General features: G+C 40.2%; 2 protein-coding genes and 6 long non-coding RNA genes across 9 annotated transcripts in view; 5 read left to right on the top strand and 3 right to left on the bottom strand.

Annotated features, from left to right (window-relative positions):
• LOC113018116 (myelin-oligodendrocyte glycoprotein-like) overlaps window positions 1–3,143 on the top strand; it is a 6,991-nt gene extending 3,848 nt beyond the window's left edge. The window contains exon 3 of the mRNA XM_026161176.1: window positions 1,211–3,143. Coding sequence (XP_026016961.1) covers window positions 1,211–1,380 — 170 coding nt within the window. The 3' untranslated portion in view covers window positions 1,381–3,143. The remainder of the gene's footprint in view (window positions 1–1,210) is intronic.
• Window positions 3,144–18,350: 15,207 nt separating this feature from the next.
• LOC113018121 (uncharacterized) lies at window positions 18,351–21,410 on the bottom strand. The gene is made up of 3 exons (XR_003271712.1): window positions 21,347–21,410; window positions 20,072–20,244; window positions 18,351–18,749 (listed from the first exon to the last, which is right to left on the bottom strand). It is a non-coding gene; the product is annotated as an uncharacterized LOC113018121 (long non-coding RNA).
• On the top strand, window positions 20,762–22,985 carry LOC113018120 (uncharacterized). The gene is made up of 3 exons (XR_003271711.1): window positions 20,762–21,278; window positions 21,353–22,309; window positions 22,479–22,985. It is a non-coding gene; the product is annotated as an uncharacterized LOC113018120 (long non-coding RNA).
• Window positions 22,986–26,411: 3,426 nt separating this feature from the next.
• LOC113018112 (uncharacterized) lies at window positions 26,412–30,200 on the top strand. Its single transcript, XR_003271705.1, has 2 exons — window positions 26,412–26,522; window positions 30,145–30,200. It is a non-coding gene; the product is annotated as an uncharacterized LOC113018112 (long non-coding RNA).
• A 30-nt stretch (window positions 30,201–30,230) lies between these two features.
• On the top strand, window positions 30,231–35,870 carry LOC113018111 (uncharacterized). Its single transcript, XR_003271704.1, has 3 exons — window positions 30,231–30,260; window positions 32,168–32,256; window positions 35,792–35,870. It is a non-coding gene; the product is annotated as an uncharacterized LOC113018111 (long non-coding RNA).
• A 4-nt stretch (window positions 35,871–35,874) lies between these two features.
• On the top strand, window positions 35,875–37,630 carry LOC113018110 (uncharacterized). 2 transcript variants are annotated; one of them, XR_003271703.1, is made up of 4 exons: window positions 35,875–35,904; window positions 36,872–36,997; window positions 37,106–37,340; window positions 37,440–37,630. It is a non-coding gene; the product is annotated as an uncharacterized LOC113018110 (long non-coding RNA). The 2 variants fall into 2 exon arrangements; XR_003271702.1 differs by having other exon boundaries at window positions 37,106–37,630.
• A 5,135-nt stretch (window positions 37,631–42,765) lies between these two features.
• LOC113018115 (uncharacterized) lies at window positions 42,766–45,920 on the bottom strand. Its single transcript, XR_003271709.1, has 3 exons — window positions 45,892–45,920; window positions 43,569–43,653; window positions 42,766–42,915 (listed from the first exon to the last, which is right to left on the bottom strand). It is a non-coding gene; the product is annotated as an uncharacterized LOC113018115 (long non-coding RNA).
• A 10,804-nt stretch (window positions 45,921–56,724) lies between these two features.
• On the bottom strand, window positions 56,725–58,298 carry LOC113018085 (selection and upkeep of intraepithelial T-cells protein 1-like). The gene is made up of 3 exons (XM_026161154.1): window positions 58,103–58,298; window positions 57,172–57,510; window positions 56,725–57,092 (listed from the first exon to the last, which is right to left on the bottom strand). Exons 1-3 carry the CDS (start codon window positions 58,164–58,166, stop codon window positions 56,857–56,859), a joined length of 639 nt encoding a protein of 212 aa, XP_026016939.1. The 5' UTR covers window positions 58,167–58,298; the 3' UTR covers window positions 56,725–56,856.
• Between the last annotated feature and the right edge of the window lie 13,791 nt (window positions 58,299–72,089).

Genomic DNA, 72,089 nt, shown 5'->3' with positions numbered 1-72,089 from the left:
TGGACATGAGAACTGTTTAAACTGAGTTTTATGTTGTAGAGTGCCTATGGCAGAGTAAATTATAATGCAGAAAAACATGCATGATATGACTGGATCATAGTTGTTGTAGCATTAATATGTGCATCCTTTTAATGTATAAAATGGAAATTTTATTCAGTTATGCTGCTCGGTGGTTTTATCTATATTAATCCAGCAATATATATCAGTAGACTTACAACTAAAAGTGTAAAATAATGAACTAAAGTTTCAGATTTCATGTGGTGCAGTGTCACCCTGCACTCTGCTCTTTGGGTGCGCCCCTGCTTTTTTTCTTTCTGTGAGGAAAATGTATTTCAATTCAATTCAATTTTATTTATATAGCGCCAAATCACAACAAAAGTCGCCTCAAGGCGCTTCATAGATACAGAGAAAAACCCAACAATCATATGACCCCCTATGAGCAAGCACTTTGGCGACAGTGGGAAGGAAAAACTCCCTTTTAACAGGAAGAAACCTCCGGCAGAACCAGGCTCAGGGAGGGGCGGGGCCATCTGCTGCGACCGGTTGGGGTGAGAGAAGAAAGACAGGATAAAAGACATGCTGTGGAAGAGAGACAGAGGTTAATAACAGATATGATTCAATGCAGAGAGGTCTATTAACACATAGTGAGTGAGAAAGGTGACTGGAAAGGAAAAACTCAATGCATCATGGGAATCCCCGGCAGCCTACATCTATTGCAGCATAACTAAGGGAGGATTCAGGGTCACCTGGTCCAGCCCTAACTATATGCTTTAGCAAAAAGGAAAGTTTTAAGTCTAATCTTAAAAGTAGAGATAGTGTCTGTCTCCCGAATCCAAACTGGAAGCTGGTTCCACAGAAGAGGGGCCTGAAAACTGAAGTATTTAGAAGTATATATTTATATTTAAGTTTATATTTCGTTCTGTTGCTTGCTGTTGAGGGTTTTTCTTTTAAAGGTACCTTTAAGGTACTTTACCTAATACACATGCAAGTGTTTGAGAGAAAAAATAAAAGCGTTGGTTTCTGAAACATGAGCACAGTGGTGTGCTCAGTGTTTATGATCCAAGCGCCTGCCGATACTTTTATTACTTTTCTGACAGTTACGTCACTGTTGGACGTTATGACCTCTGCTAACTGCGTATTTCAGTGTAAAAGAAATGCTGTCAGCATATCTCAGGCCTCTCACCTGTTTTGTTTTTGTTTTTCTCTTCAGGAGATCCGACTGTAGAACACAAGGACAAGCATGATTTAATTATCATTATTGTTGCAGTTGTAAGTTGTCTTATTGTTGGCGTTTGTGTTGCAGTATTTTTCATCCGAAAATGGAAATCATCAACACGCGGCAACTCTTATGAACATCCACCTGAAATGTTAAACAGTTGATCTGAAATGTTTGAGAAGATGTGTGAAGCATTGTTATTTAGCGAGCAGACAGCATAAACAGAGCGTCTGTTGACAGCACTCAACTCACAGCAACAAGGGTTCGATGCACCGCTCCTCTGATCTCGAGTCACATTCGGGAGTCATTTTCTCCCAACAACCATTAAAAGTAACATTACATCAATACTGTGGCTGCAACAAGCTTTTTATAGACTTTAAATCTGTTTATTTTTCTTCTCCTTTTTTCTTTTAAGTTTAACTTTATTCTGTGCATTTTTCTGCAGAGCTTGATTTTACCGTGAGAACAGCAGGTGAGCGTGGTGGAGCTTTTAGCAGGTAGAGAGGTGGAGGAGACAGACGTAGAGTAGATCAGTTTATGTAAGCTCTGATTAGACGGGGCATTAAAATGGGGCCACAGTAGCACGGTTAGCAAGTTCTCTCAGTGAGTTAAGCACTTTATTAACTTTAAGTTTTTATTTTGCACTTTTAAACACTTGATTTATTTCTGTTTGTGGCAACTGCAGCCAATCAGCCACCTTCCTGCTTTCTGTCCATCGCCCCCATTAGAAATAATGACTCAATGTAATCTAATATGTGATTATAGTATACCCATGATATTTATTTAAAAAACATACAAACCATTATCATAATGGTTTTATTGTGTTATTATGTGAGTTGTGGAAAGTTCTGAGTTGGATCTGTAAATATCAGAAACCTTATCAGTGATTTAAACTGAGCTGATCTCACATTCAGATCTCCACCTCGGGCGTGGCTGTTTTTAGACTTCTGTCATGACGTCTTCTTCTTGTTCCTCTGTGCAAAATACACAGTTGATCTTTCAGCGTTTTTCATTTTCAGGACTTCACATGAGCATTAATCTGGTGAATAGAGAGGATTTTCAATCTGAAGACGTTTTAACACAATCTGTTTCCTGTTCTGATGCCTCAGGATCTCGTCCTTTCTCCTGATCTGCATCCTCGCCTATTGTGCTGCCTTAAGGCGTTGAAACTCATCAGAAAACTGCTCAGTCGTGAAGTTCAGGTTGGTTTAAAATCTAATTTGTTTGTCGTTTGTACGTTTGAGGTCTGTGGTGAGGCTGCAGAGCGCTCTGTGGCAGAGGTCAGAGAGGGACTTCCTCTGAGATCTAAAAGCAGCAGCTGCTCTGAAAACACTCCAGAGGTTTCTGATTTTTATCGATCCGTTCTCAGGCCTTTTCAGAATTTATGTCTTTGACTAGTGTACTCAATGTTAATGTTTCACTTGTTGTTTTTTGTTTTGTTACCCACCACATTTGTACTCCACCACATTTGTACTCCACCGTCAGTACAAATGTTGTGGATCCAATCTGACTCTGAGTGATGAGCCGAGTCCATTGTAAATATCCACTGTCATACAAAGGATATTTGAAGATCAAAAGGGGACAGTGCAATGAGCAAAATCAAAGTGGAAGAAGATGGACGGATGTTCAAAACTAAAACCTGAATAAATGAAAGTGAGCAGGACACGAGGTCGTATCAGGAATTTGAAGGAAGATCGAGGTATGAAAGCCTGTGGAGGGAAATGGAGCCTCACTCTGTTTTTTGTTATGTTTTCTTATGTTATGTGGCTCAAATTAGGAGATGATACATATTTTCTGTGTATTCGTATGTATGCATTTGAACATGTTCATTTCTCTGTACCATGTTTTTATATTTCTCCTTTGTTTGTTGTGACATAATTTTATGATATTTATTGTTGTTGATCTGATCACAGAAATAAAATGAGAGCCTCACAAGTAACAGAGTGAAGGGTTTGTTTGTTTGGTCTTATTTCCTCTGGGGCCTTTTTTCTCTGTTTAAAGTAAAAATGGGGAAATTATGTCATTAACTTGAGCCTGTTTACATCTGTGTATTTCCTCTTCCTTCATTTAAGTCTGAATAACTCTGTAATTCTCTGTGTTTTGTCCTAAATACTTTCCTGTAAACATCACTTTCTTAGTTAATGTAGAAGTCCAGCATTCAAATATGTTTAGATTTCTATTTGACAAACTAAAAAACGAGTTCAATCAGCAAAGTCAAGAAGAAAAGTATTTCCTCTAACAGTGACTGGTACTGTTTTTGGGCTGTCGCAGGGATGGCTGCAGCTCATTTCAGATCCTCTTGGGTTATTTCCTCTCATGATTAAAACTCTGTTTTCAGAAACACAACACAGTGTAAATATTAACCCTCCAGACTTAAACTGTCACTCAGTAACTCTTGTTTTTTTTATTTCCAGAGCTAGCAAAGCTTTTTAAAACCTTATTTTGGGCAAAGTCAGCAATTTTTTTTGAAAACACTTGATGTCAGGTTTGTACATGTGGTTTTTATGTCTTGGGGATAATGTCCTGTATATAATAACTACCAAAACAGCTTTTCATGAAAGCTGCAGACGTGGTGCCACAGATGAGTCCGTCCTCTGGAGATGACGGCTTAGTTGTCCCGTTCAAAAGATCGTGACTTCCAGCACCTTCAACACTCCCTCACATCCAGACTTTAAAGGATCCATTAAGGTCTGTTTTTCTCTTTCTTTTTCCAACAGGAACTGGTTTCATGTATTTATTTATTTTCTCTGTCATCATAAAGTCATGCTGGTAGTGGTGAATCTTCAGCTTCTGCTATTCGCGCGGTGCCCTTTGCTTCCATAATAATAAAAAAAAAGCAGCTGACTGTCAGTCACCTTTTTTTGAACAGTCAGAAGCCACGAGTGCAGCTCGTGAACTCGGTCATAACCACAGGCAGAGCTCAGGGGACGTGTATTGCAGTGACTTGTAGATAAACATTTATGATAAGGTGGGGACTGGTGGAGTGTGACTTTTCACTTCAGGAAACTGAAATGAGGCAGAAGGAGACTCCTCTGTAGACAGCCTGTAAATAATCGACTCAGCCCCTGAACATGAACATCTGTTTCTTCCCCCTGAGTTTTAAAATTGGAGCAAAACAGAAACAGGCCTTGTAGTGAGCAGTGATGGTGGTAAAGTGGCTGTGCTCATGAGGGGAAGAGAGATGTGCTGCCACCTGTTGGCTGTAGTTTGTCACTGAAGCTTTAATTAAACATTAGATTGTATTCTCATGAATTAATTAACTTTGAAACATATTCTTTAAAAAATGTTTTTCACATGTCAGAAATAAATGTCAAAAACACTCTTGGGGCTTTATTATGTACACTGTTACACCTGTCCGATTACTTTTTTCAAGTAACGAGTAAAGTCAGGGATTACTATTGCAAAAACGGTAATTAGATTACCGTTATTTTCCTGTAAGCACGCTGCGTTACTGCGTTACTAAAACTGTGATTTTTTTTTTGAGAGAATGTCTCATGACAGTGACGTAAGCGAGTGCGACGTTCGTGGCAACAGCTGTGTGCAGATCAACAGTGGATCATATATCGAGTGTGGGAGAGAGTATGAGCGTGCAGCGTTTAAAGCGTGGAAGTACCGACCTTACTTTGAGTTTGATTCCATAAAAAGTGACAAAAACATTATCGTCCGTTGTGCGTGGGAAGAAAACTTCTTTTTACAGTGAAAAAAACCCCTAAACTTCCAAGCAAGCACCGAGTGCGCAAAGACCTAAATTCACAGAGAAACTCGCAGATTCTTCAACTGACCGTAAACCTCCGCCTACCTTGCTCCTGCTTTACAGGTGAAAATAGAGCAAAAGGACCGCTAGTCTTTGACTTTATTGATTTTCTGCTGTGTTTCACTTGCATCTATTTGAAAGAGTGAGTGTAAACAAAAAAAATGTATTTTATGTGCTGGAATGTGCAGAAAATAGGTTTAAATGTTAAACTAATTTCTTCCAGTCAGTGAATGTTGCATATAATTAAATTTTTGCTTGATGCATAAAGTTAAAAGATTAAAACTGATGAAACAAGTTTTAAAAAGAGACTTTTCCATTTGATTACATTTTATATGATGGATTATGCAGAAAAAGTCGAATTGGGCTGAAAGATCTATCGCTTTATCACCTCTTCAGGTTGTAAATCGTGTTTTAAAAAGTAACTAAGTAATTAATTACTTTTGAAAATAAGAAATCAGTAAAGTAACGGGATTACTTTTTGGGGGAAGTAATCAGTAATTAGTTACTGATTACTTTTTTCAAGTAACTTGACCAACACTGCACATCAATAGCGCCAACACATAATTTTAATTTTAAGCTGCACACGTGAGTCTTAGTTCCTGTGCAGTGTGTGCTGAGGTCGTAAACATCTGTGACGTCATTCAGTGTTAGAGAGTCTGGAGACGTCGCTGGTTCAATAAGTTCAGACCAGCAGAGGTGAGAGTCACGACTGAAGTGCTCAGGAGCAAGTTTCTATAAAGATGGACCAGCAGCTCAGTGCTGTGATCAAACCGAGCTCTGATGCTGCCCTCTACTGGCAATGAGGTGAACTCCGCCTGTCAGCAAAAACACACTTTTCCTGATGGGAACGCAGAACCAGTTCTAGATTAGTCACCAGCACTGGATCCATGGAGAAAGAGGATTAGTCCCAAATCTACAGGATGTTAACTCAGAAGAATTTCGCTTTAAATTATAACTGGATATGAAGTGTATATAAAGGCCTTTGTAGAGCCACGTGAACCATTTGTCCCTTTATATTCTCCTCCTAGTGTCAAAGATCTGTCACTTCAAACACCAAAGTGTTTCTCGCCATGTTGTTGACCTCATACTGATTTACTTTGACTGTAATCCTCTGAATACTCCACCTTTCACCACATCCAGTGGCAGGAGGTGGAGGTCATTTAGAGATGGTGTAACAGCTGACCTGAGAGCCAATTAGAGCACAACATGAACATGATGTGAATATCTCGTTCCAACACATTTGTTTGAGATGTGGAGACTGTGGAGGCGACCTGAGTACAGTGAACTCATCGTCATGGTCAAGAAACCAGCTGGAGATGCATGAAGGACGTTTTTGTCACATTAGTGGAAAGAAAACATCAAAATCAGAGTGATGTGTGAAACATGTGAATGAGGTTTTCTGTTTCCATGTCTGCACATCAGAGCATGATTTATATCACATCAGTTAAATCCTTTGTTCTTTCTCTCTGTGGTCATAAACGACCAGCTTAACAAATTAAAACATAAATGTGTTTTACAACATTTATAACAGCTGTTGTGTTTATAAACTTTGACAGTTTATGGGATTTATTCTTAATATTTATATTTATTGGTAAAATAATATTTTTTGTAAAATTGTCTGAAATCTGCAAGAAAAAAAAAACATGGATTACTTTGATTCCAGCTTCAGATTTATTTACAACAACAATCATATCAACAGGAAGTTTATTTACAGTAGAAACATTTGAAGCACAAACTCTTTGTTTGGGAAAAGTTCCGTTACAGATAAATACAAAGCTCAGCATGATTGTTGGTCAGACGTTGAGGAGTTAAAGACCAAACTTCTAATTTGGATCATTTTTATACAACTTTAAAAAAAAAATCATTAATTATTGGAAATGTAAAAATAAAATGTGAAAATGTTTGCTGGACTGTTTGTCTGCTTTTTGCACCAAAGAAAACAATTTGAAGAAATCTGTGAAAATTGTCTTTTGGCACTTGCTGGTGTTACATTTCAGCTCGTTTGTCTTACATGATTGAAAAAAATAACACAAGAACACTCTCTCAAAAACCGAGGCCAGAGGCAGGAGGGACAGCCTACACAGTCTGCTCAAATCAAAGAGTCCCCCACGAGCGACGACTCCTCAGCCTTTTGTATTCCCAGGTAAACACAGGCAGCCATGTCATTGGTCCGCTGCATTCGAGGATCCCACAGCAGTCAATGGTGTGTGTGGACTGGCACACTCCGATCTGCATGCAGTTGGGCGGGCATAGGTCCCTGGCCAGCCAATCACCTGTGAGTCCTGGCACACTTGAATTTCCATACAGGAAGGCGGGCTGTAGATCAGGTGGCCGCTAACCAGAAGGTCGGTGGTTCGATCCCAGGCTGCTCCAGTCTGCATGCCAAATATCCTTGGGCAAGATACTAACCCCATGTTGCTCTCCGATGCATCCATTGGAGTGTGAATGTGTATGAATGTTAGATTGAGCACTTAAGAGACTGGAAGAAGTGCTCGTGTGGATGAATTTGTTGTATAAAGCGCTTTGAGTGCTCAGAGTAGAAAAGCGAGGACATGAAAATTAATTTCAGGATATCCTCAACTGTTCTCTGGGAGACTCAGATCAGCTGGAAAAACTGAAACATTTCAAACATGCTGAATTTTAACTGGAGGCTGGTATGAACCCTGTTTGTTTGGTTTAACTTTTCTGTAAATCAGAAAACCACCACCAACAACAACAACAGCAGCAACAATAGCCCCAACAGGAAGACCAACTTTCATTCCAGCAGATCCATCCTCCTTCCCTCCATCCTCCTTCCCTCCATCCTCTGTGTCTCCTCCTGTGTGACCTGCAGGTGAGAAACAGGTGTGAGGTGTCAGCTGTCAGGTAGGTGATGAGTGAAGAACAGAACAGAATCCATTTGCTCTTCAAACTGCTGTCAGACATTATCTACTGCACTCTGATCACATCACTCAGACCAGCTGCTTTCTACAAAGTCTCATCAACAACATCTTTAGAAACAAACATCAACAACCAGGAAGCAGCTTCACCTCTGATCACACACACACTCAACTCTACTCACTCACCTGGAGGATCAACAACTCTCAGGGTGATGATGCTGATGATGTTCAAACCATCTCTTGCTTTCTGGATGACACCACACTCGTATGTTCCAGTGTCATCAATCGTCACATTCTTCAGAATCAAAGACACGTCTCCATCCTTCATCTTTCTGTCCTGCAGATCCACCCGGTTCTTAAAAGACTGATGCTGGTTGGTGGTATTAAATTTGACCCCTTTGTCATAAAAAAGGACAGAGCTATCTTTCAAGTCTGGTCTGCTCCAGTCTAAAACTGTGATGTTGTTGTTTGGAGCTCGACATGTCAGAATGACGTTCTCTCCAGACACAGCTATGATGTTTATCTGGACTGAAAGAGGAAACAGCACAGATCAGAGAGGTTAAAGGTTAAAATGCAACTAGTCTCTTGTACAGCAACCAAGCAGAGTGAAGATCAGTGACTCTCTGTCACTCCTGTCAAAGAGTCTCAGGGCAACATTAATACAAGAAAGATTTTTTTGAGAACAACATCGAAATTTCCACATTAAAGTCCAAATTATATTTCAAGGTCCAAGGCTATCCATGACTCCACGCTGATGTTTTTTCCTCAAACTTGTTAATGGATAATAGCAGCACGTTCGGTACATGTTAGAGTCTCTGCGTGTTGTGGTAAACACGGACACACAGCGTGGGGAGGTCGTGTTTCAGCCCTGGCTGGTGAAGAGAGTAAAGACGGCGGGGCCACAGCCTGGTTTGTGTGCTGTGGAGTCGGCCCTGTAGGGCGGACTGTACACAGTGCTGCACGTTTGTGTAACGCTGGATTGTGCTGCAGAAGAGGCTGCAAGAGGTTAACTTTACTTTATGTTCAACGTGATAGTACGTGTTTAAAAAAAACTAATAACAAACATCGACAGGAAAAACATACTAAGAAGCTGCGACACCTCAATGTACAAAAATAGGAAAATACTTCCTAAACAATTCCCAAATCTGCCACAAGATGGCGATCCAGGACAAGGAATAAAAGCATTGCTGCTCAGCCATGCCTCCACCGTGACTATGGTTCATTAACCACATCACACAGTAATGTTCAAAGTACTAATCAAATTTTATCCCTGCCCTTGGCTGTAATCCAGGGTTTCTGGATGGGGACGACTCAGATAAACTTCACTACAGTGATGTTCTCAGCAGGTACTTGACGCCGTTAACGAGGTTCTGATTCTGAGTCTGATCAGTGTTCCAGTTGTTAGGTTTGTTTTAGTACAAGTTTTAGTACTTCTTTAGTGGCTTGGTTGTTCTCCTGAGTGATTTGTGCGCCGCGGTGAAGCCAGCCGACCTTTTATCCGCCGCGAACATTAAGACTCGCGGTAGCGCTTCTCCTCCTTCGCTGATCGCTACGGGAGCACGACATCGTGTCGAAAAGTCAGTTTCGAGCTTTTTATTCTTAATTTTCTCCCGTACCAGAGCACTGCACATGTTAATAGCATTATATTGATTCCAACTTCAGGTTTGCCTGATTAAAATCCCCTGTCATGTGAAAGTAATCTGGGACAGTCCGCTTTTTCTCCGCCACTCTTGTTTGCACCGACATGCTAACGTTAGCGTGACGTGTCGCTTTGCCGTCGTTAGCGCGGCGGGTAGCCGTGTTTTGAGCGAAGCGAATGTCTTCCGTTTTCTGAAGTTTCAGTCGAAAAACGATGTCCAGTAAGTCACGGTGACTCTAACAGTAATTACTTCAACTACACACAAATACTAAGACTAAGCAAAACACACAGAAAACTCACACCACATATAGACGCTTCTACTTCGCAACTGGCGAGCTAACTTGTGCTCGAAGCCCGGTAACCGGCGAGCTTCGCTAATCACGTTTACATCCCGGTTGCGTGTGTTTAATATGCCAATAACGGCAAATCAATTCATCAGCAATCTAAGAGTTACATACTCACCTGTTGATGCAAACGCGAAATAACGGAGGAAAAGAATCCCGAAGAGCGACGTACGAACTCCGGTACCCATCTTGTCGCCGTGAAGACGTTCGCTCGGGACGGTAACGGCGCCAAATACGGTTGTGCCCCGAACTGGTTTCCTGGTTTCCGCATTAAAATGATTGGCCGTATTTACATTGTTGTAAATGACTTGTTGGTGTATATGTGAAACGTGTCAAATAACGCAGGATTTAAGATACTTTGCAAAACAGCTAATTTCTAAATTTTATGTAGCCTGGCTAAATTAACCAGCCCAGAACACAGATTATCTTTGGGGTTCTTTTAATCTGAATGATAAAGTAAGTGCTCAGAAGAAAATAACAAGGTTGTAAAAATAAAGAAATAAAATTGTTACAGACAGCTCCTATCCAGTAACAGCTTTGTGCTCTGGTAACCCACTGCTACTGCAGGTTATTTCCCCAACTTTATCAGCATCTGGAACTCAAGGACATCTAGCGTCATTTCGTGTCTGATATAAACCCAAACATAAATAAAACAAAACTTAGCAGTGCAAAAATAACTGTAGTGGCTTCTCCTGCATAGATACAGAGCCAAGATTAAACAGTTAACACGGTACATTTCCCTCTTACCCACAGAGATAGTATAATACAAGTGTGAACTCAAATACATACAGTGCATTAATCCAGCAGAAAACGGAATATGGATCCCTCTGAGACGAACGGCGAAGTTGGTGGCAGCTACTCCTGGTGCCTTAACTGTTGCACACTTTGCGTTCAAAACAGATCACGCAGCGAAAAAAGGCATTGCACACCCACATAACACCAATGCAAGCTAGCACTCGTGCATGTCTCCGTAGATCCCCATGATCCCTTCCGCTCTCAGAGGTACCCCAAAAGAAAAACAGTGCCATCCAGTGGCATGTCCCATAATATCGAACTTCCACCCGGCTACATACTCCCCTGCTTAAGAGTCAACGTCCCCGGTGACTCAATTGGTATATCTCAACTCATGCACTGCTTCCTTAAAGAGAGCAGTACCCAAATTAGTCAACAACTGAGACAGTACCTCAGGGCTCAAGGTGATGGCATGACATGCTGATACAGGGACATGGTAAGGGTTTGAATGCACTCCAGCATTAGCTCTTTTACTCCGACGGGGCACTGGTGTTGGTGGAATGACACCAATATCCCTGTTAGTTTCAGTAGCAACTGTCTCTGGTGTGGACACCTGCTCAGAGTCAGATGGTACAGTAACACGAGCATCATCAGTGTTTACAGACTCAGAAATGTCGCTGCTTTGAACTGCTTCATCAGACCCCTGCTCTGCACTTGGGTATGAGGTTTCTCCGAACAACACATACTCAGGATCTGGATCTGAACAGCCTGTTTTCTCTTCTGTCCTAGGACTCACTACCACAGGGGATTCATTATTTTTCTTTTTCCTGGGTGCAGGAATTGGGCCAATACAAGGTCTAAGGTTAGCTCTGTGAACCCGTTTTACTGGCCCACCCTCCACCGGCTCCACTGCATGTGTGCTGCCCTGGACTTCGACAACCCTATAAACCACAGGGCTCCAGGCGTCCTGAATTTTGTTCCTGCCTTGGGGCCAGTGTCGCAGATAAACTAACTGACCTACTTCAACAGGGGGGCAATAGACTCGGGTTTTGTCCAGCTCAAGCCTTTCCGCTGCTTTCTGCTCCGTGTACTGCCTTGCTCTGTTATGTGCTTCATTTAAGCGCTGCTGATGCACAACCAGCCAGTCATGTCTCTTATCAAGCACCTGCTCCTGCCCCAGTAAAGCATCTACAGGAAGGTGGGGGTGCACTCCAAACATGAGGTAATACGGCGAGTGCCCTGTGGTGGCATGGGGAGTCACATTGTACGCATAGACCAATTCTGGCAAATACTCAGGCCAACGGCGTTTCTTGTCAGGTGGGAGGGTACGCAATAGGTCATGAAGTGTCCTATTGAAACGTTCACATTGTGCATTACCTTGGGGATGATGTGGTGTAGTACGGCTTTTTTTAACCCCATATAACTTGCACAGTTCCTGAATCACATCACTTTCAAAATTTCTGCCCTGATCAGAATGTAACCTCTCTGGTACGCCATACCTCATGAACCACTCTCTAAGCAAAATCTTAGCAGTTGTATCAGCTTTCTGGTCGCGTGTGGGGAAAGCTTGTGTGAACTTGGTGAAAACATCTGTAACCACCAACACATTTTCCCGTCCATCTGAGGCTGGCTCCAACATGCTAAAATCTACTGCAACCACTTCAAGAGGTCTAGTGGCCAAAAAAGGCTTGACAGGGGCATGAATCTTGGGCTGTGGCAACTTAGTAAGCACACATCTGTAGCATTTCTTAATCCACTGGTCCACTTCTTCATACATACCAACCCAAAAACATCTCTGTCTTAACAGATTCTGGGTCCGCTCCACCCCCTGATGCCCCATCTGATCATGCACACTCCCCAGTACAGCTTCCTTTAAACAAGCTGGCAAAAGGAGCTGCTGACACCTCCCCAAATGTCCATCCTCAATGACCCGATACAACAATCCCTCCAACTCCATGATACGTGACCACTGCCGGAGCAGAGAAATCACAGACTTAGCCAAACCTCTCCTCTGCTGGTGTGTGGGTTTCTTCTTTTTGTCCCAAAACTGCCTAAAGGACTTGATAGTAGGGTCAGAGCACTGAAACTGTCGCAACTCTTCCTTAGAATACCCTGGCAGAGTGGGTGTATTCCCTTGGGAATCAGTAAAATGGGTGTCTTGCTCAACTGCTGTGACCCGGGCCTGCCTCACCTGACAACATTTTACACCTGCACTTACTAAGTCCAGGCCTAGCGTTGTCCCTCTGCTGACAAGGTTACAGATGGATATGCATCCATCAAACTCCTCCTCATCTCCTGCAGGCTGGGGCTCCCCTGCTAATGGCTGTCTAGAGAGGGTATCGGCTGCTGTGTTACACCGACCAGGACGATACTGCACCTCAAAGTCAAATGGCGCTAACTGGGCAACCCAGCGCTGTTCAATGGCTCCCAGCTTTGCTGAGTTCAGGTGGCAGAGGGGGTTGTTATCTGTCACAACTGTGAATTTGGAGCCTAAGAGATACCCCCTAAACTTCTCAGACACAGCCCATTTAAGGGCGAGGAGCTCTAATTTCATGCTGCTATAGTTTCTGTCATTTCTCTCTGCATTTCTCAACCTTCGGCTGGCGTATGCTATAACACGTTTCCTGCCACCCTGCACCTGATAAAGAACTGCTCCCAGTCCTAAACTGCTGGCATCCGTCTCAACAACAAATGGCAGTGAGAAATCAGCATAAGCAAGTAGGGGGGCACTCGTGAGCTTCTCTTTCAGCTGTTCAAATGACTCTTGACAAGATGGCGTCCACACACTTTCCAGCAAGTTTTTATATTTAGCTGGACTGTCCTCCTTGCCCCATGCATTAATCAGATCATGCAAAGGACCTGCCAGCTGCGAAAATCCATGGAGAAATCTCCTGTAATAACTGCAAAAACCCAGGAAGGATCTCAGCTCTTTAACTGTGGTGGGTACTGGCCACTGTCTCACTGCAGCTATCTTGTCTGGGTCCGTACCTATCCCTTCAGCTGAGATCTGGTGACCCAAAAAGCGTACACTAGATTGGAGAAAATGACATTTCTCCACCTTAACCTTCAGCCCAGTTTCCCTGAGTCTCTGCAACACTGTCTGAAGACGTGTCAAATGGTCTTCAAAAGTTGATGAGTAGACTAATATGTCATCTAGGTACACGAGCATGATCTGAAGGATTAAGTCACTCATAGTGGCCTGCATGAGTCTTTGGAAAGTGGCTGGACCGTTACACACACCAAAGGGCAATCTGGTATATTCAAACAACCCAAATGGGGTTGTAAAAGCAGTCTTGTGCCTGTCTCTTTCGTGAACTGCCACTTGATGATAGCCACTTGCCAGGTCGATAGTCGAGAAAAACCTTGCACCATGTAATGCATCAAAGGATTCATCTATACGGGGCAAAGGAAAGGCATCACGTCTGGTCTTGGCATTTAGCCGCCTGTAATCGACACATAACCTCAAGCTGTTGTCTGTCTTCCTCACCAGCACAATGGGCGATGCATAGGCACTAGTGCTTTCTTTGATCACACCCTTTTTCAGAAGCTGGGTTATGTGTTCTCGCACCTCTTTGTACTGTGTTGGAGGTATCCGTCGGTAGGCCTGAGTGACCGGGACATCATCGACTAGGTGTATCTCATGACTGATCTTCTCTGTATAACCTAGATCTTCATCCTTGAAAGCAAAAACATCTGCATACTGAGCCAAAAGTGCAGCTAATTTGGTCTGTTCCTCTTGGGAGCCACTAATGCTCAGCTGCTCTATCAGCAATTCCAGTTCACCATCAGATTCTTTAGCCCCTTCCTTATTCAGTGACACTTCCTCGTGGTCAGCAGAGATACGATTAAACTGCACCTCAGCTGCATTTTCAACACACTCCACTACAGTAAGCATACCAAGTCTGGTCCGGGGAGCCAACCACACATCTTCCTGAGAGAAGTTCACAACTTGAACTGGAAACACGTGCCTGTCAGTTTCAACAAGAGTAGGAACAACAACCAAACCACTGGGAACGAGCGTGTTGGTTGGCTCAAGTAACATTAAGGTCTGGTCATCTGAAACTTTCCCAAGCCCTCTAGCAAATACTGTGGCCACGGATGATGCTGGCACGTGTACAGTATTTTTACCAGCTAACCGGGCGATGGATGACCTCTCTAATACTTCGCAGGCTTGCACCCTCTGAAAAGCTTCTCCCCAAGCAGCATTTAACTCTCCTCCGAGAGTTGAATCAAAACTAGCAATGGCTAGCTCCTTACATCTCTTTATTATGTTCATTCCAACAAGAACAGGGGGGGATCCCTCTAGTCTGCTGGCACCTTTTCCCACCTGCTGTTCCACATCATTTTCCTGCACCTTAACTTTAGCTGACATTAGCTCTTGGTCCTGTGGCCCTCCTGGTTCTGGGGCGGGGTCCCTGACTACCAAAAACCCACACTCCTGCGCTGTTAACCCCATGACCTGCACATCCAGCTCAATGTAACCTATATAAGGAATTGGCAATGAGTTAGCTGCAGTCAATTTAAGCCATTTAGCTGTAGGGGTTACATCATCATCTTCACCCATTAGGTGTTGTCGGAAAAATGCCTCTGAGATGGTGCTAACCTGGCTCCCTGTATCCAAAAGGGTTCTAGCCTTAATCCCTCCCACCTCAATTTCAACTTCAGGACATTTACCAACTGCTCTGTCAAAAAATCTCTCACGAGTTAGGGTCTTTGAGCCAGTAGTCTCCCCTCGAATTGCCCGGCTCTTGGCAACCGAGGTGGCTAGTTTCCCTGACCAGGTGCAGGAACAGAAACTGGAGAGGCTCCTTGCTTAAGGGTTTTGCACTCCCTAGCAATGTGTCCAACTCCCTTACACTTGAAACAGATGGGCTTCCCATCATCAGTGAACTGGAACTTTGATCTGGGAATCCCACGTTTAGGGGCCCTTTCTCCGGATGTAACACTCTCCCTAACCACACTGAGTAACTCCCCAATAGCCTTGCCCTGCTCAGAAACCACCTTAAGGATTTCATCTAGAGTTGCAGATGACCTATCTGGAGCTTCACGGGTACTCTGATCCCTTGCAACCGCACTGTCACTTAATATGGGCCTGCTCTTGGCAACTCTGGTGCCACTAGGTTTTTCTTCCATCGACCAAGCAATTGCTTCCTGACGTACATCAAAAAGCGTAGACTCTGGCTTTTCCCTCACCATCTTGCGAAGCTCCCTTCGCAGAGTGGAGTCTCTTACTCCCTCCACAAACTGGTCTCTAACTGCCATCTTTGTGTCTCGTACTGCATCAGGCCTTTGTTTAAGGGCTAAGCGGAGGATCTGGGACAGAGCGTGTGAGTACTCAAAGAAATCTTCACCTTCTAGCTGGAAACGGCTAAAAAAGGTTTGCAGTAACTGTGCTACACTGCGCCTCTCACCATAAGCTTCTCTGAGAAAACAAAATATTTCTTCGGGTTCAATTTGCTCTCCCCCAGTACATAACTTGATCTCTTCAAGTGCAGAACCCCTGAGGAGGGAAAAAATGAAGTCAACCTGATCATCATTACCCAAGCCTCTAGTTCTGATACCCCTCTGTACTTCATCAATAAACTCCTCTACAGAACGTCCATCTACGGTTGCATCCCCACTAAAGGGTTGAATAGGTCGCTCTCGCGGCAGATATACATATGACCTACTTGCCCCATCACTCAAAGCAGTTATCCTGGCCATAGCCTGGTCATGTTTGTTACTCAGTTCTGACAATTTTGCCTGAAGCTCAGTGACAGGGTCCCTTGCGGTGGCCCCCGCCAAACCCTGGTCATCGTCACTGTTTGTGTCTGACATAATGAAATGTCTGTGTCCAGATTAGTCTTTGGTCAGGATGCAGAAATTGCCTTAGCAGTCTATTCAGCTAGGTGCCACTGACGTCCTCTTCTCCTCTGGAAAGAATCCTTCCCTCGATCGAAATCACCCTCTTCTGGAAAGACTGGCCACTGCTCCTCTGCACACCTCTGGTATGGCCTCAATCGTCCGATCCTTTCCAATCCCTCGCGTCGCAGGTGACCACCACTACAGTTATTTCTTGCACCGTAAAATAACCTACTTAAACGGAAACCCATAAAAAACAAAATCGCTGAGCTGCCACTTTTGCAGATACCCCACTCCTGGTACCAAATTGTGTAGCCTGGCTAAATTAACCAGCCCAGAACACAGATTATCTTTGGGGTTCTTTTAATCTGAATGATAAAGTAAGTGCTCAGAAGAAAATAACAAGGTTGTAAAAATAAAGAAATAAAATTGTTACAGACAGCTCCTATCCAGTAACAGCTTTGTGCTCTGGTAACCCACTGCTACTGCAGGTTATTTCCCCAACTTTATCAGCATCTGGAACTCAAGGACATCTAGCGTCATTTCGTGTCTGATATAAACCCAAACATAAATAAAACAAAACTTAGCAGTGCAAAAATAACTGTAGTGGCTTCTCCTGCATAGATACAGAGCCAAGATTAAACAGTTAACACGGTACATTTCCCTCTTACCCACAGAGATAGTATAATACAAGTGTGAACTCAAATACATACAGTGCATTAATCCAGCAGAAAACGGAATATGGATCCCTCTGAGACGAACGGCGAAGTTGGTGGCAGCTACTCCTGGTGCCTTAACTGTTGCACACTTTGCGTTCAAAACAGATCACGCAGCGAAAAAAGGCATTGCACACCCACATAACACCAATGCAAGCTAGCACTCGTGCATGTCTCCGTAGATCCCCATGATCCCTTCCGCTCTTAGAGGTACCCCAAAAGAAAAACAGTGCCATCCAGTGGCATGTCCCATAATATCGAACTTCCACCCGGCTACATTTATATAACCCGTCATAAGTCATGTTCACTAAAGTCTACTTACCAATATAAGTAATATAAGTAAAAGTATAAGTATAAGTAATAAAAATATAAGTAAAGACATTACACATAAAAAAATAATAAAAAAAATAGAAACATTGGAAATGTGGGGATGGGTTAATTGAAAAATCTAAACTGCCCATAGGTGTGAATGGTTGTCTGTCCCTGTATGTTGGCCCTGCGACAGACTGGCGACCTGTCCAGGGTGTACCCCGCCTCTCGCCCTATGACAGCTGGGATAGGATCCAGCTGGATGGATGGAAATGACTTCTTGGCAGATGATCAGTTTTTTAAAAAAAAACTCAGATCGGCTCTGTGTGTTTATCAGTGTATGTTGTATGTTTGTTATATTTATTGATAACTGTTCATTTGGGGGTTTTTTTTTAGTTTTTACACTGACACAATAATAAAATCAAAACTGTAAAAATTAGAGTCCAGACAAGTTACAGCTGACATAAGTAGCATTATAACTTTTATTTATTATTTTTATAGTTTACATGTTGTGTATATTTAAAGTACCTAAATACATTTTTAAGAGGGCCACATGGTGACACTGAGCGTTTGCATCCACCACCTGGTCGGGGAGTCTCTGTGGGGGGTTTGCATGTTCTCCTTGTGTTTGTGTGGGTTCTCTTCAGGTACTCCAGCTTCCTCCCACAGTCCACAGACATGCAGTCAGTGGGGTTAAGTTCACTGGTGATTCTCAATCGCCCAGAGGTGTGAATGTGAGTGTGAATGGTCATCAGTACCTGGTACCAGGTATTTTTTTAGTACCTGCTAGGCCGGGTTTCCAAGCGATCTGAGCAGGTAGTAAACTGATGTCACCGATTGGCTGGTCGGTGTGGTCATTTTTTGTGGTGAAAAGCAAGAAAAATGACCACAAACCAACTATGGATTGATTCCAGCTCACATTATGTTTCAGTTCTGTTTTACTCATGAAGCAACAGGAAACAACATTCATGTCAAGAAACTTTACTTACAGTGCAGGAGACAAACACCATCAACAGACTGTACAGGTCAGAAAGGGTCTTATAAAGTGACTCAGAACAAACAACTACATGAAGTAAAATGTATTTAATTTATAGTTCAGAGAAAAATGAATCACTGATCATGAGTGTGATGTTTGCCTGTAAGCGTTCACAGTCTGTCTGATGCTGGTTGGCTGGAACAAACAGATCATCCTGGGGGAAAAAAAGGGACATAACCTGACTTCAGATCAGCTCTGATCCATTTTACAACTATGATGTTGTTTGGAGCTCGACATGTCAGAGTGACGTTCTGTCCAGACTGAGCTATAATGTTTTTCTGGTCTGAAAGAGGAAACAACACAGAGCAGAGAGGTCAAAGTTAAAACCATTCACTTGTACAGCAGCCAATCATGGTTTGGAGCTGCATATCAGCCTGTTGTGTTGGAGATATTCTTAGAACATGACATGAATTTAAAATTCAGCCAAACAAATCCAAACTTTAAGGGTTAGCAATAACAAAAAACAAAACAAAGCAAAAACACCAACAGAGCCAAAACCAACAGCTGTAAACCTGTGTGGTGATTACACAGGATCATTACAGTGAGAGTTTCCGTTTTCGTGCTTTCACAATAAAAGTGTTTAATAGTACATAAAATGATTTATACATATAAGTCAAGCACTTTGAGATTTTAGTGTTATAAGAAACTTGTGCTTTCCATTTTATTAGCACCACTTTGTGTTAATAACGACAGCTTCTTTGCATGGATTGTATAGAAATTACATACACACTACTGACACTGACAACACCCAGCAAAACTCTTTTATGCACATTTCTAGTTATTGGTATTTATTAATATTTGACATCTACTTGTTTTTGCAGCTCTGCTGTTTTTATGGTCTACCAAATACATTAAATAATTTAGATTAAGTTAGTTGTAGTTGTTGTTGTGTAACCGAGGACAAAGGATGAGTAAATGGGGCAAAGATATAAATTGATAATGTATTTATTACATTAATTAGACATACAAATTCCCAGTTATTTCCAGACAGGACTTACAACACATCCTGCTGATATCCCAGCTGCACATGAGACTTACGACACAAACGTTGTGAAAATAACACAACACTGCAACCCGTCACACCCCGCTTAGCGACACTGCAATCGTGGCACGCACTGCAAACTATTTGGGTCTCAGCGCAGCTGGGAATCAGCTCTATGCATGACCTGCGATCTGGGAGATAAAGGGAAGTGGCACAAACAATTAAAATAAAAAAAAACAAAAGAGAGGTTAGTCCGCCCTTACACAACTTAGCCTACTCTCAATCAATAACCGCCTCTACGGCTGGACGGACTAACCAAAACAAAATTACAAATCAATCAAAAGAACAAAAAAAGGACAGCAGAGACAGCACAGCTGAAAAACACAAACAACATTATCGATTAAAATGTTACCCAATAAAATATCAATTTTATGAAACCATTCAAAATCATGAAGCTAAAACAAACACTCAATATACCTACAATATTGATTAGTTTCCCTGCGCGCCGTCGATCAATCCTTCTATTAAAATTTGTGGTCACACTAAAAAAAGTCCAACAAGACATTAAAAATAGGCACATACAATAGCAAATGATCTAAACAAAAATGGCAAACGTCACTTACCGACTAGTGATGGGTCCTGCAACACTGACGCACCGACGCATGTATCAAGCTCACAGAGCGAAGCCTGTCTCGAAGCGTGCGTCGCTTTAAGACAAAGTCACGTGATCGATCCAGCTGCTGTATCGCTCATTGCCAACGCGCCAGACTGTCTTTAAAAGGTACCGCATCTGCATCTGCCAACGGAATGAGTCGCCACCAAAAAAACCACAAAATTACTCTCACAAAGTTAAAAAAAAAAACAAACAAAAACAAAAAAAAAAACAATACACATCTCTCCATAACAAAACGGAGCCCGAAAGAAAAAGAAATGTTTCTGCTGTGTGAGATCATTCTGATCTTTTAACTGCAAATAAGGTATCTGTTTGTTTCAGTGTAATCAATCTGAATAGGAAAAACAGCAATGTGACTTGAAGTGTAAATTATTTATTTCATTTAATACTTACAGACATAAAGTGGGGCTTTAATAAAGCTTCCTGCAATAAAACAATGTACACATACACACACGAAATCCGCTTCAACAGTTATTTTAAATGAGACCTATTTGTAGAAACAAGCACGAACTTATTATTGTTTAAGTTTATGTAACACAGACAGCGGCATAAACATACAGATGTTAGTTTTTCAGTCATTTTAATCCAACACAAGCAAGAAATACCTGCGTGTATATAAGTAACATTCATTTTGTGGTTCACTGGGGCAGGAAGTAGGTGTTTTTTTTTTTCTTTTCGGCAAAGAGGTGGGGAAAAGAACTTGTTTCCGGTAGAGCTCGGCTTTGACAGCGTTGCGTTCACGCGCTACTTCTTTTGACGGATTCTTTCGTTTAAGAACATTTTATTTTGTCTCGGTCGTTAAAGAGACGGTAGAAATAACGCAGAGGTGGTATTCAGACGTTATTAGAAAGTTTAAGGACGATAGCCAGACGACTTTGAAGGAGAAGAAGGACCGTGTTTAGTTTTAGAGAGAAGCTTCATGAACAGGCGTCGAGCAGACATCGCCCTCTCCCTCCGCCTTTTCTCGAACGTCGAAATAGGACACTTGACACTTTGGTTGGGCCAACCCATGCCGACTAAAACGGGTTTCAAGAATTGGATATGGATATTGTTGCGCTGCACACGAATGGCCTCAATGCTGAAAAACGTTCAGTGACAGCGGGCTGCTGACCGAGTTGGCACAAAGTGGAGGACATTGGCTGATATGTGATGTGAAGGTGGGCTGCTGCAGAGTAACGCGGTATTCTAGTGTGAATAAAAAAATCTGATTCTCGCTTTAACTCACCTGCAGTCACGATCAAGAAAAAAGGACAACCAGTAGATTCCTGCAGACTGATGTTACATCCATTACGTGCAGTTTTTGGGTCCTGATCAGATCGGAGTGGTACAAAAGTTGAAGTGAAAAGTTCCAGACCGGCTTGGAGCGCTTGCCCAGAACTAATGACGAGTGATGATACAGTCATAGACTCCTCCCTTTCTGCGAGTATTGTGAAATATGAAGATACATTCAGGGGATTCCTGCTGAATTTGTGTGTTAATGTTCGTGCTGGTGTTTCATCTAGAGCAGGTTGTTTTCATGGATCCTGTTAAAAGGGAAGATTTTCTCCTGAATGACAACATTTTGATCTCTCAAAAATGTATTTCACATAATATTCCTGTAAAAAAAAAAAAAAAAAGTATTTCTAAGCACAATCACTGTGCCATCATTTGAAAACACTGCCACTGTTTTAACATAAACATCTCATTTCCTGTTGGATTTATTTAAACACTGACTGAAATCATACAGTGAGATTTTTGACATTGATAGACCTCAATTACCCTAATTCACACATTAATCAAAAAGACATTAGATGAAAAATTAAATATGATAAATAAACAACAAAATCAAATGTGGGTTTCTGACACTGTTGCAGTACAGAGAGGGACAGTCCTGAGAGTGAGGAAGACGAGCTGTGAGGGAGAGGAAGAGGGACAACCAGCGGTTTGTGATGTTGAACAGACCTGTGTGACTGCGAGTGTCGTGTCATTACAATTCATACAGTCATTGTAACTGACAGTAATGAACAATAATGACAGAATAAAGTAATAAGTTAACACTGATCAGTTATTGTCCTCAGTTACAGCCTCATGTTTACTCTGCATTCATCTCTTATCAGACGTACAAAGATGATCCACCAGTGCTGCCCAGTTTGAGGACATTTCCAGTCACATTAATGGGGGACAGGAGTCGTAGCTTCCATCAAAGCTGGTATGAAAGTCATCGTTGGATTCTCTGTAATTATGGACTCTGCCTGTTTCAGGCCACCAAATATGTATTTCAAACAGCTATTGTGCACATGTATGTGAAACCTTTAATTTGAAAATCTTTTGGATATCTTCTTTTAATTTTTTTTCCTCCTGTGTGTTTGTGTGTGCAGAGTTTCTACCAGAGCCAAATGTCATCGACTCCTCACTGAAGTCGTCCACCAGTCCAACCACTGGGATCCAGCTGCTGCTCTCTAACTGGTCCACACGGCAGCTCAGACCTGACACATTCACTGTAAACACACTGGTTTATATTCTGTTTGTTCTCCTCATGAAGGAAACCTCACACAACCTCTGAGTTCAAATCACTGAAAGTTCAAATGGAAAGTTATTGTTTTCTTTTATAAAGAAGCAGAAGAAGAATGTTACCATAAAGATTTTATTTACTTTTCATACTTGAGGGAACAATTCTTCACCAGGCCTTTCAGAATAAAAGCATGACCGAGACATAATTTACACATAAACAATAATAAATGGTATGTAACTAAAATGTAGATGTAATCCATGTTTTCATGTCTTCAGTAGCTTTGCTGTTATTTATGTTATTTCTAAGTGTGCTGTCGTCTCCACAGCAGTGATCTGGTTTCTCTGCAGGTTCAATAAACTTTGGTCTCACTTGATCTTCTCGTGTGCTTCTGTGGGTTTCACAAAGATGTCTGATGGAAAACGTGAGTCGTTTTCTTTTCCTGGTGGGAACATAGAACCAGTCCTAGATTGGTCACTGACTCTGTAAATACTGAGGTACGACCATGAACACAGCTGTCTGAGCCCTCGTGCAAAGTCCTGGTTGAGCCAGTTACACCGACACCTTTTTATGACCAAGTTATTTATTTTTTGTTTTCTGTTCGTAGCATCAAGAGACTACAGCTGTATAAACTTGTTATATAATGACAGTTATATCTCGTTACAGTTTCAGAGTCAAAGTGATTCAGTAAGCAGGTTTCCATCTCGCTTAGATCCAGTTTACACATGTGCTCAGTGAGGTATGTTTGAGTCCAGCTCACATTATTCAGTTTCACTTCAAGATTATTCATGAAGCACCAGGAAACAACAACCATCCGAAGGCACTTTTACAGTAAAAACATTAGAATCAGAAAGTCCATGAAAAATGCATGAACTGAGTCAAAGTCAGAAAGTTTCTGATTAAAAATATAAACATGAAACCTACTTAACATCCCCATTACTATTTAACGTGCATTAAAAAGAAATATATTATTTAAATATATATAATATAAAGTTTATATAAAGTTATAAAGTTTTCATAAAAATCTTTTTTTGGCAGTTTTTGATGCCATGTGTGACATTTGAGTCTACACATGATTAGAAAACCACAACTGTCTTTACCCTGAGTGCTCAGTGTCACCTCTGAGAAGCTGAAACAGCAGGAGACTCAGATCAGCTGGAAAAAACGGAAACATTTCAAACAGGCTGAATTTTAACTGGAGGTTAACCCTGCTTACGTTGTTTTCGGTAGATCAAAAAAACAACCACAGCAGCAACAAGAACCACAGCAGGAACACTCAGACCAACGATCAGTCCAACAGATCCATCCTCTGTGTCGTCTCTTGTCTGAGCTGCAGGTGAGAAACAGGTGTGAGGTGTCAGCTGTCAGGTAGGTGATGAGTGAAGAACAGAACAGAATCCATTTCCTCTTCAAACTGCTGTCAGACATTATCTACTGCACTCTGATGTTTCTCTGTGGAAGGAGTCCTGCTGTTTCCTGAGGAGTATGAGGATGAAGTAGTTCATCCTCAAGTGTCAGAGTGACATCAGGGATCGTTGTGGAGTGTTGGTGACAGCTGTTTTCTTCCTGGGTCATTTCTGTCATTGTGTTCATTAGCAGGAGATTTAGAACTCAGAAATCTCTAAGACGTTTCAATCTGTGGTTCAGTGGTGGGGCAATATGAGTCCTGGCTACGTTGTTTATATTTTCTGTAGATCAAATAACCAACAAAGGCACCACCAACAAGAAGAAGGAAAATAACAACTAGCAGACCAACGATCAGTCCAACAGATCCATAATCTGTGTGTCCTCCTGTCTGACCTGCAGGTGAGAAACAGGTGTGAGGTGTCAGCTGTCAGGTAGGTGATGAGTGAAGAACAGAACAGAATCAAACTGCTGTCAGACATTATCTACTGCACTCTGATCACATCACTCAGACCAGCTGCTTTCTACAAAGTCTCATCAACAACATCTTTAGAAACAAACATCAACAACCAGGAAGCAGCTTCACCTCTGATCACACACACACTCAACTCTACTCACTCACCTGGAGGATCAACATGAAGGTATATGATGCTGATGGGGTCACCACTGAGATTAGCTCTCTTTCTCCGGTTTGTTTCTGGCTTGGCACGACACTCGAATGTTCCAGCATCATTAATCGTCACATCCTTCAGAATCAGAGACACGTCTCCATCCTTCATCTGTCTGTCCTGCAGATCCACCTGGTTCTTAAAAGATGGATGCTGGTTGTGTGAATTAAAGTGACCGTCCCGATACAAAAGCACATATTGATCCCCCAGGTCAAGTCTGCTCCACTCTACAGTCATATGAGGATGTCCGTTGTTTGGAGCTCGGCATAGAAGAATGATGTTCTTCTGTCCAGGCTTAGCTGTGACAATGTTTTTCTGACCTGAAAGTGGAAACAACACAGATCAGAGAGGTCACGAAGGTTAAAGTGAAACTTTTCATTTCTAGAACAGTGATTATTGTGATGGGCTCCATCCAAAAACACTCAAAGAGAAGCATGAAACATATGAGTCCAGCAGAATTTCAGGACCGTGTCAGCTAGTGGTTATATTGTATTGATGTGTGCTCAATCATACAGGTAAGGAAATCCCAAAAGTACATATGGGTGACAGATGAAAGAAATGAACATGTGTTTTAAAAAATGAATAAATGTTGCCTGAAATTATACTATGGTTTCTGATAAGTGCAGAGAGCTTAAAGGTCAAAGTACAACAGTTCACTTCTACAACAGCCAATCACAGTGAAGAGTCTATCTCTGATCCTGGTTTACAGTGGCCGAATTAAATCTGAGCATCAGATCTGTTAAAAAACTGTCAGAACAAAAACGGAGCACAGAGAATAAAAGCTCCTGAACAGAGTGTGAAACACATTTCATTAAAAACAAAATCTTAAATAACATAAAAAAAACAACTTTACTGTCACTTTTGTGAGCCACTTGCTGGGCTCGTGTAGACAAGAACATGCCCGAAAATTTTAATTTTTCAGTTTCACCATCACAAATTACCATCGTCATCATCCAGCACATTTAAATCAGTTCGAGTGAGTGATTAAATGATTAAGTGAGCCTTCAGTTCGTACACCAGGCCCTCTGGACCTCATACTAATGAGGTCACATTGGCCACCAGTGGCGATTTTTGATATGGGCGACATGGGCCGTTGCCCAGGGCAGCACCACGCCAGCGCATTTTTGTGATTGCACAGGCACCGATCGGTTTTCTATTCTCCATTTGTGGGGAGTAAGGGCGCCCTCGGTTTGCGTGCCTGCTGCTTGCTGCACAGAGAGGGGCGGGCCTGGCCGGTGCAGCATCTAATAACCAGCTGGCAAAATGAAACAAACCAACAAACATAAAAACGCCAGACATCATGATATAGACTAGTAATTTGCACTGACGTGATTGCTAAATTCTATCACATATACGTGAAACGTGAGCGCGAGGGCCCTCAGTGTGCCTGCTTTCTGCTGCTGCTAAAGTCTCACACACAACCTGTCGAAACTTCTGTTTACCTTTGTTAGTCACTCGGCTATGACAGTAAACAGTAGACACTGATGTGGCTTATTGAATCTTTTGCACTGTGTTCAGCACAATATTAATTAACCATTTATTGGAAGAGCTGATTGTAGATTTTGCTGTGAACGCGGACACGCGCGTGTGAATACTCAGATCTGTAAATGTGTAATGATGCGTAAGATGCACAGATATGAAAAAGTCAAGTGTTGCTCAAAGCTCTCGAAACAGACAAGTCACGCAGGTTTTCCCCCCTCTCTGGACACGTCATTCTCTCCACCCTCTTCTTACAGTTTACTGAGCCTCGCAGGCGCCTGCGGGACTAGACCGAGCGACTGCGTGCTGTTTGCGCCTCGACACAACGCAGGCTCAGATGGACAGACTTCCGTGTGCCTGCTGTAAGTGTAAGCTTTATTCTTTTATAAACATATGACATACATGTATTAGAAGCTCTGTGTTATTATAACGATGTTTTGTTGCAGTAGCATTCGCGGACCGATCTGTGCTGAAAACACGATTTAGAGAACAAATGATACTAAGCAACTAAACCCGAGACAGACACAGGGATTCATCTTTCATGTAGTCCTTTTTCGTTCAAATGGTCCGAACAAACGTGTTATTTCTAGAAATCTTAACCAGCTGGTCCGAGCGATGGTGAAACGGAGACGGCATCGGCTTCTCTTTTTTATAGGCGGAGCCTGAATAACCCGCACCTACAGCGCTTACTCAGCTTACAAATATTTGATGACCTCTGAGTCACACAGAAAATGCTCACGATTTTAAAGCCAAAACACGTTTTTATAGATTCAAAGACAAATAATATATATTTATATAGTTATTGTACAGATACACACAGTAAAAAGGAGCTCGTGTTTCAGGCCTGGTTTTGGATTTGAATCTACAGTCAAAGACGTAAAATGGCGGCTGTTTGTGCTCGTTCAGCCATCTTTGTCCTGATCCTCAGTAACATTTAATCGACTTGTAGAGCTTTAATACCTAAAGTATTTGAAATAAGGTGTGACCTTAGATTAAAAGTGTTCCTTCTTTAGTGCTCTAGCTACATATTTGTAATCTGTGTGGAGATTCTAAAAGAATATTAGTCTTTTTCCAACTGTATTTTCCGTATTTCAGAACAGTTTACTGGCGTGTTAAAGCTTATTCACAGTACAAACAGGGTTTTTTGTGGGTGTAATTTTGATCACGGAGCTGAAACACGTTAAAAGTCATGTTTTAGTCTTCCTGTGCCAGCCTGTTGTGTGTTACTTTAGTTATAATGGCTGTTTTAAGCATAAACCCTCATGTTACTGAGCTAACCCTACCCCACAGCTAGCAGGCCGTGTTAGCGACACGGGAAGGGCGCGTCCCCTTTCTTAACGGCTGTTTCTTCTGATGTTGTTTCGTTTTTTAAATAAAAACGTAATTTGTGTAGTCAAGGTAGCGTTTGGGAGGATTGCTAAGGAATGCGTTGCTTTGAGACTCTAAACGACCACCGTGTTTAAACTGCGACAGCAAACAACGAGAATAACGTGTGAAAAATAAGATTAGAATTTTTAAAAAACGTTGGGTTGAGTAACATCTACAGCAGCATTCAGCTTTTTTTTTTCAAGCTAACAGGATCAAGTGTCTAACCTGTAATTTACTTATATGACTCAAAGCTGCCGCTGCAGAGTCCTCACACTTAGTCGACACAAACCACAGTTCATCTCCTTCAGTAACTCTGATGATGTAAAGCACAACTGAAAGCTCTGCTGAATTCATTCATGTAAGCTTTGCACAAACAGTGACTTCTTCCTGCCTAATCTATAACGAATAAAATCAAATATCTGAGGAAAAGCAGTTTTTAGTGTGTTAGACTATTTCCTGACATCCAAAGCATATTGGTTTTGCATTATTCACTGATCTGAACTGCCGTGTTGTTTTCAGAGAGAAACACATGCATGAAACCTGAGCTTACACTGGATCAGTTAATAGTTTTTTTTTTTTATTCCAGCAGTGTGATGTTCAGTTGTGAGTTTAACAAACTTAAAAAAAACTCAAACTGTATCAGCAGCTTATGGCACAAAATGGAAAATGCAGTTACAATTAACATTTACATGATGTTGCTCATTTTCACGAGTGATATAATGCTGTGGTAATACTGATCTCGCCTGATAGGAGGCAGCCTTTCTGCAATATAACAGCTTGGACTTTTTCTGATGCAAACACTCTCAGAAAGACTGTTGAAATTAGGAAAACCAATGGAACATAATAAGATGAAAAGAATAACATACTATGTATGGTCGGTCTAAGATTACGGTGAATTTAGCCAGCGGTTTAGCACCGGCTACAGCTAATTGGAGCCTAAGCTAACCAGCAGCTGCTGTAGGGGCCGTTTTGCCTGGTTTAAATACCAGCGTCCGTCTCCGATTACAGCGAGTGATATTAATACTCGTCTCGATCTTGGACTACGAAAAATGTAGCAGCGGATGACTAGTAAGACCAAACAGTGATGGCCCTGAGAGCAGCTACAACGATGTAGCTCCAATTAGCTCTAGCCTGTGCTAACTCGCTGGCTTCGGTTAGCCGGGGCTAACCCCCTGGCTCCGCCAAGGAACAGCACCTGTTAGGCCATCACTGCTCGGTATTAACACTCGTCTCGATCTCCCATTGCGGCTAGTGAATGTATTGAGCCCAGTCTCTAGACGGTTAACCGCTAATTAGCTGCAGCTACTATCTATACGGACCGCGATTGCTTCGTGTTAATGTCCGTTAGTCGGAGCTAGCTGCTGGCTACTGCGGTCAAGTGAGCCCTCACTTACGAAGTCACAGTCAAGCTAGCCGCCCCGCCAGCCGCACCTAAAATGTTGTTGCACTACTCTTACGCATATTACGGTATAGGTGCCGACTGTCTTAGAAACTAAGTGTTTTCTGTCCTGACACTATTTTACTTCACAATCCACTCCCAGTTTTGGTTTATCTCCACTTTTCCCCCTGTGATCCACAGCCAAAATTACTGTATGGTTCAGAGAAAATTAACAATAAAATTTACCCAATTTACTCTACTGTACTTTGAATATTCTCATATTTGAGCTCAGATTACAGGAAAACTGTAAGAGGTGACGCAGATATTTCACTGGATTGTGACTCTAGGCTGTCGCCACTCTGCACCCTGTGATCCACAGCCAAAATTACTGTACGGTTTTTGAGAAAATTGATAGTAAACTTTGCACAATTTACTCTACTGTACTTTTAATATTCTCATCTTTGACCTCAGATTACAGGAAAACTATAAGAGGTGACACAGATATTTCACTGGATTATGACTCTGAGTGACCCCCACTCTGTCATCCCTGTGATCCACAGCCAAAATTACTGTACGGTTTTTGAGAAAATTCATAGTAAAATCTTCCCATTTTGCTTTACTGTACTCCACATATTAACATCTTTGAGCTCAGATTACAGGAAAACTGTAAGAGGTGACGCAGATATTTCACTGGATTATGACTCTGGGTGACCCCCACTCTGCACCCTGTGATCCACAGCCAAAATTACTGTACGGTTTTTGAGAAAATTGATAGTAAACTTTGCACAATTTACTGTACTATACTTTTAATGTCCTCGTCTTTGACCTCAGATTACAGGAATATGAGAGTATGAAACAAAAATTGGGCAGAAACTTTCCTCTCGTTTCAAATTCTAATAAAAGCGACCAGGTAATGTTTAAGAGGTACGACAAACTGACGCTGGCGAAGACTAACATGTCCGTGTCACTGCTTCTTTCCACTTTTTTCAGCCACTAGTAGATGTTAACAGAAAATGCCACCGATTGTTAAATAACAATCAAGATTAGTAGACGTGTCGGATGATTTTCTTTTAATAAGCCATAGTCCCTGTTGTCAAACCAATAATCTTCTTTTAAAAAATAAGAACCTTTTTTGTCATTAAGTGTTTAATTCAGTGTTTTAAGGAAATTAAAAAGTATTGCTGTGTGATATATATTTTATATAGTTTACCTTACGAACACTGTTTTTGTACCAACAGAACGGCTTGTGCTCAGAGGATGAGGGCAGGCTTTACATGGTGTGAGATTGGGGGGGGAAAAAAGCTTAAATGAGTGAGAAGGACGATGAAGGAAACATCTGTGCTGTGTCTGCTCTGTAAGTAGCATCTCTGTGTGAGAAATTTTGTATGATGATACAATTTCCACATCTCCTTCCTCAGGGTTTAGGACAGTAAGCTTCATCCATCAGCCATCAACTTAGAACTAAACAGCAGCACAAAGTGGTTAAACTATTAGCTGCCAGTACATCAATCAGTGTGACCAAGCAGCTGAGGGGCAGATTTATAAAAGAAAAATAAACTGTAACGACTGTAACGCATGTATATCTGTTCATAACTCCTCCCAGATGTGTGAATTTATCTGAATTGAAATTTTGATATAAACTACCTAGGGTCATTATTTTTATAACAGTCAGATCCTTACAAATTATATTTATTATTAGCTGATATCAAAACAAACTGTAACATTATGCGTACGTAGGACTGGGCGATATGGCCTAAAATTCATATCTTGATATTCTTTAGCTGGATGCTGACACATGATATAAAGCATGTCCCAGACGTCACACAGACACTTTTATTAACATACAACGTAGATGTACATTAAAAAAATACTCCAAAATAAATTATCAAGATTTATTAAATAATACTCCATGAATAAAATATAACAATGTTCTTTTGTGCATAACAAAAAGATCGCAATTGTGCAGTCAAATGTAAACTAAGAAGTCATAGAGCATAATAACAAAGACAGATTTTGCAGCTGCTCTGTTCCCATGTTGCTGCGTGACTGATAGCTTTGAGTTTGAAATCTACTTCGTACACATTTCTCTCAACAAGCCCCAGTTTAGGGTCCATTATGCACACACAATACTATGTTGACGCGCAGTACGTATTACTCTACGACGCTTCTGACTACAATAACCGTAATGCTCCGACAATACATCAAGCAGTGCGGCTTCTTAGCTTACCATAAAATTGATTCGACATCAGTAAGCACAACTAGAATTCATACATAAGACGCACCGGATTATAAGGTGCACTGTCGATTTTTGAGAAAATGAAAGGTTTTCAAATGCACCTTAAAGTCTGAAAAATACGGTATATGAGTTTTGTAAGGTAGATTGTTTCGGGGCAGGAGGACGTTTGTTTGCAGCCATCAGAAAGAGAATTAAAAAAAATAAAAAGGTAAAATTGAACTATGAAGAAAACGCGGCGATGTCAGAGGTTCATACCCAGTGGTCTACAAAGTGGATCAAGGGATCTTCCAGGAATAGTGGCGCTAACTTTTGGAGAACTGATCGGTCAGGAGGCGATTATTTCAATCCCTGTTGATCTATAATCTAGAACGTAACTGATTCTAGGACAGTTCACAGCACAAGTTACCGTGTTGATGATACTATTTTAGGGTCTTACTTTACAAAGCCTTAAAGAATGCCTTTAGGAAACCACTGTTGTAGCTGTTTGAAGTTATCAAACAACAAATGATTTGAATATATGCTGGTAAGCAGTAAATGACATTTTGTAGTTAACTCTGAGGTTAGAGCAAATCCTGCTTCAGGCCTGCAGGACTACTGAGTTCAGAGGAAAAAATCGACTCAACTCTGGGTTATTTGTCAGCTTGACAGGATGAAGGCCGACTGACATTGAAGTTTTTTTAATGTATAAAAAAGAAAATGTAATAATCCTAGTCTTAATCTTAACATACAGCAAACATTTTTACTGACTAATAGATAACCAGTAAGTATAAGATGGTGTGTGATGCTACTATTGAGGTAACAAACATTTTCTAATATTAAACTAAAGAAAGGAAAATTCCCTTTCACTCAAACATCAGCCGGTGTGCTCCAATAAGAGGACTCACACCTGAACAGCGTGCTGAACTCTGATTAGGCCAGATTGAATAATGTGACTGATTTTTGTGTTATAATTAAAACAACAGCAGCAGTATCAGTAGGACTGTGCCTGCTGCACTGACGTCATCTGTATGTACTTTGTTGTGTAGACGGTGGCGGATCTGCAGGAAGAACTGAGGACGTCCGTCATGGACGAATCATCATCATCAGAGAGAAGAGAGAGAGTCCGAGCTGAGAGGTAGAGATGCTCTTGTTTGTCTCATGGTTCAGATTTCAGAGTCACAGACGATGGACAGAACTCGTGTTTCCTTTTTCTGTGATGGCCAAAAGCTGTGGTGTCAGATTGTAGTGTGATGTCAGGCATTTGATTCTAACTTGAATTCTTAAAGGAAGATTTAGGGCCAGATTCACTAACATCTACAGCAGCACACAGCCTGTCTGAGATTAAAAAGCTGCTGGATGTACTCAGCGTCAGTTTGACTGTTGTATTGTTTCAGCTGGTTTTATGGTGTTTGTAAGAGTTTCAGGAGGAGAATATTTAAACTAGTCACATAAATATGAATTTGAAAGCCCGTGGCACACAACTCATTGCAAATTGTATAAACTTAGCACCCCCTCAAAAAATTGTCTTGCTCCTTATCCCTAAAAGGAGGGAGGAACATTACCAGATAGAGTAATGGTTCTTTGCACAAGCATTTTAAAGCTGCTTTGGCTCAACTCGGTCCTCACACTGAGTGTTTAGAGGCAGGGCCTCTTATTGCTCGTCAGTAATACGGATTTTACTGAAACGGAGCAGAAATGAGCTGAGTTGTCTTTATATCAGCGGTGTGCAAAGAGCGAGCGACTTCTCTCTGATGAATCTGTAACTTTGTGGTTCACAGACTCAAATGCTCAACTGCGGTTACAATTTGTATTTTACAACAGCGGTCCCCAACCCCCGGGCCTCGGACCGGTACCAGTCTGTCAGTCGTTTCAGACCATAAGGGCTCTATTATTACTGTCCGTTTTATTTTTTGCACAGAATAATTTGCTTTGCGTTTGTCAAGCCACTGCTAATACTGTAAAACAAGAAAAGCTGCCCCACTCTGGTTTCTTGTTACGGCTGTAGGTCCGGGTCCTTATGGGACAACTGGTGGTTCCGGACCCGGATCGCAGACGCCCGTTTTATAAAATACAGAACCAACGTCAAGAGCCAATTGAATTTCTGATTCATAGATTCAAGAGCGTAGTGTCGGCTAAGCTAAGCTAGCCTTCAAGGCTGAAATCTCACCTGCAGACGAGGCATAGCAGACATGGAGAACACCGAGGAAAAAGTACAGCTTTCCGGAACCCCCCATCTCGTACTGGTATCTTCTGTGAAGCTGAAGATAAGTGTTATAACTGTGTAGAGAAAGGAGGCTCGATACCGCGGTTGACCGGCACTTCTGAAGCACAGGCACTTCCTTGTTTTGCCGCCTCCTTCTTCTTCGTTGGCAAACCAGCTTAGAGGTGCATCAATACTGCCCCCTAGTGAGGAGCTGGACCACAAAACAAAGAAAAAAGCCCCTCTGTCTATTAATCTTGTTCGTACCACAAATTTCAACAGCCCATAAATTTGGCAAAAATTACTGAGTGTCTGGTATAATAATTGTCTGTTTGGAATTGTGCAGGACTGGTCTGCATCACAGTTTCACACAACAGTGCCATAAAGATGTGGTGAAAGCCAAATTAGCCAGCAGGTGTCACTGTTGAGTCAGATTTTTGAGAAACTTTGATGCAATTCCAACAGAAATGCTTCAAATGTTTCAGTGTTTCATGAAGCCTTGCTTTGCCCATCAATTGTCCCAGGATGCTGTGATTTTGTAAAACCAACAGAGTCTGTGCCTTGAAGTGAGTGTGTGGATTTCTGCTGGCAGTGTCACTTTTTCTCTGATGATGTGATTTTAGTCCAGTCTTTTTCTCTCACTCGTTAGATGAGAGACTTCTGGCCAGTATGACGGTAATTATTAAAATAAATGATAATGATAAAAAAAATAAAGGAAGACTGTATTTAATTTCACTTTGGATTTTGCTGTTTAAATAAGTAGCAAAAGTTAACAATGATAGATCAGGTGCTGTTTTATTGATTTATACATGTGTGCATATGTCTGCTTTTAATACATAGAAATGATATGTTAAAAACAGACTTTTATATCAGTCTGGCGTTTCCAAAGTCAGAATCCTGGCACTGCTCTTGTCCTGCATTAACCTAGAAAGCCAGTGAGATAAGCTATAACTAAATAGATGTGTAAATAAGTAAGTACTATTCCATTCAATATGTGGAATGACATTTCCAGATGTTCCAGGACTAGTTGTTTTCCCTGATTTTTCTCAAGGATGCCACTCACAGGCTCACCTGTGTAAATCTGTAGATTTGAGGAATAGCTGTTTTATGCATCACAAGCTGCCATGATTTATATATCAGATTTGCCTGGATTGCTGGCCGTGTATTACCAGAAGGAGCATTTTCCATGGAAATGGACTACGCTGTCACCTCTGAAGATCAGAGCTAAGAGCTTGGAACGGGCGGACTCTTTTTACATCTTTAATATATTCTGCAGGCTTATTGGGCAGTGACGTAAACAGACAGTAATTGGAGGACTGTTGAAACCTTTATTTACAGGTTTATAGGAAAACCTTTTATTTACAGGTTTTCAGCTGAGTGTATACGTGGTGGTCGTGGTCGGTGTGTGTAAGTTCTAGTCGTACTTGTCTTCTTTGGTATCTGCACCTCATCACTACGGTGTTGGTCTACAATAAAAACGCACAGAAAGATCTATATCAAAATTCTACAAACTCGTCTAAGTTGTATAATTTTCATGTTAGCAATTATAAATGATACTGTTGCTCACCTGCTGCTTCCTGGTTCCGATATTGTGAAATATCGGGAATATTGGGGAAATGATGCCCCGGGGCCCACAAACAGTTTATTGGTTTCTTAGAGGAGGAGGTAAGGTATGAGTAGAAAGTGTGGGAATTTCATTTATCTTTATAGGATTATTGTTGGTTATTGTTTTTAATGTGGGGATGTTGGAAATGTTTGAGAATATTCCAGGTATTTTATAGATATTTGTTATGTAGTATTTTGTTTAATCCTGAGTGTAAACTGCAGAATGCTTTAATCCAATTAACGAATCCCAGAGACTATCAGTGGTCTTGTATTCGGATCTGTACACTACAGATACATCAGTGTCATTCCAAATGTCGCCATCAACTTCTCTTCTTTCAAGATTTGTCACAGCAATGATGTCGTTCTTGTCAATGGCATAAAAAGACACTTATTCTTGTCACAGCAAACCTGGTGAGCCCAGGTTAATGCGCTGCCATGTGAGCCAGGAGGTGCTGCACTTTTGGATTTGTATATTTCAGCAGAAGCAGCTTCAGCACCTGTGACCTCCTCATCAGATGTGTCTGTGTTGATGCTCTCTATCATCCTCCTCGTCAGAAACTGGCTCATCCACATTGCAATGCTGTTTTCTGTATTTTCCTTCAGCAAAGATATGATCCACAGCTTGGCTTATTGTAAATCTTCACATATTTGCGTTCTGCAGACATTCAATTCACCAAGTAAACTGAGTTGTTCTGCACATGTCGTACATGACTGACTATGTTGATCTGTACTCTACTTGTAAGTTCGAGTCACTGTCCCAGAAAGTAAGAACTTTCTGTTGGAAAATATCAACTTTTTCACTTCTCCTAGGTTTAATTCAAATAAAAACCTGTTAAATATATATATACTGTTTTTGTACCAACAGAAAGGTGCTCCGAGGAAGAGGGCGGGCTTTACTTGGTGTCAGTGAGAGAAATGAAAAAAAGCTCAAATGAGTGAGAAGGACGATGAAGGAAACATCTGTGCTGTGTCTGCTCTGTAAGTAGAATCTCTGTGTTTGTTTGAATTCTTGTACTTTGACTGTCTGCTCTCCTGATAACTGATGATGGAGGAGAAGACATGATTTGCTCTGTAGGACGAAGGGTGTACATGCAGGTCTGGGTTTTCTGTACCACGAAGGTGGTTCCCTTCTTACTGGGGTGAGTCGCCATGGTAACTTGTGCTGTAGGGCAGGTTGTCATCCAGATGAAAGATCAAGAAACAGCTTTTTAATCGATCGATTTAATTCAATTTTGGGACAAACTGCAGAGATTTCCACGTCTCCTTTGTCAGGCTGTGGGACAGAAAGCGTTAGTGTTTAAAGTTTCAGAGCTCTAATGTGCAGCTGTCACCCTAATAATACACACTTCTTTTGCCTTACATCTTTCTGTGTGAGCAAATGTCTCCATCCAAGGTTGGGTGGGGTCACTTATGTGAGACGTGTCCCCATGCAGTCCTCCACAATCCTGACTGCGTGGTGCTAGAAGTGGATGTTGACTGGTTGATAAGTGGGCGAGGATAGCACAAGGTGGTGATTTCACACCTGCGGATTTCTAATCGGCTCCAGAATAGGTTATGTTCACAGCACAAGTTACCATGGTGATATTATGGTAGTCTTTACCTTATTATAGCCTTATAAAACCCACTGATGCAATTGTTGTTATGATTTGGTACTATACACACTGGAAGTGTGTTTGGGATCAGGACTACAGGATAGGAAAGTTTGAGGACTTGACTTTAACTCTTTGTTTGTCAGCGTGACAGAATGGAGACTGACACTGATGTTTATTTTTAGTATCTGAAAATAAAATATAATCTTAATATAAATAAAGCTTAAATGACTAATAAAATGTGTATGTCTGTCTTTTTCTCCGTGTTTATTTTGCCATTTCAGTTGCTTCCTTGTACTTTTACTTTAAGATGAATCATTTCAATTAACCTCAATAATTATAATAAATTCTTACAGGTGGTCCAATGTTTCTGGATTACCCACAGCCCCCTCTGTCTGCATAAAAGCAGTGCTGGAACACTGGTGTACCATGGCCTCGTGAGCATCAGGGGAACAGTGTTGTCCTTGTTGCTACAGAAAATGGTGAGAAAAAGTAATTAACAATGGAGGAGAGACAGACCGTCATAACACTTAGATGTAGGTCTTGTAGTCTGATGAATTATAATCTGAAATCTTCGGTTCATCACGCAGGATCTGTGTACGCCATCGAGTAGGCGAAAGAATGGTTACACAGCATTCTGCAGCGCCATGCGGTACCCTCTGGTAAGCTTGAAAATATGGAGTGGCCAGCACGGTCTCCAGACTTAAACCCCATCAAGCTGTTTTGGGATGAACTGGACCGAAGAGTGAAAGCAAAGCAACCTACAAGTGTCAAACATTGTAGAAAGACCGCCATGGCTGTGTTCAGCTGTTATATCTGCCAAAGGTGGCTACTTTGAGAAGTTGAGAATACATTTGTCTTTAAATTGATTCTGATTTCTTTTTTTAACTCCAATTGCTTATTTGTACTGTGCTTTCATTTCAGAGTACAATGAGACATTAAACTGGATAATTTCCAATAAGCTCTGATGAAGCTGGATTGACTAAAGTTATTGTGTCGTGTTTCCATGTGTTCAGTAATTTTACTGTTATTTGTATTTTGTTTCTAAGTGCTGTCGTCTCCACAGCAGTGATCTGGTTTCTCTGCAGTTTCAATAAACTTTGGTCTCACTTGATCTTCTGTTTGTTTCACAAAGATGTCTGATGGACAACCTGAGTTGTTGTGATGAACCAAAACACTTCAGTTTTCTTCAAAGCAGATAAAGTTCCTGTGAGCCACAGACAGCAGGAACGATTTCACACATGAATCTTAGTTTCTGTGAAGTTTGTCTGTTGACAGCAGAACTGATTTGATTGCAACTCATTTAATGGACAAAATAAATTTCAGGTACAGCTGCACTCAGCTTTTTCTGTATCTACACGATGGATCATTGTTCATTATAAAATATGATGTGAAAATTTAACCCCGTTTTATAAAATGTTTAACAAGTTTGCTTGAAGGGGAAAAAACCACAGGATACAACTTTGCAAAGAGACTTAGAATAGATTATAACAAGTCAAACTCTTATTTTAATAGATGCATATCAACATTTGGTGATATGAGGGAAACTCCATTAATAAACGGTCTTCATGTACAGTGTGTGGGAGTTTCTGCATACTGATGAAACTGTCTTTAAAAGAAAACGGACAATAAATGCATCACAGACACATCTGATTGTGTTAAAGCTCCCTGTGGTGGAGGGCTAATAAACCACCACAAAATGTGGTGTTATATCTGCCGAAGGTGGCTTTGGTCTCACTTGATCTTCTCCTGTGGTTCTGTGGGTTTCACTAAGATGTCTGATGGAAAACATGAGTTGTGGTGAACCCAGACACACTTCAGTTTTCTTCAAAGCAGATAAAGTTGATGTGAGCCAAGACTTAAAGCAGCGGGAACACTTTCACACATGAATCTTATGCTACGTTCACACTGCAGGCGATGCGGTGTGAATTTGGATTTAGGCAGTGTTGTCTTTAACTTCACTGAACGTACGACCCCAAAAAATGAAGGTCTGATAGGTGAGCATGTTGGGATTTTGTAAAAAGCTGAAATGTTATTATCACATGTGTTGTAATGTGTGTGTGTGCATGGTATATGTAGAATCTGGTCCAGTGATTGTAGATTGAGGATTTATATAAATGAGTGAACTCTAAACCTTAAATAAATGTGTCTGTTCCTCCAAACTCTGATTGGGGCTGCCACCCATGGTACGTCAGCAAATTTCAGATAACAATAGTGGTACATCTACAGAAAATAAATAAATACTCATTTCAGACAAACATAAAATTTTGCTGTTTTTATTTACACATTTCTAAAACATTATGGGCAATTTATACATGTTATTTAATTAAATTACACACACAATACAAAATATATAAGGAAAGATGTTGTCTTTAACTTTAGTTCATTATATTCCAGTAGGCAGTATTTTTTTTTTTTGGCAACTTATCAGCTCAGTGTTAATTAGAAAGACTAATTCTTGCTTGACCAGACTAATTTCTTGGGACTTTCCAACAGATGCTTGAGAATAGGGCTGGGCAAGCAGCAGGCGCACCTCGCAAACAGAGGGCGCCCTTACTCCCAGCAAATGAGCGATAGAAAACCGACCTGTGCCTGTGCCGTCCCCAGTATGCGCTGGCATGACGTCGCGCAGCATGAGTAGGAGCAATTGTCTAAAAATGTTTCTGGTGTTTTCTCACCTGAGACCACGTGATTTATGTTAAATTTTCCTGTGAGTTCAGGTCACTGAGGTGTGTTAAATGTCAAAAATATCACTTCTTTGTTTTTGCTTCAGCTCTTCAGCAGGATGTTCAGGTGAAGTTTGGAGATGACGTCACTCTCCAGTGTCAGATTTCCACAGATGAAATAATCTCAGTGCTGAAGTGGAGCAGAGCTGACCTGAACACAGACGGCTACGTCTACTTCTACACTGTAGAAGTAGACGTAGCCGTCTTTGATTGGGTGTGGTGCTTGGCCTTAATTGCACTCACCTGTCACTCGTTATATAAGGACGGCACTCACCTACCCCTCACTTTTTCTTCACTCCCACATGGGGCGGTAGCTGAGGTGAGTTTCGCTTTGAGTCTCCTGAGTTCATGTATCATTTTGAGTTACTTAAATCATACTTTATGTCCTTTTTAGAGAGAGCAGTCCATGTGTGTCTTTCTTTCCTTTACCTGTTATACAATAAAACGACAAAACCTGCAAATGATTGATGACCACTTATTTTCATTCTAATCGGATGAGCCCATGATGACGACTACTGAAACCCTGAACCTTCCTTCCTCCAAAACACGTAGTTTGTGCTGGAGAGAATAATTTGTTTGATTTTATTCTGCTGGCAGTACTTTTTACAGCTCACGGAGCTCAGAACAGCTACATCTGTAGGCTGTTTGTCTCTGAGAGCACCCAGCAGCAAAAAAAGAAGCTAACAAAGTTCAGCTTTATTATTGCACTGTCTTAAAAAAAGGATTTCAGGGTTAGTGCCCTGTCAGCAACACATTACTGGACTCTGGTGGTCTGTGTTTAACAAGAAACAGGTTGAAAGTCACGTGTATAGAAATTTGCTGAAAGGACAAAAAATAAAGAGCTGAGTGACACTAATATACTCTTATTTATTTCAGTGTTTCACAGTTTTTGTAAGTGCACTATCTGCTGAGATTGACTTTGTATTGACATTAAACTCTTTCACAAAATCATTGTTTTTTTTTTTTGTTTGTTTCAATAAGTAACTAAAGTTGTGTCTGCAATGTGCATCCCTTTCAGACCACAGTGTAGCCATCTGCTCATGGCTGCTTCCAGGAGGATAACACGCCACTTATTTCAAGCTGCTTTCTTTAACATGAGTTCACGGCACTCAGACGACATCCACAGTCACCAGATCTCAATCCAACAGGGCATATTTGGGATGTTCTGGAAATCTGTAGCAACTTTGGGTATTATATCAATTTGGACCAATGAGAAATGTTTTCAGCATATTTTTGAACATGAAGAAATGAAGCGGTTCTCAAGGAAAAATGAGATTTCAACTTGATACTAGCAAGGAGTTCTTAATAAAGTGGGCAGTGAGTCTATATTGCATTAACTAAATGAAAAATATGACCACATATTGTGGTGGTTAAGCAGGCAGCTGCAAGTTTATATCTGTTATTGTAAAGTTTGCTCCATATCAGTGGTGCAGACAGCCTGTTGCTGCACTTTAGTGTCAGTACATGGCAGCACCAGAGTACGGTTTAATCACAGGGCAGTTGGATAAGAATGTAATAACTTAAAAAAAAATATCAACCTAAACTATAATCTCCTTTCTGGTGACATCACACCTGTTATCCATCAAACTGTGATATTTCTGGTGTAAACATTCCCTGTCAGCACTGACTGCTGACAGAACACCTCCAAATACAAACAATATCCATCAATACACATAATAAAGTCTCATGAGTTTCCACAGTGGTTTGTAAAAACTCATTGGAGATCTCAATTTCAGAAACACTGAGCATGCCCAGTGTTTTATTTGATGATTTATGAACCATTCTGTAGATGCAGAAGAAGCTCCGTGAAGCTGTTGCTGAGCTTTATTTTATTCAAGATTCAAGACTCTTTATTTGTCACATGCATGGTTATACAGATATAACACGCAGTGAAATGTGACCTGATATGTTCTTCGACTGTGCACAAAAGAGTCAGAACTTTATATACAGAGAATGAGTATATACAAAGAGGACTTTATGTGCAGCAAGTGGCTGAGTTATATAAATAAAGATAAAACAATCCTGAAATGTACAGCTTGTGTACATTGCGTGGGTTTTAAAGTCAATGTGCTGTAGTGAAGCTGGAAGGATCAGGATGATATGAGAATGTGGTAATGGTGCAGAACCTTCTGCCTGATTGTTGCACAAGCTGGAACAGTTTATTGCTGGGATGAGACGGGTCCTTCAATATCTGAGTTGCTCTAGTCCAGCATCTCCCGGTGTAAATGTCCTGTAGGGAGGGGAGAGCATTCCTGCAGCATCGTTCTGCTGTACGGATCACTCTCTGAAGAGCTTTTTGGTACTTAACACAGCTGTTTCCATACCAGGATGTGATGTTCTGTGTGGGGATGCTCTCCACAGCGCCTGCATAGAATGTCCTGAGGATCACTGGAGAGACCCTGAACTTCCTCAGTTGTCGGAGGTGGTACAGGCGCCGCCTAGTCTTTTTGGACTGTATCTGAATGTGGGCAGACCATGTCAGTTGTGAGGAGATATGAACACCGAGATACTTGAAGGACTGCACCCTCTCCACTGGAGCTCCATTGATGATAATGGGCTTGTAGTCTCTGTGCTGATGCCTTCTGAAGTCCACCACCAGCTCCTTGGTCTTGCTGACGTTCAGCTGGAGGTGGTTGTCCTGGCACCATGATGCCAGATTCTTCTCTTCCTCCATGTAGGCCGCCTCATCGTTGTTGGAGATGGCGCCTAACGCCACTGTGTCGTCAGCAAGCTTAACAATGGTGTTGGAGCCATGGGTGGCCACAGTCTGAAGTGTAGAGGGAGTAGAGCAGTGGTGAGAGGACACACCCCTCTGGCGCTCCTGTGTTGATGATGATGCTGCTGGAGATGCATCTACCCACCCTCACCACCTGAGTTCTGCCAGTGAGGAAGTCCAACACCCATGCACACAGACGGCTGTTGAGTCCCAGATCCCTGAGCTTTGTGAACAGTCTGCTGGGCACTATTGTGTTAAACGCTGAACTGTAGTCAAGTCTCACATAGTTACCTTGCTTCTTGTCCACGTAGCTGAGGGTGGTGTGCAGGCATTTAGTCCTGTCCATAAAATTAAATATGATAACTATGACAGAGTCTGTAATGTTTGATAAGCAGGTGACTTTCAGGTCTACTTTTCTGAAGTTTTTTTTTTTTAACTTTCTTTACTTATTAACTTTCTGAAAATGATTGTCTGTGTCTCCAGATTCGCTCAGACTTGTTTTGAGACAGATGTCACCATCATCATCATCATCATCATCATCTTTATGTAGATGTTCCTTATAACTCCATAGAGAACAGCAGACATGCACAGCAACTAAGATACCTGTGTACAGCTGCTTTTTAATCTGCTTTACTCTGAAAGTCTTGGTAAAGATTTTTTTTTTAAAAAAATAGAAAAAAAAATGTCTTTGGAGAAATTTTTTAGGTTTTACATTTTCCAGCTTTTTTTTATAATATAAAATAATAATAATTCTCCATTTGATCTTTCTCCCCTCAGAGGTTGTGTGAGGTTTCCTTCATGAGGAGAACAAACAGAATATAAACCAATGTGTTTACAGTGAATGTGTCAGGTCTGAGCTGCTGTGTGGACCAGTTAGAGAGCAGCAGCTGGATCCCAGTGGTTGGACTGGTGGACGACTTCAGTGAGGAGTAGATGACATTTGGCTCTGGTAGAAACTCTGCACACACAAACACACAGGAGGAGAATATAAGCACAAAGCAGAGCCTCTCTGTTCTCTTTATATACAGCAAAGTGAAAGAAGGAGGACAGTGAACGCGTCACAGTTACAATATAACAGCATCTTTTGTTCAATAAACATTTAGACAGTAGGGGGCGGTTGTCTTTTTGACGGACTACATTTACACAGGAAGGCATTTATTAATGTGTGTTACTGGAAAAGTTTTTGAACTTGTCATCTACGATAATCAATATTAATGTTAAATTAGTCTTGATAACTAATGTAGAAACAGGTATGAGGGCAAAATGTTATGTCTGTTTAAACAATAAAGAAGTAAAAGTGGCAAAAAGCACCCAGCAGCAGCGGCTTACTGAAAGGTTGTGATTACAGTGATTACAAGCTTTTTAGTTCAATCAGCCTTTCCTATCTATCAAACCAAATTTCCCACGTGTGGGACTAATAAAGGTTATCTTATCTTATCTTATCTCCACGTCTCCGGTTCACACATGCTCCCAGTTAAAGGTTTACCAGTTTGAATTAAGTTTTTATCTAGTAAAGAGCTGTGATGGACTTTTGTTAGCTTAGGTTAGCTTGATGGCTGGAAACAGGGTGAGCAGCTAGCTTCACTCTGATAGATAAAAGAGCAGCTGTACCTGGGCCTTCTTGCTCTGATGGTTGTTTGTCCATAACTGACATCTTCAGTTTTCACTGCTGAGTAGATCACAGCTGAATCACATTCTGAGAATAAAACACATTTAATTACTGCAGGTACATAAACTGCACTTGTTTAATTCAGTACAATTCACAATTAAATTATTATCTGTCATGATGCACTATGAAGAGATCAAGTGATAATCTTTATTGTAACTGTAGCAGTGTTTCAGTGTTCTCAACACCTCGACTGTGAAACAGCTTTGACAATAGAGAAGTGGGGGTGTTTCTGTGGAAAAGAAAAGTGGACAACCACAAAGCTGCCACCTGCTTTCAGTACAGACTGACTCGCTTTACCACAGAGCACAAAGCAAACACCTTCTCACAGCATGAACACTATTATTGGCCAAACCAGTCCAGACTGTGGTGAGAGGTGTCACCAGCTTCAGACTACAGTTAAACTAGAATCATGTGGTCAACATGTCACAGAAACTAACAAATTATTAACTTTCTAGAAGTCATAAATGAAGTATAGATACTGAGATAGACTCGTTTTAAAATGTTGAAGTCACATAAGTATAAGGAAAGTCAAAGGATAAATATAGAGGAAAACAGTGAATAACACTGGAACAGAATACTGAATATCATTAAGATTCACTTTAAATGAGATGATGGTCTGTGTGCAGAGTTTAGAGAAGTGCTTTTCCAAATGATGTCTCCATGTCCCTTCCCCTTTTTTAAATGAGTAGCTCTGTGTTGAAACACCTGCAGCTGAAGTGTTTCTTTCTATCAGAAACAGGATGCTGGACGACTGCAGAGCTGTTAGCTTCAGTTAACCACAGACCACAAACACACAGTCCAGCTCACAGTGAACAACACTCAGTAAGTACAGAGTTAAAGACACATGAGTTTGCACATTTTAGTTAAGACAAATGAATTAATAATAAAAGTATGAACTGAAATATGCGATTTCAGGTTTTAATTGCATCAAATCACGACTTTGTTTTTTGACTGTAACACTAATCTACATTTTTACACTTCTGATCACATGCTCCATAATGTCCTCATAACCCATCATATCATCAATGATGATGATCTAAATATGATTCTACATTCATACTAAAGTCAGTCTAGTCATGGTCCAGGTGAGGGCTGGGTTTTTTCACAGTGCCAGCATTCCACCACTGACAGGCTGCACCTGAGTATAATCTGAACTGCTGGCTTCTTAAGACCAGCGCTCACAATCAAACTTCGTCAGATCATCTGCAACCCTTCGTCAGTCTAGGCCACCACAGTTATTACTTCTTGTCATAGTTTTTTGTGTATTTTTGTGTATTTGACCTTTGTGCTTCTGCTCGCTGGAGACCTCTGGTTGTTGCTGAGTCGCTGCCATAACCTGCCTGGGTTCAATCGCTGGTCAGCTCAGTTTCCCACTCATGCTCACCTGCCTGCCTCCCTGTACACCTTGGACTGGCATCTGTAACTTCCAACTAACACCTGTTCCCCCTCATTTTCAGTGACTCACACCTTTTCCCTCCATCTCCAGGAGTCACTCGCTGGTTGCGTTTCCAGCCCTACAAGTGACAACCAATCACTTTGTCTGACTGGCTGTTGCTGAAAGTTTGATATATTGATATGTTGATGACAGTGATCATCAGAACTTCTCCAGCATCTTGATCTGATAAATATACCAAAATATAATAATAAAATAAATTAAATTGCTGTCAATAAATTGTTTATTTTTACACTGAACCACGACTCTGTCTGAAGTTTATAATATATTAACTGGATATTCTCTTGGTGAAATTCCCAGGGTGGCATTGTCGGGTTTTCCATTTAATGTTAAAACCTTTTGAGCTCCCAGTTTCAAAGTGTTTGGTCATTGGTTCATTCCAATTTTCCTCATTATTCCCACGCCCCTCAAACAGGGGAAGGGAGAGGGAGAAACTAGTATTATAATATTTTAAATCTTGTTAAAGATACATTATGTGAGGATATATTTACAGATATCCTCACATTATAAAAAAAAATATGAAAACACTGATTGGCTGTAGCTGACAGTTTGATATGTTGATGACACTGCACATGATGTCAGTGATGACATCATCTTCTCCAACATCTTGATCTGATTAAAATGAACAAAATTAAACAGTAATATGAATTAAATATCTAAAACAGAGATTAATTCTAGGAAAGTTGTTACTGTGATCATGATGGATATGAACTTTGTTCTAATAAACAAACTCAGACATGAAAAATTATACTTTATAATTTTAATTTAATTTAATTTTAATTATACTATAAATCAACAAGTCTGAGTCTCACCTTCAGGTTTCCTGTGAACACATCGTCTCACCAGCAGAACCAGTAACACCAGTAGAACCACAACACACACTGATCCAACACATGACAACACAGAGACAACAAGAGGAGACGTGGAGGTAGGTGGAGGTGGTGTTGTAGGTGGAGGTGTGGTGGTGTGTTCCCTAAAATAAAGCAAACACAGTCATTAAGTTGTCGTCACATTGTGAATGTTGAAAGCTGCAGAAACACAGACAGGTGAGTGTGTCACCTGTGACAGTGATCCAGCTGGATGGAGACTCTCCATGACCGCTGATGTCACACTTGTAGAGGCCTTCATCAGACCTGGAAACATGCTGGATGGTCATGTGACCTGTAGGCTGCTTCCTGATGAGGGAGCCATCTTTATAGAAAGCAGCTGGGAGGTTGGAGGGAGTGGTCTTTGTTTTACAGAGCAGAGTGACGTCATCTCCCTCCATCACAGGGAGGACAGGACTCTGCAGGATCACTGATCCACCTCAACACAGAGACAAACTACAGCATTTCATCCATTTACACACAGCTTCATCAACACTAACTCCACACACTCAGCTTACCAGTGACTGTCAGGTTAACCATGTTACTGATGGGACCCTCTCTGGACTCACACCAGTAAACTCCACTGTCCAATGGGAAAAGAGTGATGTTACAGGAAGAACCAACTGGTTTTCCCCACCCATCTCCACACTGAGTGATGTTTCCTTTGCTTGTGTTTCTCCTCAGAGTCCATCCAGCAGAGCTGTCGTCCTCCTCACAGCTCAGAGACACAAAGTCTCCTTTAAAGAACTGAGAGCTGCTGGGACTCACAGTCAGACGAGCTGTGAGGGTTACAATGAAAAACTGTTGAAATTTTATATTTTATAACTTCTGTCTTAGACAGTTGTTAAAAATGCTCTTTGCTTTGTCAATTTTATGTCTGTGATCCATACTGAAATTTAATCAGGTCATATCAGTTTATATCATTATTTCATATCAATTTATCAGGTTTAAACTGTGACAGAAGAAGGTTACTGACCTTGGTTTGTTGTGCAGCTCAGCAGTGAAATCAGAACTAAAGAGAAATGACATTTAGGTTGATTTGAAGTCAACACAAAGAACAACTCCACACAAACAGCTGACAAACTGTTTGTATGGAGTTACGGAAAAATGGTATCTAACCAGATTCTTAATCTGTGTCAACAGTGTCAGTATCTTTGCCTCCAGTAACACTGTGAGGAACCTTTGAGTGATTTTTTAACCAGAATATGTCCTTCAATGCACATTTTAAACAAATATGTAGTATGACGTATGTATGTGATGCTGAAAAACTAGGTCATGCATTTATTACTTCCAGGCTGGACGACTGTAATTCATTATTATCAGGATGTCCTAAAAACTCCCTGAAAAGCCTTCAGCTAATCCAAAATGCTGCAGCAAGAGTCCTGACAGGGACTAGAAAGAGAGAGCATATTTCTCCTGTTTTGGCTTCCCTTCATTGGCTTCCTGTTAAATCCAGAATTGAATTCAAAATCCTGCTCCTCACATACAAGGTCTTAAATAATCAGGCCCCATCTTATCTTAATGACCTTGTAGTACCATATCACCCTATTAGAGCACTTCGCTCTCGCTCTGCAGGCCTACTTGTTGTTCCTAGAGTATTTAAAAGTAGAATGGGAGGGAGAGCCTTCAGTTTTCAGGCCCCTCTTCTGTGGAACCAGCTTCCAGTTTGGATTCGGGAGACAGACACTATCTCTACTTTTAAGATTAGGCTTAAAACTTTCCTTTTTGCTAAAGCATATAGTTAGGGCTGGATCAGGTGACCCTGAATCCTTTCACAATTTCCCTAACACTTTGCACATGACTGGGTAGCATTAGCAGTTTATAGCCTGTGTGATTTATGTTTTTGTTTTGTTTTGTTTTTAACAACAATGCCAAGAAAAACTCTATTTTGATTAGACTGAAGATTTAAGCTCACTGGGCCCATGTGACTTTCGTGTTTTTTAAGTGGGCTACAGCACAGACTCTGGCTGGTTTATCAGAAGTAGTTGCTGATGTTAGGTCAGATAAATCTACAGATTAAATGTAAATTAGTAGAGTAATGAGTCTGTAGAGAAATGTATGAAGTCATCACTAGTTAAAGTTAATCTGATGCAGAACTTGATATTCAATAAACTGAATCGAACTTGGCTTCTGTGCTGAAAATAAACTTGGGCCTGTTTTTCATTCAATGACAATTTTTACATTTTTTACATTTTACATTTTTACTCTTTGTAAACATCAGCCATTCAGCTGCTAGAACAGTAATCAGTGTGATTATATGGGACACCTTTCATCCTGCAGTTTAGATTCAGCCTGATTTGTTTTTCATGTCTTCTCCTCCATCATCAGTTATCAGGAGAGCAGACAGTCAAAGTACAAGAATTCAAACAAACACAGAGATTCTACTTACAGAGCAGACACAGCACAGATGTTTCCTTCATCGTCCTTCTCACTCATTTCAGCTTTTTGTCATTTCTGTCACTGACACCAAGTAAAGCCCGCCCTCTTCCTCTGAGCACCATCTTTTCTATTGGTTCAAACACAGAGGAGGTAACTCATGTTATGCCTTGTCTAAAGATAGAAGTGAATAGAATTAAATATAAAGAACATCAGTGTACACAAAGTGTAGTTTTTTTTTCTTTTCTGGAAATACTTTGAAATAAAGTGCTGTGGCTTAAAGTTGCCACACTAACACACACGACCAGAAGATCATAACTGTTTTAAGATCATCTGATTATATTTCATAACTTTGATGGAACATTTATTATTTATTTATTCTCCCAAATCATTTATATATATGGCCACTAGTGGGCGGTGTTTGACCTTAAAGTCTATAAAGATACAAGCAAATTGTCAGTGATGCTTCTAGTTTGTTTTACCCAGTTGTCATTAGCAGTCAGTTCCTTCATTTTTACATGTATTATATTGCATTACTTTTTAATTAGGTAATGGGGCTACATTAGAGAGCTTTAAGGGGGCTTTTACTGTGAAAGTGTTGCAGGTTGCACGATGATCCGATAGCAGACATGTAGATGAAGCTGATATAGAGAAATGATTTTAGAATATGTTTATGATCTAATCAGGAGCTCTCCTATAGCAATTCATTGTTTTGCTCCAACACACCACAAACCTAACGATGACATCATCATCAAAACTGGAACCACTGGTTAGTCCGAGTTTTGAGTTCAAACTCTGCTGAACTAAATGAAAAGAATTAAAAGACAACATGCCATAAAAATGTTTTCAAAACTTTATTGTCAATAAACAGAGTCACAAAAAAGTAATAAATTCATTAATCAATAACATTTGACCTTATTTTGAAATGTAGACTGCAGTAACAGAGATGCATTGATGGAAAGAAAAGATCAGAGAAAACATCCAAATCTGCAGTTACACTGAAAAATAACATAACACTGTACATTATAACACTGTACATTATAACACTGTACAATATAACATTCATTCAGTTGAAGATGATCAATAAATCCTAAACACTATCAGGCAGATCACTGATTGTTTATAATCCACAGTAATCCATCGTTTCTTCACCACATGCAGTGTTTATGGTGCAGGTTGGTTCAGTCAGTATCAATAATTATACTGTAACAGCTGATCTTTGCATGAGGATTAATTTGTGTTGTTCAAACCTCACAGAACCAGTTTGATGTCACAAACAGCTGAACCTGAAGATGAAACACACTCAGTGACTCTGTTATTGTAACATACAGGACACTGAAGTGACAAATAAGGAGGGCAAACAAATGATGAACAAAGTCTGCTGACAATCACAGATTTGTTTAAAACGAGTTCACTCAGAAGCTGAATATTTTATTTTGAAAAACCTTGATCTTGTTTGATGTGTATTTGTTTGATAATGTGACCTCCTGTGTTCTCCACATATGAAGTGAGGCAGAAATGAAAATAACTTTAAGACTTGAAACTTACACTGGGATGAGCAGCTAACCTGATAAAATAAGTCACAGATTTCAATGCTGTAGGTTCATCATGTGAAATTTCATGTAACAGTCTAAACAAGTCTGATGAAAATCAGAGAAATGTGAAATCAAAAATAAATATGGACGTGTTTGATGTCCCTCTGATTGAGGTTCAGCATTATTAGTTTCTTTGTCTTAAAATCATCCTTCTTGATTTCAGTGAAACAGAATTTAGGACTGTGATGAGCAAGTAGATTCATAGTTCATCTTCTTAACCTTCTTTTTTTGGTAGATCAAAAAAGAAACAACAACAACAACAACAACAACAGCAGCAACTGATAGACCGACTTTCAGTCCAACAGATCCATCCTCCTTCCCTCCAGCCTCCTTCCCTCCATCCTCTGTGTGTCCTCCTGTCTGACCTGCAGGTGAGAAACAGGTGTGAGGTGTCAGCTGTCAGGTAGGTGATGAGTGAAGAACAGAACAGAATCCATTTCCTCTTCAAACTGCTGTCAGACATTATCTACTGCACTCTGATGTTTCTCTCTGGAATCAGTCCTGCTGTTTGCTGAGGATGAAGTAGTTCATTCTCAAGTGTCAGAGTGACATCAGGGATCCTTGTGGTGTTGGTGACTGTTGTTGGCTTCCGGGTCATTTCTGTCTCTGTGTTCATCAGCAGGAGATTCAGAGTTCAGAAATCTCTCAGACATTTCAGTCTGTGGTTCAGTGGGAGGATGATCTGAGTCCTGACAACAATTTTTATATGTTATGTAGATCGAAACAACAACAACAGCAGTAAAAACAACCACAGCAGCAACTGAAAGACCGATGATGAGTCCAACAGATCCACTCTTCTCTCCAGGATGTCCTCTAGAGGCTCCATCCTCCTTCCCTCCATCCTCCTTCCCTCCATCCTCCTTCCCTCCATCCTCTGTGTCTCCTCCTGGCTGACCTGCAGGTGAGAAACAGGTGTGAGGTGTCAGCTGTCAGGTAGGTGATGAGTGAAGAACAGAACAGAATCCATTTCCTCTTCAAACTGCTGTCAGACATTATCTACTGCACTCTGATCACATCACTCAGACCAGCTGCTTTCTACAAAGTCTCATCAACAACATCTTTAGAAACAAACATCAACAACCAGGAAGCAGCTTCACCTCTGATCACACACACACTCAACTCTACTCACTCACCTGGAGGGACAACAACTCTCAGGTTGATGATGCTGATGGATTTATGCCTGTTATTTGTTGGTACATTCTTTAGAATCAAAGAGACGTCTTGATCCATCTGTCTGTCCTGCAGATCCACCTTTTTCAACAGATGGATGACAACTGCTTTGCTAAGAGTGCCTGTCCCTCTCAGAACGAGTGATCTGTTCAGCTGTAACATCTGTGTGGTGTGAAAAGCAAACAGAGCAGAGAGAGAATAAACTGTTATCTTTTACAGAAATTTTGATGTTGATGAGCCACAACTAGAGAGACTAGAGGTCTGTACTCTACTCAACCAAAGACACAGATTCAGAACACACATGTTTTTATGTGATAACTCAGTAACAGGTGTTTCTCACTCATGTAAAAAATTAGCCAATCAAAACGAAGCACATGCATATGAACTATTCCTGTTCTTTATGCCTCCTCAGTGGAAGCATAAAGTTCAGCTTTATGAATTAAAACCTGATAGTTTCCAAATATTAAACACAGCATCTGTTTGCAGCCAGCTGTGTGACAGTCTACGAAAAACAAAGAGATACGATTTTGGTGACACGCACAGTGTGGTGTCACCAAAATCTCGTTGCACATCAGTGAATGTTTTTAAAAATTTGAAATCACACTAGTTGGAATTTCCCCCCGACTTTCTTAAATGTAAAGAGAAAGGAAAGTAAATAAAAACGTGAAAACACCAAAGTATAAAGAGTGCGTTTAAGAAGTTCAGCAGCTGCCAACAACCAGCAGAAAGCAGAAAATTCAGAACAAATAAAGCTAGTCTAAACTTACCTTTGGAGGTTGGGTTAAAAAGGTTTCTCACTAGCTGAACCGTAAAAAAAAAGAAGCTGGTTGTATATAAACCCTAAATATAAACTTACGAAATACAAATGGCATCATAAAAAAAATTTCCATTGTGCAGAACAGTGGATTTATAGCTTGTGGCGGATTGATATTCAGACAACCCAGCTGCACGTTTCCGCGAGGGCACACCTTGACTGCGCATGGGAACTATTTTCTTATGTGTTATTTTCAATTCTCAAAATAATCAAAGAAATCAACTAAAAATAAGTTTAAATAAATACATAAATAAAGTCAAACTTAAAAACAACAACTATGTTTTGGTGTTTAAACTACTTACTAATACTAACTACTACTACTACTTAAACTACAAACGTCGAAAAGAACGACCCCCCCCCCCCCCCCCCCCCCCCGCTCATCATCCAGGACCGGCACCTCTCAAGAACGAGGAAACGGGCAGGGAAAATCATCACAGACCCCTCACACCCTGCACCCAGACTTTTTGACCTGCTGCCCTCTGGCAGACGGTACAAAAGCCTGTAGACCAGGACCACCTGACACAGGAACAGTTTCTTTCCCCTTGCTTTTTTTTTTTAAACAAATTTTATTTAAAGTATACAAAAGTACATATAAAATGTACACTCACATACAATTACATATACAAAAACCGTGATCACACACTACTCACCAAAGGAAACGAAAAAAAGAAGGTCAAACAAGGAGGAAAATCGAGCATCTGAGTCCACGAAACACTTTTTAAAACTTAAAATTTCAATACGTTCCAGGGGAAAACTTTCCCCTTGCCATCTCCCTCCTAAACAGTTGAACTGTCAAACTGCTCCCCACTAAAAGACTGCAACTGCACCTTATCTACACTTGTGGTATTCATTTCTGTAATTCTGTATTTTTCTGTATATAAGATTTAGATTTGTTATTACATTGCTGGCTTATACACTTTTGTTTGTGTGTGTGTGTGTTTGTGTGTGTGTGTGTGTGTACACTGCGTAGTCTGCATATTGTTCTGATTTACATTGTTGTGCTCGAGAGACACCATCTACCAGAACCGAATTCCTTGTATGTGTTTGCACATATACTTGGCCAATAAACACGATTCTCAATCTGATGAACATGGGATTCAGACTGGACTTTTGATATTATTTTCTCATTGTTCCTGAATCACACAAACCCACAGAGTCTCAGTGAACCGCCAAATGACTTTGATCCACAGTGGAAGTCTGCTGTCATCTACTGGTAATGCAGCTGTACTACGGCACATCTGCAGTTTTACACATTTACTAGTGGTTTGCTATACTGGAAATGTTACTGATACTATTACTGACACTAGAGTGGAGCGGAGATGTTTACGTAATTTTATCAAGTACAAAAACCTTGTTTGACATTTGACTGGTGGCAATCTAATGTCCTGTTTCCATAAATGTACCATGAGGATTGTGAGCACTGTGTTCAGTCCTGTCACACTTCATCAAACAATCATCCACCACAAAACTCAGCCCAAACAGCTAAGATTTAACTTAATCAAATAAAAGCTAATAATTTACTTAGAGAATGGAAAACAGGTGATCATCGTAATGCAGAAACATTACAGGATAAAGCTAATATAGTTAGTGTGTTGTATTTATACTGACTCACTCATTTCACCTGTTTTTTATAGTTTCCATGGTGTTTTAACATAATATCACCAGAAAGATGTCTGGATGACCGAGAAGAGGTATTTAACTTTACTGTCTACTTTAGTTAGATTTTTCCTGTTATAAACTGTAGATAAAGAAAGTCAATCTCCAGAGTGACGCTCATCTTGTTTGTTCTACATGCAAAACTTTGTTCAATTCACAACACTCAGGTAGATCCATGCACTGGCTACTATTTTAATTGTGTTCAGATATTGTATTTAGTCAATTTTCCCTGCCAGTAAATGCACATTAGGTTTTTGTTATGCACCGTGTGTTTTTAATGCTTTCATAATGACACAAAAGAGTCTAAAATCTTTAATCTTGATATACATGTGACGTAATTTTAAGTCTCATATCTAAGAAAAATGAACACACACGTGTAAGACCCTGGACCCAGTGCAGGTGGTGGGAGACAGAAGGACTCTGGCCAAAATAACATTTCTGATGGACAGAGTCTCCCACCCCATGCATGTAAATGTTGCTGAACTGCAGAGCTCCTTCAGTGAGAGACTGCTGCATCCTACATGCATGAAGGAGCGTTTCCGCAGGTCCTTCCTCCCTGCAGCTGTCAGACTGTACAATCAGAACTGCTCCCAACAAACATAGATGTTTACATGTGTCTTTCTGGCTGCTGTTACTAACCAAATTCCCCCTTGTGGGACAATTAAAGGATTATTCTATTCTATTCTATTCTATTCTATTCTATTCTATTCTATTCTATTCTATTCTATTCTAAGACTTTTCCCCTGACTTATTTTAAATGCCTTTTTGTTTCATTTAATAAGCACAATAGTTGATTTGTGCACAGTTATCTGACTAAAATAAAAAAACAACATATAGATAACAAAAGCCACAAAAATCACTACAGCTGTAATTGACAGACCAACAATGACTCAAACAGATTGACCCTCTACAAGCGCTCCTGCTGGACTTGCAGGTTAGAAACAGGTGTGAGGTGTCAGCTGATTTCTACAAAGTCTCAATAAGATCATCATTAGAAAACAACATCAACAGCTGGCTTCTCCTTTGATGACAGACACAATAAGCTCACTCACCTGAAGGATTAGCAACACTAATGCTGATGGTGCTGATGGATTTCCACAGACGTGTTTCCTCCCTGATTAGTGTGATGATATACAGAAAGGGAACCCTGAACTCTTCTTGTTAGATTCGTGGTTTACAGTCAGAAGGAGCCAAAGACATTTTGAAGCAGATCTTATCAGATTAGATTATTGATTACTTACCAAAGCCATGACCGACAAAACAAAACAACAATTTTATTTGTCTGAGCAGTCAAAGCACTTTACAATACTCATTCATTCACATAGTTACAGCCATTCACACAAGCACTTTATCTAAGCTTTTTAGTGCTTCTATCTAACATTCACACACATTCACACTCCGATGCATCGGAAAGCAACATGGAGTTAGTATGTTGTCCAAGGATATTTGGGATGCAGACTGGAGCAGACTGGGATCAAACCACCAACCTTCCGCTCAGTAGGTGACCCACTCTGCCACCAGAGCTACAGCAGCATTTTTAAGTGAAAAAAAGTAAAACACAAACAATCCCAACTTTTAAATCTGGGCAAAAACTTGTGGTACACTAAGTTGTATTTTATGTTGTTGTTTCCCCCCAGTACAGTTGCCATAGATATCATATCTTGTGACAAGTGACTGATGTCTGACTCAGTTCCTGTTTTTCCTCTTAACGAAACACACCGTCAGTCATTTGTCTTAAAAATTAACAGATAAAATTTGTAATGAATTAATTGTGCACTTCCTTTCTCTTTTCTTTAGACTTTCACGGTTTTATTTCTATTTACATGGTTTTATTTTTATTAACAGAAAACCTTTTTCTGAGCTGAGTATATCTGTGGCTTTTTGTATTCTTTATTCTGACATCATCCACTGTGCTTATCTCTCAGTTTGCTCATGGCGTGTATAGGTCAGTTTGCCAATGACATGCAGAGATTGTATGTACCTATCAGAGTTTGCCTATGTTACTAATGCTCCCTAAATTATCTCCATCGCAAACCTTTTGTTGTGCTCCTAAGCTAGCGTGTGTCGTGACTGCCTGTGTTTCTCAGTCTGCCCAGTCAGAGATTACATTTTTCTGTTTTTATGAACAGAAACTGTTAATGGTGTTTCTGGGTCGATTCTATCTGAATCACTTTGTTGTGCACCTTTGCAGACCACCCCAAAAACTGTTATTGTGTGTGTATGCAGACCTTCCAAATGACGCACATGACCTGAACCCTATCCAGTCTCCCCTTTATCACCTGTACATACACCTAAGTCCAGGAGTTCTGCACCATCTAGTTCTGAGTCCCTCCACCTCTGTTGCTGCATTGCCAGCAGCCTTTGACCAAGCCACCAGATTTGTCTCATTGCCTTCGGCTATACCAGAGGTGAGCTCTTGTTATTTTCCTTGTTCTGTGTGTACTTTTCTTTTTTTGTGCTTTGCTTTTAGTTTTGCTTCCTTTGTCTAATGTCTTGTGATTTAGTGCACCTGTGTCTTGTAGTTTTAGCTTCTTCTTTTGTTTTTTTGTTTTTCTGCTTTTCTTTGCATGTTTGCCATCAGCCTAATAATTTGCTTCTTCTTAAACACACTTTGTCAAACAACACATGACTGCATTTGAGACTTCAAACAGAAAAACTTGGCCTGCACGTCCCGGACAAGTTAAGAAAGTTAATGTTTAGATTTACTATCGGCTCGACAAACCCGTGATTTACGGGAAGGGCGTTGTTCATCTGATAATGAATATGAAGCCTGATTTATGACTTTGTTTATTACTTAGTGTCTAAAGATCTGCTGGGTTTTTAACATTTTAGTGTTGCAGTTTGTCTCTGTGCCTTTGACCCTGTGTAGTGATTATTGCTTCTATAATAAACTGAAAATTTCAAACTAGATAAACTTATCAGGCTTCACACGCAAATAAAGCACAGCATGAGCTAATCTGCCCTGAGATACTTTAATGGGATTAAAGGTTTGGGCCTTGGGTCACAGCTGAGCGATCAGATAAAAAGTAACTTATCTCATCATTTTCATATACAAAAAACAATGCAGTCAGAGACAAAAATACACACATCACACTACTTTTTGAAAATTATTTATTAATTTTGCTTTTTCACCTTTGTAAACATGTTTAAATTGAGTTTTATCTTCATCTGTTTATATTTTAAATGTATTTGTTGATATTTTTCATGATACTTGCGTTCAATATTTGCACAACTGACCCACATTCCACACACTGCCACAATTTAAAACACCAATGACAAATATAAACATATACATAGAAATTAATTACCAAATTGACTAGTATGAAAAGTGGATACAGCAGCCTCTCCTTTTTCTAGAGCTCCAATTAAACATTTATATTTCGTTTTCAAGTCCAGACATTTTTCTGCCTTTTGTCGCTTTCCATTGATCCCAAAACAAACCACAAAAATAATCACTCCAACAATCATTATCACAAGAATTATCAGACCAACTTCCACTCCAACAGATCGATCTTGAAAGAGTCCTCCTGGTGTATCTGCGGGTGAGAAACAGCTTTGTTTATTCATCAACAACTTCACCTCTGATCACACACACACTCAACTCTACTCACTCACCTGGAGGATCAACAACAATCAGGTAGATGATGCTGATGGATTTCCACGGGTGTGTTTCATCGATGAAGACACGACACTCGTATGTTCCAGTATCATTAAGTGTCACATTCTTCAGAATCAAAGACACGTCTCCATCCTTCATCTGTGTGTCCTTAAGATCCACCCGGTTCATAAAAGATGGATGCTGCTCTTGTGGCTGAGGTTGCCCTTCGCGGTTCAAATAGACATATTTTTCCCCCAGGTCAGCTCTCCTCCACATTACACCTATCATGTCGTTGTTTGGAGCTTGACATGTTAGAGTAACGTTCTGTCCAAACTCAGCTGTGATATTATTCTGGTCTGAAAGAAGGAAAAAGAAACAGAATGGAGAAAATGAATGTTCAAAGTACATCATCTCATTTCTATTGCCATTGCACTGATGCACAGTGGAGCTACTTGTTATGATAGCAAAGATGTGGGTTAGTGTTGGAAAGCACCAGATACATCTTCAAGCAGTTCTTAATTCGATTTGATTCATGATTATCTCCATGTTGTTTTTCCCTAAATTTATGACTCCTTATGATAACTGCTCAAGTTATTATCAAATCCTTTTTTAAACAGGTCTTCTCACTGAGATCTGTTTTAGAGAGATCTAGGTACCGATAAAAACCACACAGTTTGATTGGAAACAGGCACAACATGAGAATTTCAAACTCAGAAAAAAAAAAAAAATGTGAGCAGTCACATGTCTGATAGTAAAGTTGGAAAGATAAGACAAAACTGGAAACAAGTTTTAAACAAACTGCCATGAGGCAGAGCTCTATTCTAAGCTAGGACAAACAACATCTATCTGCACCCAGCTGCTCGACAGTCTGTTAAAACCAAAAACAGATTACTCTTTCATTATGAAATAACTCAGTTCACATAGTTCACTAGTTTGATTTCACCTTACCTTCAGAAGCTGAGGCAAGAGTCCACAGCATTGCTGAAAAGACTGTGTGGCTGTTTTTAAACATGTTTTGCGTGTAGACAGAAAATCGCCCTTTTAGTCTTCGAATCACAATTCAGTGGTATATATTATTATTATTATTATTATTATTATTATTTGCATGCAATATCTAAACCCATTTATGGTCTTACAAAAACAATCTGACATAACATACGATATAATAAAATGCATTCCTGAAAACCTCTCAATATATGTGAAGTGGGTGGACCTGAGGGGACAGGCCCCACCCCGTTCCACAGCTGGGTCGTAAACCTAACTGCCTGTGGGAAGTATTTTCCTAGGTTTTCCCAGTGGGCTTCTTCCAGAGGAACATCATCAACATTCTGTGATTTCCTTATCTGGATGATTGAGCATGAATCAAGAGAGGTTTTTTTTTTTGTGTGTGTGTGTGTGTGTGTGTGTGTGTGTGTGTGTGTGTGTGTGTGTGTAAAATTATAAAATTATAAGTATCAAAATATAACTAAATGAAACAGAGCATTTTGACCAATCGTATAGAGGCTATTTCACAATCAAACAGTGCCTGTTACATCTGAGCAGCACGTCACAGTTCAAAGATTATTGTACGGAGCAAGAAGAAACTTTGACCTTTTCCTCATTTTTTCATTGTATCCGTCTGTAGAAACCAGGTCTTATATCAAGCTCATGCTCTTTGACTAAGCTTGAACCTTCTCTTTTCATTTTTGAGATCTATAGGAGAAGTCTCAGTTGAAAAAGAAATGTCCTGAGGATTACAAAAACATAATTGGTATAGATCTCTTATAATTAATGGATTCATTATTATTTAGGCTTGTTTCAAGTTTTTGAGTAACACTTTATAATAAATGCACACTATTAAACATTAGTTAATGGTTACTTAATTATCTCTACAGCATCTACAAAGTATTTCTCATAATCAGTTAATAGCTTACGAGCACTGCTTTATACACTTTATTCATGATGAATAAGCTAATGTATAACACTTTTTATTAATTCTGTTTTCCTTTTCTAAAACTCATTAATCATTTATAGATGCTACTCTGCATCAGTTACAAACCAGTCGTTTCAGGATGTTCAATGGTATACAAAATCATTGGTAACAGGTAAGTAGATGCTTAACATAATCTATGTAATACTATAAACTCTACATGTACTGCACATACTAGTTTCATACTAGATGTTTTATTAACACTGAATGTCAGGGTTACATCAGTCAGCTGCTATAGCTTAACAGATGTCTTACAATACATTTATAACTGTCACTTAAAGGCTGCCAAAGCTGTAACTCACTATTGATCAACTTCTTTTTCAATAGATTATCTATATACTCTTAAATATCTTAATAAACTTATTTAGGAAGTTACAAACCATTTGCTACTTGTTAGTAAAGTATTTTGAGTGAGCCCATCTAACGTGGGGACTATATATACCTTACAACCTATTTATAGATGTGAAAGTTTCTAAAATACATTGTAACAAAAATAAATGACAACAAAGAAGGTAGATCCAGAATGCACTGTATTTTTAAGATGCCAATCACAAAAACATCAGAACAGTGCTTACAGATTTGACACACAAATGTTGATACAAAAATAAAAACAGTGTCAAACTATCAGCCAATATTTGAAGTAATACAGAACATGGCTGGATGCAAACTATATGAGGCTCGTTACATAAATTGTTCAAATAATTCTTCTGACATGTCATGAATCAAGTGAGTCTTTCTGTGAAAAATGATCCCTATGAATGCAGTCTATTGCAATCAGAGACCTTATCAGATGGTGATGATGATAAAAGAGGAAATGTTTAAAAATTTGTTAAGGTAATAAAAAATATAACTTATATAAACATTAGGTGTAAAACTAAAATAAGAAAATAGATGAATGCTGCAGAAATTCAGTAATCTGATGATTTAGCAGAGTGGCTAAACATTTAAATTCACATTAAAATTCACATTCGGAACTGATTCTGACTAATTATTTTATTACTGATGCTTTATTATCAGTGATGCTGTTTATTTCAGAGGTAATGGCTCCACATTAGAGAATGCGATTGCCGCCCGTGGGAGCGCGCAGCTGCTTAAAGCTGTAGTGCCCAGATTACTTACAGCTACTTCCGTGCAACTGATATAAGATGCGGTAAGCTGAACACAGCTTCAACCGTCTGTTTGTTGAAAAACAGTAACGCGACCGCACCGCATTTTCTTGTTAGTAACATTAACTGCATTGTAACGATAGAAATAGTTATTCGTTAGATTACTGGTTACTGAAAAAAGTAATGCTGTTAGTAATTCCATTATTACCATCACTGGAAATATGTGTTAAAAAAAGAAATGATTTTTAATTTCTTTGTAGTTTATTGCAGCTTTTTGCAATTTATGTAGATAATATGGTCTTATTGCACACATATTAATACAATTTGGGATATAACAGTTGTATTGATGTATAGCATCTTGAAATGAAGTAAGAAGAAGTAAGAAGAAGAATAAGATGCAAAATATCCCCGTAACTTACCAGTTTAGATTCAGTGGATGAACCCCACCCTTATTGACTTTTGAATTTTTTTAAGTGTGGCTATTTAGAAGTATCGTTACTATAGTTGGAATAAAAGCCAAATATAATTTAAGATGTTTTAAACTCAGGTGTGACGCCTGCTGTCCCCACCCCTTGCAGGTTCTACTCATGACAAAGAAGCAGAGACTGTGATAGACTGGTAGGTGGTGTTGGCTGATGAAATATAAAACTTGTGACTTCAGCTGTGAAGGAAACGGTTTCCAGGGCCTAATCCGTGGATCGACTTCCTTCGAGGCGTGGACGTCTATCAGCAGAGAATGTCCCTTAGTCTGTAACACAGTCAAATAAATTCTCAAGTAATATTCAAGCATGCCATTCAGCGTGTTAGTACGAGCTCGGGAGCAGCTTGGGAGAACAAGAAAACAGAGACTGCTTCAGATTGTCTTCCCAAAGTGACTCAACTTTATTCACAAGTACAACAGTTTATATAGAGGGTAAAATTCATGAGACAGCAGATTTATCAGTTTAAACCAGTACAGACCAAGATAAGGCAGCGTCTTCCTGCCCTTGGGTGAAGAAGCATCCTTTGTGTAGTGTATCAGTTCAGCTACAATTGTGATTATCTCAGCGACATATTTTCAAGGCACAAAACAAAGAGTTCTTACATTAGTGAAATCTGAAACAAACCATTTGGCCTCAACAGGCGTCTAAAAGATTAAGAAACTAATGTAGCTGAGGGAGTGATCTCTGTGGTATTTCAACCTTGTACCAGCCTGTGATTCTCACACATCAACTCTTGGGTCAAAGAGAAAAATAACTAAAACAAAGGGGCCTTATTGAATGACAGAGTTTTCCTGTATAATGTCACTATAAAACAATATCCAGTAAATGCTCCCATGGTACTAAAATTCTAAAAAGCTACTAACAGCTGCATGCCAGCCAAACAAAGACTGTTTTCTGGGCATGTGTGCTCATGTGTGTGAGATGATAAATGTTTGCATGTGTCACCTTAAATGAATCATCGATCACCATTCTGACACTCCTGGGATTATTAAACAAATTTCAGAGAGCCCGATTTAACTCAATACTCATCAAGCTGAGTCTCTTCTGCTCACAGGCTTTTAAGTCTCCCACAGTGTCAATGAAAAAAAAACCAATTATGAGGTGAAGGAAGGATGTGAAGGAGAACTCATAAGGAAATGGGAAGAAAAGAATATTGTACCATAATGACTATTTAACATTGTGATGACGGATGCTGCAGAAATGGGTCTGCTGTAATGAAACTACAAATTCTAAAAAGACTACCACCGTGTTTGTTGGGGGAAAACTCTGTAAAAGACCCAGGAGAAATAAAGACACAATGAGACAAAGTTACTTTCTTTATCAAACGTGTACACGGGTGAGCTGCTAAGAACAACTCACGCCATGCACAGTGGCTTGGTAATTTTTATAGGAAAGACAGTGAGAACAGGATAAGAAAATACAAAACAAATAAAATAAACAACTCCATATGTGGCGCTAGTCTCGTCAGCAGAGAGCTGGGAGAAGGCTGTGAGAGATAAAACAATCTAAAACAATATGTCCCAAAACAGTATGTCTTTGCTGAGAAAGTCTAAAAAGATTATTCTAAACTAATCTAACCATAGGCAAAGGGCAGACAAAAGGCATCTTTGTACATTTAAAAGAAGGTAAAGAAACATAGAATCATTTTTCCTGTAACATTCCCTCCTGTTTAACTTATTTTAAATGTATACAACAATTGTCTATGAAAATTATTTATTAAGTATGTTAGGCAATTATTAATTTCCAAAATCTTCAAAATGTCAGCATAGCAGAAATGGCAGTCATTTGGTCTAAAGAATAAAACAAAAGAAAATAATAAAAAGAAAAACATAGTAAATGAAAATAAAAGAAAAAGAAATAACAAGTGGAATAAACAAGAAAAAATAATAAAACTACAAAAAATAAAGGATAAAAACCTTATATTTTAAAACGAAAACTTACAAAAAATAAAAGGATGAAAAGTAAAATGAAAACTTTATATTTAAAAATGATGAAAACCTAATATGTAAAATGAAAACTTCAAAAAATACAAGGATGAAAACCTTATATTTTAAAATGATGCAAACCTTAAATTGAAAACTTTATATGTAAAATAATGAAAACTTCATATTTAAAATGAAAACTTTATGTTTAAAACTGAAGACTTCAAAAAATAATAGCATGAAAACTTGCATAACCTACTAATGTTTTAATCAGTGCATGATCACTTGACAAGTCATTTTTAATCACCACATCATTTATTAGCAGCTAGTACAAGTTCTCCTCTAACAGAATTGCAACGGGATGTTGTTCTTCTTCAGGCACGGCAATATAAGCAGTCATTGTAGTTGTTATCATCTTTGAAATCATTACTCTTAGGCATGGCAACACACACAACACTAATATGAGCAGTGCTATCATGATGAGACCTAGAAGGAAAAATGGCTTTGCTACAGCAGCCAGCCATGAACCGCTGAACAGCCAGTCCAGCCAGCTTTGTGCTGTAGCTGCTCCAGGTGTGTGTTCAGTGACATATTTTTGCAGAGCGGTCAAATTCTGCAAAGCTTCATAAATGTCTCCTCCAGTTTCGTATCCATCAGGGATAAAAGTGCAACATGTTTCCCCGATCAGCTTGCAAACTCCTCCTTGTGATGCTGTTAGCAGGTCTAGAGTCAGTCTGTTCTGCAGCACCATCGTTCTGATGGCCTGCTGTTCTCCTGCTAAGGCAGTTCCCAGGGTCTTAGTCAAGTTGATGTGTCGTAGCAGAGCATATCGGTTGATTTCCACATGATCCCGCACCTCGGCAACTCCAATGCCGGGGATCAAGCTCTGTAAGAATTTCACTCCTCCTCCCCAGATGCGAAACTCTCCCGGCACTCCAGTGTCCACTGTAATGCCGAAAGAATTGGGGGAGGCGATGTCCACTTCACGTCTCTGCCGGCTGCTTGGGTGATGTGCAACACTTTGCATGAAGAAAACGTGATCTGATAATTCCACCAGGGCGCACAGACCTCCCCAACCTTCAGGGAGTGACAGATAAGCCTTGTTGCCACATAGGAAGTACCAGTCAGCCAAAACTCTGGTTCCTCTGCTGCTGGGTGCCGTCCGTGCACATCCTGTCTGGTACTGAGTCTTTGTTTGTAGTGGCATTCGGTAGCTGTAGTCGGAGCGACAGTTTAGGCCCATCAGCGTCGTGTTACTGGCACAGGTGGCGTTGTTTGAACAGGCCATACACTTCCTCTCGTTCCTTGGTGGGCAGAAAGTGTATATGTGCTTACATAGGTGAGTAGGCAGCTCCCCCACTGCCCGCGAGCCATTGTTCATCACACATACTGGCAGTTGTGATGCGTTCAGTTTGTTCAGTAGAATTACATCAGGCAGTGGGTCTGAGACTTGGGGCCAGGTCAGTAGGTAGGTCTGTCCGGAACAGTTCACATTTGTGAGTGATGATGACCTCCAGGTTGCCTTTGCTGGGATGCTGTAGTTGGCTTTGGACCAAAGAGTACCGTAGCCTGGATGTGTTGCCAGGCCCAACAGGCACCAACTGCGATCTTCAGGTATGCTGTACGGCCACAGGCCAGACGTCTGCGAGGATAGGGGCATATGGGTACATGCATAGCAGTCAGTTTTGTTATTCAAGTGAGCTGTAGTGTTCATAAACTGCCACCAGAAGTTAGTGGCGTAGCCATGGGGAAACTTGGTGTACTTTCCTTTGTCATACAGTGTCTGCCTTTTCTCCATATAGCGTGACTTGTTGTCCCTCATGGAAGCAAAGGTGAGGAGCCCGGCCATGGTCAGGGCCGCTGCAGTTGTTAAGAGCCACCACGTCATGACGACGGAACACACCCTCCTGTCGCGAGTAGACCCCCCGGCCAGGAAAGCTGACCCCTCCACCGGGCGAGATCACAACAAGCGGGCAAGCCTGCCGTCAGCTGTGTTTAGATGGCTTCACTGACTCGCCTGCAGTGACTCTGATGGACCCAGGATGGTCGTTCCGCAATTTTGCAAGCGGTCGGTGTAGTGAGGAGGACTTGGTATGGCCCCTCCCACCTGGGTGTGCTCCAGTTTTTTCCTTTGGAGCACCTTGATCAGAACCCAGTCACCGGGCTTTAGTCTGCAAGACACTGGAGAAACATCATCAGGTTGTTGATTATGTACAACGATCTCTTTGTTTTCTAACAGCTTGGACATCCACTCTGCTAATGTGTTTTCTCTGATTGCTTTGTCTATTGGTTGACTGGTAATAGGCAGTGGGAACGGCCTGCCATGAATGATTTCAAATGGAGTTAGTTTATGGGAGCCTTGTGTTAAGCGCATCCACATTTTCACTAAACCCAAACATTCAGGCCACGGCCTTCCTGTTTCTGCCATGCATTTCCTGAGCCTTTGTTTTATAGTGCCGTTAGTTCTCTCTACAAGGCCTGCGCTCTGAGGGTGATAAGCACAGTGGTGTTTTATGCTGAAACCGAGTGCTTCAGAGACCTTAGTGATGACATCATTTACAAAATGAGTGCCGTTGTCTGACCGTATCAAAGCTGGGATGCCATATGTGGGTATGAAGTGATTGCACAGGCACTTTGCTACTGAAATTGCATCTGCCTTTTTCACTGGATAGATTTCCGGCCACTTTGAGAACACGTCTATAACCACTAGGGCGTATTTTGACCCTTGACATTCGCTTAGTTCAATAAAATCCATATGAATTGTGTGAAAAGGATGAGGCGGAGTTGGAAAACGGCCTCTTTGTGGTCGCAGGTTACCCTGAGCATTATATTTTTGACACGTCATGCATGTTCTGACAAATTGTTTTGCTGAGGTTTCAAAATTTACAGTGTAGAATTTACAGTGTAGAAATGAGAGTATTGTGTAGAATTTACAGTGTAGAAATGAGAGTTGACAATACTGGTCAGTCCCCCCGTTGACAAATGCGTACAGCCATGAGTCACTAATGCCGCCATTTTGTGGAGGAATTTTGGCAACACTGGCTTGCCATAACACATCATTAAGTCGTTTGTCAGAACTGCACCGTGTTTTAGCCATTTTGCCTGCTCTGCTGTGCTTGCTGCTTTTTGTTCATTTTTCAACACATCCAGTGGAATCTGATGTGTGTTTACTGCCATCAATGTGATGTTTGCCTGTTGTGCCGCCTATTTTGCTGCTCTGTCAGCAAAATTGTTGCCTGTAGTAATGAAAGAGTCAGTAGGCGTTGTAAGAGGTTGGCATGCTGGTTTGCCAGTTGGTGTAATCATTCCTCTGGTTTTCCAGATTTTTTGCAAAATGATGCACAGCAGAGAAAACATACTGGCTGTCTATATAAATGGTTATTTGTTTATCTTTGTGTATTTCACATGCGCAACAATCTCGTGTGAAGTGACCTTCCTCTCCACGGTTCTAGCAGGCGTTGTCTCTATGTTATCTGCTGTTTCTGCGTGGCTGTCTGCGGCCTTGGTGTTTGTGACTTTGCTCGCCTCTCTGTTCCTGATAGCCACCTGCGAATTAGTGTTTTAGTCTGTTGTCAACAGTCAGCCTTATTTTTAAGTTACAGAATGCTTCTCCCTTTTTTTGTTTTTTGTTTTTTTTTTTGTTTGGGAGAATAGATGCAACTCTACATTTTCACTTAAGGCAGTTTTAGATAATTTCTAGTTCTTCAAACAATGCATGGATCTCACACATTTCAAACTTTCAAGTTAGGGTTGTTTCCCATTTATACAAATATATATATTTAACTTTGCATTGCTCACAGCTCATAGCTCACAGCTCTAAACCTAGGCATTTTTCAATCATATGCCTAATCACTATGTGTCACTGTGATTCTCAAGTATGGTCACAAGTTCGTTTAAATTCGTTTCCAAAACCAACAAAATAATCAAAGAAAACCAAAAACATAAACGTGTCAGGACACAAAAGAAAAAAGAAAAATGCTGCCACCCGAACAAGGCAGAAGTCTGCATATGTTGGCGTCTAATAGCATGCAGCTTGTAACATACTAGACTAATGTGCCTGTGTTAATTCAGCTCCATATTATTGTGTGAAGTTTCACTGGGTTGGGAGTGGTTTTGTGGTTGTCACATTTTTGGTGAGCCAATGGCTGGAATGAGGTTGGACTAATTAGAGTCAGGTGTACTTGATTGCACTGATACACTGGTCTACATATAGCCCACACTACAACCACTGCTGTGTCGTTTTGTCTCTCTGTGCAGGTATGTAATGTGATGAAATGAGATATGATTGGGATGGATGGGTTTTGCGCTATGAATTTTATATTAAGTGTGTCGTTTTGTCTCTCTGTGCAGTCCAGGGCCTATTATATGCCACAGCCTAAAGGCAGCTGGGTTGCAGAGGCTTGAGTGACCACTGACTATATGCTTGCAGGGTGGTGGGTCTCCAAGTACAACTTCTAACCCTGTTAAAGGCAACATGTGGAGTGCAACTTGGCCGTGTGTCATAGCTGTCTCTGGCCTTGGGACTGTGTGTTTTTATACAATTCTTAAGTGGGACACTGGACTATTTTATCTTTTATCTCTTGATATATTTTTCGTCAATAAATTATCTTTTAGAATTTTATTGACTGACATCTTTTTGCCCATGACTGAAACGGTTGGTCAGACCTAGAGTCTTTCTTTGGGTGTGTTACAGCAGCTTCTGCTCTAAAAGAAACAAATAAATAAAAAGAAAAGAAAATGTGTAACATGCTCATCAGCTTAGCAGTGTCTACATATTTAATTCAGCTTCTCAATCCTGTAGTTTTAGCTGTTGTCTACAGGGTTTTGCTTATTGGTTGTTATTATAGGTGTGCTCTATCTCAGCAATGTGTCATTCTAGGATGATAAGTTTCAAGCTAGTCAAGTGCCTCTATGCACTTCATTAGTTTAGTTATTCTCTGTATTGTCTTCATCTCACATGTCATTACACTGAGTTTCAGCAAACCTTAAGCTTGATGCAGACTACTGCTTAACAATTATTCACCTCACATCATAACCGATTAAGGTGCCTCTTCATATTAATATTATGTCATTGTTAATATTATCCTCTTTGTCTTATATAACAGCAATAGCATATTATAATATTTTATCAGTGTGTACCACTATACTACTCCTGAGCCAATTTGATAGTTAGATCATCTTATTCAGCAAACAGATAATTTTGAATTCATCCAATCTGCGGTCACATTTGTTCTCTCTGTTGCATGGCGGACCAGGCAGGTCTATTATAATATATTATTTATATTTTATTTTGTATCCATCAAGGGCTTCAGATGACCTGCAGAATCATCCTTTTCCCAGGGTGGAGACAGTTACCTTTTCACACACTGTCCTTGGCTGAACAATGACACAGCCTTAATATACCTTATTAAAATATTTTCGTGTGAATTATTTGCTTTATATTCATTTTATACATGCTGGGCATGGTCATCATGCCAACTGTGTTTCATTGTTAATATCACTTTACAGGTTGTTATCCTTGCTATTATTAATTTCAAGTACTCTAAAGATCATTTCTACTGTAACTTTCCCTTTGTTCATCTTTATTTCGTACTTTTTATATTTATATCTACTCAGTGGGGTCTGTTTTCAACCCTTTTAAACTACAAACTACTTTGATCTCTAGTTTTCACTTAATAAGGGATTATTAAGTTCTTCCTGATATGGGTGGTGCTGCAGATGCGGCTGCAGGAGTGAGTGATGGCTTTCTAAAAGGGTTGTGGGAACTGCACAGTGTCTCGTCTTCTGGTTTTACTAAACTGGCAGTTGAGTTCTGTTCTTCTGACTGTTTATATTTTGTTTTCTTAAATCTCTCAGTTTACAGACACTGTTTTTGTCCGGCGTCTGGACTTTTCTTTTCTCACCACTGCTCGTCAGCAGGAGTGAGTTTTAATTTCACTTGCTTGTTTACCCATCTTATTTATGTATTTACTTATTTTTGTTTAAGTAATATATACACGATACAGCTGCTATCACCTTCGCTGGTATTAGAGACGAGAGTGGTTGCTCACACGCCCTTCTACTTTCGGACTATTTCCAAAAGCGGTGTGAACTTTACGAGACGGAACTCGACCGTTCTCTCAACTCACCAGCACGTCAGTGAATAGCAGTAAAAGAAAAACACAGTAGGAGCAGCTCAGTCTCTTATTGGACCGTGAAAATTCAGCTTGCTCCATTAATTAAAACAATACACACACACACACACACACACATTCACAGCTTCGACGCGCGCGACCGGAACCCTTATAATAAGGGGAGCTCCCAGAGCTACTTACTCCCTAGACCCAGTCTAGACCCAGCTGGGGGAGCTACCCAGAGCTCCAAAGCTACCAGTCGACGAGCTTCCAAAGCTTCCAGTCGACGAGCTACGCTACCAGTCGACGAGCTCCCAGAGCTACCAGTCGACGAGCTACTTCCGCTATTTTAAATTCCCTGAATTCAAAATGCGCTTTTACGCAAGATTGTGTCAGTGTGTCTGTATCTACCTGGTCGGTGTCGCGGGGTCTGGTCCACCTCGATCGGGTCCCACCACCGTGGGTCGCTTTCTAAGACGTTGGCCAAGACCCGAATTTAACGCTCTTGGTCTTTTTCCACACACCTGGTGTGTGGGCTGTCGACAGGCGAACAACGTGGACTGGTCACGGAGATGGGACACGATGGAGGTGATCCGGCTGTCGAAGGACCAAGAAATGTTGGGGGAAAACTCTGTAAAAGACCCAGGAGAAATAAAGACACAATGAGACAAAGTTACTTTCTTTATCAAACGTGTACACGGGTGAGCTGCTAAGAACAACTCACGCCATGCACAGTGGCTTGGTAATTTTTATAGGAAAGACAGTGAGAACAGGATAAGAAAATACAAAACAAATAAAATAAACAACTCCATATGTGGCGCTAGTCTCGTCAGCAGAGAGCTGGGAGAAGGCTGTGAGAGATAAAACAATCTAAAACAATATGTCCCAAAACAGTATGTCTTTGCTGAGAAAGTCTAAAAAGATTATTCTAAACTAATCTAACCATAGGCAAAGGGCAGACAAAAGGCATCTTTGTACATTTAAAAGAAGGTAAAGAAACATAGAATCATTTTTCCTGTAACAGTGTTGTTACTGTGTTGTTCCATGAAGGCTGTACAAAAGTTATTCAACAATATTATTTGTTTTCTTTCTCTTAACCTCTTTACTTATTACTTACTCATGTGATTTATTTTTTATTTATTTTTTTTGGCATGCATATAACTAATACATAACAGCAGTGTAACAGTAACTTTTCTCTTAGTGTCTATCAGTTCTGAATCATTTGAATATGCAAGAACTATATTTGCAGTCACTGCCATTCATCTGTCTTTAAACACTAGTGAAGAATACAGCAATACAGTTTAATATAATCTTATATTTTCAACAGATCTGCTGCTAAGTCACTAGGTAAACATACAAGGATGAAAAAAAGTCACAATGAGACGAGAGCTTAAAGGAACAAGAAATGCATGGAATATTGTTTCATGTTGATAATCCTATTACAATCAATCAAGGAGATTACAAATTCCCAGATCCTGAGCATTTGTGTTGAGGTTGATCTGTTGAGGTTGAGGTCACTAAGATTCAAAGTCGTCTGATAGTTTTAGTAGATGCACCTATCGTATATATTTGAAAATCAGCCTATTGTGGCTGAGGGATAAAAAGTAAATGGGAGTTAGGTACCAGAGGGGTGTATGAAGGAAGTTCATAACAGTCTGGTGAGGTTAGGGTTACTTTTAAAATGTATTTCACTACAGATTACGGAATCATCATCAATGACATCCTGCAAATTCTTGATTGTTTTCTGTGTGTTGTTGCTGTTCTTACATACTGAAGTGGCAAATAACCCAGGTAGCTACCATAACTCAAACTATTGATATTCGGATCTATCCAAATATCAATAGTATTGACACAACACTAGGTTTATTATTGAATCAATACTAGAGTGATAGGGTCAATACTTTAGTTTGTTTCTCTTTCACAAGTTCAGCTACTTTACACGTGCAATTTAAAACACTGCAAAAATTTTGTGTATTGGAAGGAAATTCTCTACTCTGGCAACACCAAGATAAAGACATGAAAGACATAGAATGGCAAAAAATACTCAGGTAGCTCATATAGTGTGAAAGTAAAGTGAAAGTAATATTTGTGCCATGACTAATGTTTGATCTGCAGCATTAGCTATGGTTAAAGTGTTATTAACCATCACATTTGTTACTTTAACAGGCCAGTTTCCTATAGATTAGATTAAGATAGTTAGGTAACATATTGACTGTACTGAATTGTGTCGAATTGTATTGTGTTAAATAAATAATCTTATTAGAAATTGAAAAAATATGCCTCAAACAAACTATAAACTGTCTGAATATACTGTTATGTGTTAAATTTCAGGTGAATATATATCACATGTAAACAACAGAAGTTGACCCAACGTGCTTTACAGACACATTTATATCCCAGGTCTTCTAAACCTACAGTTTCAAAATTCACAAAAAAGATGAAATGCATGTTTTGTTGTTGTAAGTATATTATGGAATTAACAGTTAGTAACATTAGTAGAATGTTCTCAGTGTGCCAGATTGATGATGATTTATCTCATTAAATCATACATATCTCAATACTTATCTATATAAATTATAAGTATCAATATTGGCAATACTGGCCCTTTATTTTCATCTATAGTATTGCAAACCACTAGTCAACATTTCAGGATTATAAAGTCAGACATTTGTATTTAGTTCTTAAAAAAATACTGAAAACGTTCCTGTTTTCCATAATTTTTCCAAGCTGACTTCCAACTAGCACCAAAGGATATAATATTATAATGCAATCAAAGTGCTGACTTAATGCTAATTTAGAAAAAAAGACATTATTTCATTTTTTGCAAGCAGCATACATCACGTGTACGAAGTTCATCAACTAGAACTTTTTTGCTTTCAAATGAAGTTTCTTACATCATAATAATAATCTAATCATAATTTTAACCCAAATTGCAGCTGAACCAGTGGATACAAGATACAACTAAATTTAAACCAGAAAGCAATATTCTTGCATGTCTAATATGTGTTATTATTAGAACATTTTTATTTCCAACACAAAAATATACAGGTAAGTTTTATGTAAAGTGAAACTAGAAATTCTCCTCACCCCAAACACATCATCTTAGTGGGTATGAAGTCATTAAGCTCTAAGACCAGGCAGTCTGACAGGCTGACACCATAGTAGCCGTCCATTCCACTATCCTTCAACTTGGCTACAGCTAACCAGGAGCAATAACAATAGACTCTTCATGATGATGTCTCTGCTGGTTTGAATTTTTCCAGAGCTGTTGCTGAATTTCCTACTTTTTTACTGACTATGTTCAGATAAGAGGACCTGAACAGAGTTACGTAAAAAAAAAAAA

The sequence above is a fragment of the Astatotilapia calliptera genome, unplaced genomic scaffold (genome assembly GCF_900246225.1).
Source record: "Astatotilapia calliptera unplaced genomic scaffold, fAstCal1.2 U_scaffold_4, whole genome shotgun sequence".
Taxonomy (NCBI): Eukaryota; Metazoa; Chordata; class Actinopteri; order Cichliformes; family Cichlidae; genus Astatotilapia; species Astatotilapia calliptera.
This window is presented reverse-complemented; position numbering and strand designations above follow the sequence as displayed.

Coding starts and splice junctions, on each gene's coding strand:
- LOC113018085 (XM_026161154.1), bottom strand. CDS start 58,166: ATGTTTAAAAACAGCCACACAGTCTTTTCAGCAATGCTGTGGACTCTT. Junction 57,511..58,102: donor TCTTGCCTCAGCTTCTGAAG/GTAAGGTGAAAT, acceptor TCCTTCTTTCAG/ACCAGAATAATATCACAGCT. Junction 57,093..57,171: donor GATTGTTGTTGATCCTCCAG/GTGAGTGAGTAG, acceptor TCTCACCCGCAG/ATACACCAGGAGGACTCTTT.